The following is a 68,626-nucleotide window of genomic DNA, read 5'->3' on the forward strand; positions in this document are numbered from 1 at the left end:
TGTGTCTAGGTACACACAGTGAAGTAATACATAAAATGTAGAAAATCAAAAACCGACTAGACACCGTGTCTTCTCAAATTTTCAGCAAGTAGTTCTATTATGTAAATTAAAATGCAGATCATACAATATTCCTGTTACATTTCATTGCTTACATTCCTTAAAAATTAAACATAGTAGAAACAACGTCGAGAGTGCTGATGTCAACTTATTCCCCCAAATTATTCCCTGTGAAAGGCAGAAAAACATTTTGTAGTCAATAATATAATTTTAATTTTTCAGAAAAAAATATACATGAATTTGAAAACAAGAAACTCTGATCTGTAAAGGTAATAGCATATACATAACATAAACATGTCAGTTCCCATATGCTTTCCCAACATAAGCTATAGTAAATTAAATAGAAAATAATTAGAAAATTTGTAATGAAGGGCTTATGCTTACATTGGATGTAGGGTTGCAACGAAAGGATATGCAGGAATAAATGGAGGTTAACCAAGATAAAGAGTTGCCCCACCCTTAATACTGTTCCATCTGATCTCAGAAAGGAGCACCTCAACTTTCTTACTTTGGAGATTATACAGAACAAGTTTGCCAAAGATATTTACAAGAAGAGCTGTGTCTTCTTCCCCTTCTCCTCTCAGAACGCTTAATATTGAATGGATGGAGTGACATTTCTGCAGATTTCCCCCATTCCCAAAATCATGTGGTAATGAAGAAATGAGATGATTAATATGTACCCGGTGCTTTATAACCCACTTCATAGTAACCTCATCCAACTCATACACATTTAAATTTTTTTGTGCGCAGTCTACGACACAAACAATGTACAAGTGCCCATTAGATTCAACAAAATGCCTGAAGCCTGAACCAGAAGCCTTTGGAGGAAAAGAGATTTTGGTCAAATTCTTAGCTTCAATATCGAAACGATAACAAGATTGCGTGTTTATCACAATCCAATAAATAGCACCATGGCAATACAGTCCCTTTCCGTATTGCAGCTCATGTCCATCCATAGTAACATTAGTATCTTTCCATCTACCAGTTTCTGAACTAAATATCATGAATTTAGATGTAACTACTCTCGCTATCGATGCTGTAGCACAGATAACTTTGTAATGGGGTGATACCAGAGGGTCAAAAGCCAAAACAAAAGTAACAATCCATTCATAAAATCTAGAATCTAATTTCGGTGAAGGTACTGATTTGATTTCATGGGTAACTAAATTTCGAACATAATACGCTTTCCTATCCCTTTCGAAGGAGTTGAATCTAAATAGATTCAACCCATTACAAGACTGTATCATCCTCATGACAGTTTCTCTAGAGAGCAAATCCCTCCATTAGTTTATTGGAATACTTTCAGTTAGTACAGCAGGATCTAAACAAAGAGGGATCTTACCTTCAGAATTAGAGCGAGATATGGAATAAACTGTATCTTCCATTGAGTCAGCAGGGTTGTACAAGTGGAGTCCCAAAGGAATGCCTGAGCTAGGGTTTTCAAGAGTGTGGCGGCGCCGGAACTGGGGATCGGAAATTAGGGCACACCATTGTTTAGAGACTGATTTGAATCGGACCACTGATCTGACTGGAACACGAACTAAAATCAGACCGAGAAATAAATCGTTGCCCCCTATTAATTCTGCTGATGCTGAACACAGTTTTTTAGATTTAAGGTTGGTCCTCATCTTTTTAGATTTAAGGTTGGTCCTCATCGTTTCTGCTCAACTGGCCGCGGCTCTGTATTCTAATAAAATGAAATGACAATATGCTTGCTTTCTTTTATATACCCTAAGTTTTTTTTCTTTCTGTCTTTACTTAAATTATGTCAAAAGTATTAAAACTCATTTAGAGTTTTTTCAAAAAAACCTTTTGATAAAAAATAGTATTTAAATAAAATTATTTGATTTGGATATGAAATTTTTTTAATTTGTTGATAAATAAACATTAATTTTATAATTTATTCATGAAACGAATAAAATTGGGCTCCATTATAATGTGCAAATATCAAAATATTGTATTACTTTTTGTCAATTCTTATATTTTTTTAATTTTTTATTAATTACTTTTATTTTGATTACATATTTTTTTATTGCTAAGTTTTTTGTAAATTTTTACAAAAAATCAAGAAATATTGTATCATAGTTAAAATGACTTATATAAAGTTTTAATATAAAAAATAAAAAAGGACACAATGTCCTACTAAATAATATTAAAATATAAATATTTTATAAGAAAAATTTGTCTAGAAAAAAATATACAGAAAACCAATGAACATTATTGATGGATCAAAATAGGAATGTAATTAAACTCTAAGTTATTTTTTATAAGATAAATTTTTATCCAAAAATTGAAGACAAAAAGTGAAGGAAATTGAGTGATTGTGAAACTTTATTGTAAAATATAATTGAAGAGCGACCCATAGGTTCTTCAATTATGAAATGCATAAGAATTTGCCGAAACTATTTCACGCCATCTTCAAGCTAGCATCCAATCTTTTTTCCACAAGGGTTAGAAGTAAAGGTTTCTCTCCAAGAGGGATGAATGGACTAGTAAATCGAGGAGGCGAGAAACGGAAGATTGATATGACTATATAGGAAAAAGAAAATTAGTGGTCAGGTGAGTTGCTCACACTTATTTTGCTATTGATGTGCAATATAATGCTAATAGTGTACAAGTTGATGAAGCCAACAGGGGAAAATATGTCGTTACTGATGGCTAAAAATGGCATTTGGGGTGCGAAACTTTGATACTGAATCACAGTGGAAATGCAGGTACGAGGCTCGAGATGGATATCGAGGTTGACAAAGACTTGAAATGAACTGATTCAGGAAGGGAACGGAGACTGGTGTCATGCTTTTCGGGGTTAAAATTGCTTAAGAGGGTATCTAAGATTTTAAATATTTTATTTAAATTAAGAGTATAAATAATAAATAACTTGTAATTTATGTATGTTCTGAAAAACAACAATGGAAATAACTGAAAAAACACACCTAAAATAGGCGACGGATGAGGTTAGAGACACCCCCAAGTGTCGACGTGTCAAGGAGATCGGGGGAGGGCAACAGTCTTCCAGGTATTTTGTGATAGTATTGTGATGGTAATTGAGTTTTGAAAATTATAAACTTATTCGCCGGTAACATCATAAGTTCATGTATAAAACACTGTATGCATGTCATTTATAAAACACTATATACACGCAATGAAAGAATATCTAAGTTGGCGCAATTGGGACATAAACATGTCTATTCGTATATTCTTGCCCAACATAAACTCAAGTATATATACAAACCATAATAGAATGCAAAACAAGAAAACTAAGCTTAACAACAATTGTAAATAAAATATAAAAATAATATTATTGGTGAATCTTATCTATTTCAATCTATTTTAAGTGAGATACGAAGAACGTTAAGACCTCAAAATTTTTCAAACTTTTCTCTCACATTAACTGACAATCACTAAAAGAAACGGGGCTTTTTTGAAACGATTTATTCCGACCGATGCAAAAAATGATAAAAACTGACCGCACAAAAACATCATTCGGGATTGACAACACAATTACAACTGAAGTACAAAGACGGTCGACCACAGTCAAGATTGTTTTACTTCTTATCGACGTTGTATCCAGGCCACACTATTCCGACCAGCTACACCGAGCTACACCATTTGTTAAGTGGCCGATAAAGGTAAAAATCAGAACCATTTGACCGTCCGTTGAACTTGCTCCAAATCATTTAACTCCGACCACGTGTCCATGGGTATCACAATCACGTTGCACTGATATATCATGTCATGAGCCAAGCCACGTTAGATGGTACCGACACGTGGTCATAGTCCAGATCGGTCAATATAAATTCGACCAAAAAAGTAAATAGCGACTAAAGATAATCCGACCATTTTGGTTTCGTTCATTACCGGTGAATACCGATCGATTTTGGCCCCATAATGACTGATTTGGCGGTTGGTAAAGTGGCTGTTTCTTGTAGTGAATAATGAAAGTGGAGAGATGTCAAAATTTATAAGCATACAAAGAACATAAGAATCTTACATATGCTTATACTTGTATACAAATATAAATAATAAAATCATATTTTTGGGCCCTTATTCCGACAAGGCTAGTGCGATCGCATTCCTTATGGTTATACCATATAATAATTTCATTTCTATCAAAATTTCAAGCTATTGGTTTTTAAGAACTCTTATGAACACAACTTGTTGCATTTGAAAGATGAGGATTTTTTTCATTGTCATGTGTGTGCTATTACTTTTGGTCAAAAATTATCAGGTATGAGATAAAATCCTTGCTTCGGCCTGCTACACCCCTCCTCAATATACATTCATTGTATTGGGATCTCCCACAGCTCTTAAGGTGAAATTTTTGTTGTGATGGATGATTTTATCATATTTGAGCTTCCTAAACGCCTGTCACCTAGCCACACGAAGCAATTTTAGCCATCTGGTTTTCCTCATATTCCTTAATAACATACGCCATTTATTGGTAAATTTTTGTTTTATTAGGGATATTCGTATGTTGGCTTGTTATGTCACCTTATCTTTTCTTTTTATTCCTACATCATTTGACAGTAAAGCGGGCTAGGTAACATTATGCTACTATTGATAAGTTTTCGTTGGATTGGTAATCCCACTTAAATGTTTTGTGAGAAGTGATATGATATTTTAGATTTTTAGGCTACTTGCGACCAACATTGTTTCTCAAGAAAAAAACATCAATACATGCCATTCAAAATTAGTTTCATTGACTAAAAAAAACTTATAGATGATTGAGTAAATATATATATATATATATTTCCTAGATTCCCAAACATGAGGATGACATAAGGTGTCATTCAAAATTAGGTAATTAGTTTATAATAAAGGGAACAACAAAGAAACTATACATACTTAAATTAAGTAAACAATTACAAATCGCAATGTCACTAGTTACTATATTATATTTTTAGGATATATAAATGCAACTAAAAAAAACATATGCAATAGATATTTTTTGTGCACTATTTTAAATATATATTTTTTCATTTTTTTAAAAAATAAATTCCTAGTTGTATTTATTTATAGTTTGGAAAGAATTGTTTTCTCTTTGCTAAAGATTTATTCACGGCAACAAATATCTTTTACCTAAATTTAATATATATTAACTTAATTAAATTGAGCTTATGTATAAATCTCAAATATGTACATAAGCACGGCTCCCTAAAAACTATGCAATTAAGAGTAATGATGTCAAAAAATATGTAATAAAAATTCATACCAAGAATATGGCAAAAGATATAAAAGTTTAAAATCGCATTCGGAGATAAAACCTATACAGACACACTACTCGATAAAACCTATAAAGGCACACAACCCAAAAAATACACGAACATAAAAATTCTAAAACCCATTAATGGTGCACAAAGGTCTATTTTCAAATTTTCAGCAAGATGAAGTTCTACTACTTTATAAATTACCAAATAGCTCAACGTTTACCAAACAACGAAACTGGATAATGGTAAGAGACCCCTTGGGCCATTTATCTTAACTAACCACATATCATCCGTATTACTTTCAAGTGCAAGTGATGGCAACTTATTCCCTTATTGCATTGGGATCTCCTATTGCTCTTATTCCCTCTGAAAGCAGAAACCATTTTATAGTCAGTAAAGATTGTTGGTTATACTTTTTGTTCGTTATGAAAATTGAGAAAAAACAAAAGATGTGTTATCAAATAGCGTAGTTTTTATTAGAACTGCAAAAGAGATATTTAAAGTATATAGAGAAAGCAAGCTACAAACTAGGGAAAATAACTGAACTCCTAACAAGTCTCCACTACTGAACATTGTTCTTCTGATCTCCTAAAAGCAAGCAACTATCCTAAAAGCAAGCAACTACTTCACACCTGTAGACATAGTCTAAACGCATGAAAACAAAATATAGAAAAAAATAAATAAATACAAGTTTAGATTAAAAGAATTAATAAAATTCTCCCGTAATCTAAACTTGTTCAGCCAGCTCTTTGACACCAAGAAGTCAGCGTATTTTTTCGAACTTGATCACTGGAAATGCTTTAGTTAAGATATCAGCTCGTTGCTTGTCTGTACTAACGTGTTTGATAATGATTTCACCTTTCTTAACACATTCACGGATAAAATGATAACGAATGTCTATATGCTTACTACGTCCGTGAAATACCAGACTTTTAGCCAAGTCAATTGCAGATTTGTTGTCAATATATAATACCACTGGACCCGTGCTTTCTCCAGTAATCTGAGTAAGAAGTTTTCGCAACCAAATAGCTTGGCAAGCTACAGCAGTGGCGGCCATAAACTCGGCCTCGTAAGAAGATAATACAACACATCTTTGTTTTTGAGAAACCCAGGTTATCAGACTTGCATTCAAGTAAAAAACCATTCCCCCTGTACTTTTCCGATCTTCAATTTGTCCTGCTAAGTCACTATCTGAATATCCAGTCACCACATTATTCCACTGTTCTTCGTGTAAACTAGACCAAAATTTATAGTACCCCTGATGTAACGCAAAATCCTTTTAGCAGCATTAAGAAGTACTGATGTAGGCTTCTCCATGAACCTGCTTATTATTCCCACAGAGAACGTGATATCTGGTCTTGTATGAACCTGGTATCTTAACCCCCCAACTAAGCTCTTGAATTGAGTTGTGTCTATAGGCTGACCACCCTCGTCTCTGCCAATGCTTTCCTTGGGGTTCATACGATATTTGACTGGATTGCAATCGCCTAGTCCGGCTTTCTCCAGTATTTTTTTAGCATACGCCATTTGTCTAATCTCAATGCACCCAACACTCTGTTTTACCTCCATTCCCAAGTAGTATGAGATCTTTCCAAGATCACTCATCTCAAATCTTCTATTCATTTGGTCCTTAAACTGGTTAAGAGTAAATCATCGACGTAAACTCCAATAATAAGAATTTCTCCTTTAGCTTTGTTGGTGTCGACAGCATGCTCGTGAGGACATCTTTCGAACCCCAGTTCTTCAAGGCATTTATTTAACTTCACGTACCAGGCTCGGGTGCCTGCCTTAAGCCATATAAAACTTTTAGAAGCCTGTACACCAAGTTTTCCTTTCCTTTCTGAAAAAACTCATCAGGCTGAGACACATAAACTTCTTCCTAAATATCACCATTTAGAAAAGTCGTTTTGACATCAAGATGGTGAACTTCCCAGCTATGTTTGGCAGCGAGAGCACGGAGTAACCTTATAGTTTTAAAACGTGTGACAGGTGTGAAGATTTCTTCGTAGTCCACACCTTGTTTTTGGACGTACCCTTTGGCAACAATTCTTGCCTGATACTTCTGAATTTTCCCATTTGCATCTCTCTTTATTTTATATATCCATTTCAAACCGATCTGCCCAAGTGGCAGTTCTGTAAGCTTCCAGGTTTCGTTATTCTCAACTATATCAATTTCCCTTTGCATTGCATCCCTCCAGTTACAATCCTTCACAGCTTTTCCATAATTCATGGGTTCATCAACATCCATAAGCAGTAACTCATCATCTTCGAGTTCAACCACCTCAGTATTAGCATAGATGTCACTGAGACTTCTGTAGTTTCTAGGCTCACTACTCGTTTCAGAATCTGTAACCGAAACGGAAGAACTCGTTGTATGCATAGGCTCAGTATTCATCGAATTAGAGTTTGTGTCACTATCAATCTCTGTATCATAAGAGACATTAGAGTCCTGTTCTGATGCATTCCCTCCTTCATCATAACACCGTGCTCAAAAAATAGTAAATATCTTCATTTGTTCTTTTGCAACTTCCTCATTTTCATCACAGTTCCAGTACTTTCTTTCTTCGAAAATAACATCTCTACTGATATGAACTGATTTGTTGATGGGATCATATAGCCTATAAGCCTTTGTTCCAGGCTCCTTCCCAAGATGAATGACTGGCTTGCTTCAATCTTCAAGTTTTTTTATGGAACTACTTGGCAATCTCATGTATGCTAGGCAGCCAAAGACACGTATATGACTAATAGTTGGTTTTTTCTCAAACCAAGCTTCAAATGGAGTCATTCCAGAAACAGCACGTGTGGGTAGATGATTTAATATGTAAATCGTATGTTGGATAGCTTCACCCCAAAAAGTACTTGGCAGGTGCATTTGTTTCAACATACTTCGAGCCATCTCGATCATGGTTCTATTTCTCCATTCCACAACACCATTTTATTGTGGCGAGTAAGGCGCTGTGAAATGCCTCTTAATGCCAACTTCGTTGTAGAAGTCTGTGAATTTTTTCGAGCAAAACTCGCCACCATGATCCGTCCTGAAAGTTCTAATTCATTTTTCTGGACCATCCTCGATTTGAGCTCTGAAGTTCTTAAATGTTTGAAGTGCTTCATTCTTGCTTTTCAAGAGATATGCCCACATGACCCTGCTATAATCATCAACCAAAAGGAATATATATTTGTTACCTGCTTTCGTGGGTGGTGACAAAGGACCACACAAATCTCTATGAACCAATTCTAGAGATTTCTTTGTAGTAAAAAGAGATTTAGATGGAAAGCTTTTCCTGATCTGCTTTGTCATAATGCAATTTATGCATACATCTTTCGGGTGAGACAACTTTGGCAAACCATGCGCCATTTTATTTGAATCCATTTGCATCATCGCCCTAAAGTTGACATGACCCAATCGGGAATGCCACAGCCAAGAATCTTCATCCGTCTTAGACAACAGACACCGTGGTTCACAGGTTTCAGGAATAATTTTATACAACCTATTCATAGACCTCTTAACTTTTATAAGAAGATTTCCGCAATTATCACGTACCCACATATAGTCACAACTAATTTTAATTTTATTTCCTTCTTTCGTCAACTAGCCAATGCTAATTATATTGCTACAGAGTGAGGGACTATAGTATACCTCTTTCAAGACTCATTGTTCTCCCATTTTGCACTTGATTCCTATAGAGCCTCACCCTTTTATGTGGACCAATGATCCGTCTCCAAACTTCACTTGCCCTGTTATTCGTTCATCCAAATCCCTGAATTTTTTTCGTTCCCCAGTCATATGGTTGTTGGCCCCGTTATCCAAATACCATAGGTTTGATTCTATTCTTTTTCCTTCTCCATCTTGAACTAGTTTAAGTGTCACCTTCTCTTTGTTCAATAACATCATATTCTCTCCTTTGCCTTCGCATTCTGTTAAAAGCAATGCTGGTTCATCTGGAATTTCAACAATGTTAGCCTCCTCCTTACTTTCTTTATCACGTCGCGATTTCCTGCAATCTGCAGCAAAATGTCCGAGAATGTTGCAATTGAAACACCTTACGTGGCTCCTGTCACGTGTGCCTTGATTATATTATCATCCTCGAAACCTTTGTTCCGTTCTAACTCTATTTGATCGCCTGATCCACTCATCTCTAGTGAGCAATAACTTGATCTCCTCCTTCTCCTTCTTCAACCATTCCTCTTCAATGAGAAGCAACTGACTCCAAGTATTGTCGCCCTGTCCTCAAAGCCTTTCCTCATGTGCTTTCAAGGAACCGACAGCCTCCTCTATTGTCATTGTATCCAGATCTCCAAACTATTCAATGGTGGACACAATCTGCAAGAACTTCGGGGGTACTGCTCTTAATATTTTCTTCACGACATAAGCTTCAGCTACTGCCTTCCAAGTGCATGAATGTTTGTCACCATGCCTGAGATCTTCAAACAGAAATCATCGAGAGAATCTAAGTCCTTCATGCTTAGTGACTCGAATTCAGCCTTGAGCGTTTTTATCTTTGCATTCTTCACATGTTCCGCACCCTGACACATTACTTTAATTGCCTCCCAAACTTCTTTTGTAGTTTCTTTCTCAGCCAGTGAAAGGATAATATCTTCGGGAATACTTTGATAAATAGCTGCCATAGCGATTTTATCCATCTTGTCATCGATTGGTGTCTTTGGATCTTTAGGTACCACTGCATCCCAGAAGCCATGGGCCTGCATATATACCTTCATTTTCAGAGCCCATGCCTCGGTAAGGGTCCTCTTCTTTTATCTCTTTTTTATATAATTGTAACATTCTTTGGTTCTTATGGCTATGTTATCGCCTTGAGACAAGCCGAGCCCTTGAAGAAAGCTTCAGATAATGTAGATAACACCCTCAGGAGGCAACAGAGAAAGTATGTTGCACTGGAGAAGAAAATGAAGCGCAAAAAGGAAGAGTTGGGGGAGGCCAATACAGAGCTAGTTACTCAGAAGGCTGAGAAGGACGAAATCATTGATGCTTACTTGGACACGGATGAGGTTGCTCAGTCCATGAGAGGTTTGGGACAAAACGGCGTTCCCTGGATTTTTCAAGACTGGCTGGGACACGGCCCTCGGGATCATGAACGAGGCTTGTCCTGATGTTAACCCAGCGGCTTACGTATGCCCCGATGACAAGACCTTACTACAGAGGTTCCCTACCCGCGTAGTCGTCTCAGAAGATATCCCTCAAGACCAGCTTTTTCCTCCCCCTGAGTCCTTTTCTCGACCCCAGAGGATGATGTCGGCTCTTCTTCAAGTGAGATCACTACTGCAGAGACTTCTGATGAGAGCGAAGGAGGTGACGACATAGATGCCGATGGCACCTATGCTCCTTAGAGTTTTTATTAGCCCTTCTTGGCTTTGTTATTTATGATCAGAACTTGTACTAGTCTATTTATTTATCGAACTCTACATTTTTATGATTATCACTACTAGAAAAATGTCAATAGACATGAGCTAAAAACCGACGTCTATCAATGAAAAAATCTGATATCTTCGTGGGTGATGTTAAAGACCCCCAATTTAACATAGGTTTTAAATTGATGTTAAATATGACATATAACATAAGTTCTTTGTTTAAAACCTATTTTTGTAAGTTGATATTAAATTTCTCATGCATATAATCTTCATATATCATCATAATATGATATTTTTATCAATTTAAATATATGTGAGCTAAGAAAAATCTTTCCATTTAACCATTAAACTGATGTTACTAATACCAGTAACAACAGTTTTCATCTAAAACTGATGTAAACATAACGTTTAACATCGGTTCTTTATTGGAAACCGATGTCTATTGGTGACCAGCTGATGTCTATAAAGTTTAATAACATCAATTTTCTATTTTAAGATTTTTTTGCTATAATATTTAACATTGGTTTTACTAATGTCAATATTCAACTAAAACTGATGTATTAAGCTTTGACTTACATCATTTTTTTATTTTGTAACAGATGTTTATGTAACATCAGTTTTATGTAAAAAAATGATGATAAATGGCTTTGTTTTAAAATCAGTTGCTTTGTATAAAATAATGTATGATCACCTGTTTTATCAATGCAAAATTTAAAAACACATATGCCAAAAAATTGCCAGAAAAACAAGCAATTGTGAATTAACAACCAAATTTAGCTTCCAATATTTGTCAAACTATCATATCCTTCCAAACATCTAAATTAACATTACAATCCCCAAACATCCAAATTAACATCCCAATCTCCTAACATCTAAATTATCATCCCAACATAGTACTGGGTACATAGTTTCAAATCTGAACCACCAAACTTGAACTACTAGACATCCATAATCTTTTCTAATTACTAGTTACAATCCGAATACATGCAACCAAAATAAAGATGTTTTTCAAATTGTAATATAAGTACCAGTCGCCAAGCTAGAGTCACCAAGCTAGAGTCGCCAACAGCTACATGATGGATTTGATATAATCAAGCATCTCATAGTGAATGACGTCATGGTCCTCCTCTGTATAAGACCTTCGACTCTTGGAGGCCTATTGGAACAGAATAAACCTATGTCATTCTTTAACCAACTGAAAAGTAATATTCAAAGAATTGAGAAAGGTAAAAAACTGTACCTTGTCTAGTAGCTTCATCTCCTAGTCCTCAATGTTTTTAACATTGTAATAACTAAATACGCACAACAAGGTTTTTACCTTTAGTCCTCAATGTTTCTAACATTGTAATAACTAAATACGCACAACAAGGTTTTTACCTTTGGGATTCTTGTTTACACGTCCTTCCTGAGCATTATAAGATCTCACTGCTCAGTAAATGTTATAATTATAAAATACAGTGTCAAATCCAAAAATTACCGATTACATTCTATATATAATTATAAATTGAAGTAAAAAATTACCGCATTAAAGCATTTTCATGATCTTGGGGATGAGGATGATGAGGCAATCGATTAAGGATGAAAATTTCTGATTCCCAAAACACTACCAGAATCTAATGTAAACTGTTTTCATTATAAATAAATTAAAGTGAGCATTTAAATTACATATCCGACAATTTTACATATACTATAATTAATTTACCAACAACTATATGACCAATCAAGTACATACAATATTTTAAAATTGGACGCGTAAAAAGAGACGTACTTGTAGTTATAAGGCATAAAGTTCATCCGAAGAACTTCATCTTTCAGCCTTTGCACAACATATTCATTAAATTCATCATTCAGCTTGTATGTGGACAGATGAAGAAAAAGCAAATATCGCTGATAAATCTCTACTCGGCATATCCCGAAATACTGAATACAAATACCTAAAAAAAATTACATTTTGTTTAAATAGATCATTACTATATCAAAATGAGACCAGATTCTAAAAATGTATAACAAGAACCTTACGCCATGTATATTGATATAGCAGACTGCCCAATAATTTTAAACTCTAGTAATTCAAGTACGTTCCCATGAAGTAAATATATAGTTATTCATCACCGTCGATGCAAATTTGTACAACAACCTAAAGCGAGGAGGCACATTGTCCTTTGGCTTCAAGAATTAAATACATTATGCATTCTCTGTACCTCACTCACATTCTCTGTAATTTTCTTTTTATGTAAATAAATATTTTAGCATATAACCGGTATTATTTACTTTAGTGCAAATTTGTACAACCTCCTAAAAATAATGACACTTGGTTTGTAATTAAATTTATATGCCTCGGAACCAGTACTGTAGGTGTATATGATCAAGTCTTTGGGCCATTTTAAATGAGAACCAATGGCTTGCTGGACGGTTTTTCCATCTCACCAACCAGAGGAACAGGCACCAAAGCCTCGTCCTGGATGCTTCCGTCCACCCCAAAATGAACAAATCCTGGTCCTAGAGGCACTCCATGAACGAATCTACTCATTCCATATCCCTCGTCAAAAACAACACCAAAAGCACACCAAAAGCTACCTTGTTATCAATGCTCTCCACTACAATTTCATTTTTTGAGGATGCTATAGATTATAATTATAAATCAAAATAGACATTACCGACTCAAACAATTTAATAACATGCAATATTATGATAGAAATGAATCATGTATATAATGTAATTGTATACCTTTTGTCCCGGTGGACAAGGAGGAGGAATAATAACAACAAAATCTACACTTTTTTTATCCTCATCGGTCATCAATTCATCTTCCATCAAATCTTTTGCAATTTTCCTTCTATTCTTTTGTTCTTGTTCTTGTTCTTTCACCCCAGGACATCTTGCTTTTTCAGATATTAGTGAATGTAGATTTCCCCCAGCAACCAAAGCTTTCAATTCAGTAATTTGCAACTCAAGATTATGAAACTGCTCTTTGGTAATGTGATTTCTTGACTTTTTTTGTAAATCAAAGTACAATGTTGGAGGTATGAAGTTTCAAACCCCACGAACCCTTCTCGAATGCTCGGGAGTTTCCAATACAGTGGTGAGTACATCATTAGTTCCATCTGGCTTGAATTCACCATTTCTTTACTTTTCGAATAAGGAATTATGTTAAAACCATCAGAGTAATTAGGTATGATTTGGAAAATTAAAGAAGCAAAAAATTATAATAAGTCTTATAATTTGTTAAATTTTTTCTGCCAGTTATCGGTCAAGAGTCCCATCATTTATCATACGGGCATTTTTCCAGATAATTGCTCTATCTGTCCTTTCATCAGGCTCCAACCTCCCCGAGCGTATCTAAAAAAAAAATAAGACACATTCATAAAAATAAAAATGTGAATACTACAAGAAAAATGATTCGACTCTTACTTCTTCTTATTCCAGTCCGACGTATCCTTTTCTTGACACTCGGTGTGGATATTTCTGTTATCCCACTTTTTCACTATGTTTTTTATTCTCTTCTTGTATACAAATAAATCTTGTTAATTACTATAATTTTTACAATTAAATCTACTCCAAAAAAACCAAAAAAAATATTGTCCTAAATTAAAAAAAAATTATAAAAAAGTAATACATACCTCCCAATCTTCTGTGACTTTAACTGCAATAAATCATCTCCACGCTTTCTTGCCGACAAAAGCATATTGCTTTGGTGGCTTCTATAGCTTCTTCTTTTGTCCAACATAAGGCATCACATGTTCCGCTGTCAATTTAGCCTTAAAATTTCTCCATTTTACGCGTGTTGACTGTAGAATCCTCTTCCAACTTTGAGGAATCAGTTCCAAAGTATGTTGAAGCATAAATTTAACAAGTTCAGATGGTATAAATTTTTTTAAATAAAACCACGAGATTAATGTCAATTGCGATTGTAACTGACGTACCTCAAGAGTCTCCATATTCTCTCTTTCAGTTCAGGGTCAACCTTTGGCCAAGTCGGAATGTCAATTGGCACCATTGTCCTTGTCAGCATACCTATGTAGGACTGCAGTTTGTGTCGTTCGTCTCCAACTGGAACTACAATTCAATTGAAATGCCTCGTGCTGCTCCAGATGTCCTGATTTTGGTAGATTGTGTACTACTTTCAGTGGGTTGTGGAGCTCTCAGCTGGGAAACAATGGTGTCCGCTGGAGCAACTGGGTCAGGATCTGGTACACATGGTGCATCTTCCGGTAATGGGGAGTCATTTATGTGTTTCTCATCCAATGATTCTTTAGACTATTTTTTAGATTTATCTTCCTTTCTTTACCATATTTCCTGCATTAATCAAATAGAGTAGGAAAAAGAGATAAGATTACCAATGAATACACAGAATATAAACCATCAATATAAATTGAATAATGCTATAAACAATGAAAAACACGACAATACTATAGGCACACAAAAAGATTCAGTTTTATATTTATTCCCATAAAAATACTTAACAATCTATAATCAAAAATCAAAAAAACTTATCGATAATCTCAAGTCAACATCAATAATTATATCAGATAATCACAAAAAATTATATTTATTATTGTAAAACTACTTAAAAACCATTTGGCAAAAAAAAACTCCAAGTAATTATATCATATATTTCTACAATAAAAAGTTGATAAATATACTCCATGTTTTTCGATAACATCCATATTTCTATAATACAACACTTAAAATTATATAAATTTGAGAAGCCTATTTTTAAACAAAACTGTAAATCAAGTGAATATGATTTTTAAGCCTTGGATCGCTTCTTCATCCACATTCCCTCGCCATCATTGCTTTTATTGCCAACATTAGACTCTTCGTCATCATCAATTCTAGAATCAACTATAGGGATGTTAGAGCAGAATGGAGGGCTTTTAGAATTGTGTCTCCAAGATCATCATCATTGTATATCTCGTGATAGTCTCTGGTTGTTGAGGTCAGTACGACTGACCAATTAGAATCAACGGGATCTTCGACATAGAAAACTTATTTCACTTGATCAACAGACACATATTTGTCATTCTTGTGGCCTTGTTGACTAAGGTCTACAATTGTGAATCCAAGTTCATTAGTCTTGACGCCTCTGTCACATTCTTCCCATTTGCACAAGAACAACAGGACTTTAAATGAGTGGTAATCCAAATCTCATATTTCTTCAATCCTCCCATAAAATATCATATCACTCTCTTAGCACTAGAAACTTGGACAGTCTGAGCAACTAAAGAGACTCCATTATTTTGAACAACGCCGGCATCATCTCGCTCCTTTGTGAAGTATCGGATCTCGTCAACTAGATAGCCATCGAAAGTCAAAACAGTAATGATGGTTTTCCTGCTAGCCACTTATCTTTTCAGAAATACCTTCGACTTTCTTATTCAATTTAGTCATAGCTTTATTCTCAAACCAATCAGCAAATAGCCTGTTATGCTCCCCAATCATCCACTGAATAGTCTTTTTTTTCTTTCATAAATTTTTTCAAGCAACTCCATATGCATCCTTTAAAAATTCATAAATTTTTTGGTTATAAACTAAAATAATGCTTATTACAAAATTAATCCAGAAAAGGAAAAGAAAAGTGACTTACTTAATATATGGAAACACTTCACTGTTGTTTAAGAGGACGTGTAAATGTGTCTCATCTCTTTCTTGCTCTTCAACAGATTTTACTGTTGCGGCTGATAATGGACCGCCTTGGTCCTTTGGAAAATAACCTTCTGGAAAATAACAGTTCCGCACGTAACTTTTTAACATTTTATTAAAATGCTCAATTGGATACATTCATCTTTAGAAAACTGGTCCGCATAAACGCAATTCCCTGACCAGGTGCACTATTAGATGTATCATTATATGAAAAAAGAAGGCATAAATATTTTTTCGAGCTCACATAAGGTTTATACCACACCTGGTTGCAATTTATCAAGTTTTGATATGTCAACAATCTTGTTGCACAAAGTGTTGAAAAAGAAGCAGAGTCTTATTATGCTAACTCTAACATTCTTCGGAAGTACAAAACAAATTGCGACCGAGAGTAATTGTTGAAAGAGTACATGGCAGTCATGAGACTTCATCCCAAATATCTTTAAATCCTCCATGAATACACAATTTCTGATGTTTGACAAATGCCTATATGGCAACTTCATTGATGAGAGGGATTTCACCACTTTTCTTTTTTCAGCTTTTGTTAGAGTAAAACTGGAAGGAGGTAGATAAGTTCTTTTTTCTCCTACTTCTGAAGCTAAATCATTTCTAACCCCCATGTCCATCATATCAAACCGAGATGCCTCACTATCTTTAGACTGGAACTTTAAATTCAGTAACGTCCCACTTAGACAATCGCACACATTTTTCTCAATATGCATAATATTGAGGCAGTGACGAACGTGATGGAATTTCCAGTATTCCAACTCAAAAAAATTTAAAGTTTTCTTCCAAGCACAGTCCATCTTCTTCGACTTCTTTACTTCCTTTCCATAAGAAAATTTAATGTTTTCTTGTTGTGCTAACACCTCTTATCCAGAAAGGGTTACCTTGGCTTTCCAAACTTTTGTTGACCATTAAAGGCTGACTTTTTCCTCTTGTAAGAATGATGCCTAGGTAAATACCGACGATGACCTTGGTAACATATTTTCCTATTATAAGGTAAATAGTTAGCAAAGGTATGATCACCATAGACTGGACAACCCAAATAACCCTTGTTGACAGAGCCAGACAAATTACCATATGCCGGGAAATCATTAATCGTCCATAAAAAAATCGCCCTAAAAGTGAAAAATGATTTTGTGAAGGCATTATATACATTCGGTTCACCTTCTTCCCAAAGCTTTTTCAAGTCATCAACTAACGGTTGTAAGAACACATCAAGGTTGTTACCTGGTTCATGTGGACCGGAGACCAATATAGTTAACATCATAAATTTCTTCTTCATACATAACCACGGAGGAAGATTATATATTACCAATACTAACGACTAACAATAATACCGAGTTGGTCATCCCATTGTTATTTGGGTTAATACCATCAGCCGACAAAGCTAGTCAAAGATTTCTTGGCTCACTTCTGAAGGGAGGCCACCTGTAATCGATATTCCGCCAAAAAGGAGAGTCGGCAGGGTGGTGTATCTGGCCATCATAAATTATTTGGTTGGAATGCCATGTCAACAACTCAGCTATCGAAGAAGATTTAAACATCCGTTTAAATCTCTACTATCCTTACCCACCTTCCAGTGAGATAGCTTGCACTTTGGACACTCTAAAGCAGTCTCATTTACACCCCTGTATGGAACACAGTCATTGGCACATGCGTGGAATTTTGTATACTCGAGGCTTAAATTCGAAAGAGTTTTCTTTGCTTTATATACGTTAACACGTAATGCATTATCCCGAGGTAGGAATGTGCCAACTGTATAGAGAAGATCGCTAAATGCACATCACTAACACCCAATCTCGCTTTTCAGTTATGTAATTTTAACACCGAATCTAATTTTGTGCAGTCGCTACACTCAAATATAGTTTGTTGAGCATCGATCACGAACCTCTTAAAATCATGTGAGTCTTTATATTTGTCATCACCCCCTGATTTACCCCCTGGATTATGATATGCTGCTTCACAAACCATAGCAGCTTGTGAAGCACCAGCAGCCGCTGCTTCCGATGCAGCAGCCACTTTTGATACAGCTTCGAAGGCTGATTTAAATGCATCTGCATTCTGCTCCTCTTCAAGAAGAGGCAGTGTGCTACCAATAGATAACCTACGAGTCTTGGATCTGTGCCAAATCCAATCAATATACCCAAGATTGAAACTATTCTCGTAGAGATGACCCCTTATTACTTTAACCAAAAATGTCTTGAAATTAACACATTTACAGTAGGGGCAAGGTATTTTTTTAGGATTTTAATAATTTTCTTCAGCGTAAATCAAACACTTTTCAACCCCGACTTCATATTCCGATGAATCCCTCTCTTTTGAAATCCAGTCTTTCTCCATATTTGTAGGATAACCTATTTCCTACCTAATTTTCATATCAAATATATAAAAAACAAGCAAACGTACAATTAGTAATATATATATGTATTACTAGGTATAATTATCGGCAAAGCAAAGCATGACACTGATTGATTAAAATGATGAAATGAAACAAAACCCAGAACAAAGTAGAGCACGACACTAGACAATAAACATAACAAATTAATATAATTTGTAATGAACAGAATCAACCACTACCCGACGCTGATGCTCATAATTATTAGCTTCCATAGGCTAAGAAAACTCTATTCACATGTTAACTATCATTTCTCAAACAAGAGTCAGAACTTTTAGTGTAAAAGTTCTATATGTACTTATGTAGTAAATGGATGATGAGAGGAAAGTTACCTTTCAATAACTCTAACTTTTCTTATCCACTCCCTCTATTAATTCTTTGTACTAAAAAAGTATTATTTTAGCTACTTTGTTGTTTTATTACAACTATAAAAAACTTATTTTTCTTAGACTGTTAAGTGGAACTTCAGTAGCCCGTGTCTTAATTTCCAAGTATAGGTGAAGACAAATTTTGCTTTTAATTCGTTATTTGTAGTCTCCAACCTCATCACCTTGTAATTTCTTGATCCGACCTACCGCAACTACCTTGTTAATTATTCGATCTCTAAGCTAGAAGATATTCATATTCCCTCTGTTTGTTTATCCGATCATAACACAACAGTCTGCCATTTTATTCATTTTCAGAATATAAATCGTATAATCTAAGTTAGGATCCTATAGCAGAACCTACAAGTTCTGCTTGTTTGAACATAAAGTCATTAGAGGTAATAAATTCATTAAAGTACATATATACATGTCATGAAGTACATTCCCAAACAAACCACTTCAGCTTTTCTAACTCCTCCCAGGCGATCCCTTCTTCTCTACCAAGTAATTATTTTCTTTATAAGCATCATATTGTATGTGTTACTGAAGTGTCTTTTATAATTTTTTTATTCCAAGTATGAAGATCAAAGTTAAATATTTGAAATCAAAAATCAAGACAGGGCATGCATTTTGAATCTAATGGGCACTTGTACATTGTTTGTGTCATAGATTGCGCACAAAAAAATTTAAATGTGTATGAGTTGGATGAGGTTACTATGAAGTGGGGTTATAAAGCACCGGGTACATATTAATCATCTCATTTCTTCATTACCATATGATTTGGGAATGGGAGAAATCTACAGAAATATCACTCCATCCATTCAATATTAAGCGTTCTGAGAGGAGAAGGGGAAGAAGACACAGCTCTTCTTGTAAATATCTCTGGCAAAGTTGTTCTGTATAATCTCCAAAGTAAGAAAGTTGAGGTGCTCCTTTCTGAGCTCAGATGGAACAGTATTAACGGTGGGGCAATTCTTTATCTTGGTGAACCTCCATTTATTCCTGCATATCCTTTCGTTGCAACCCTACATCCAATGTAAGCATAAGCCCCTCAATACAAATTTTCTAATTATTTTCTATTGAATTTACTATAGCTTATGTTGGGAAAGCATATGGGAACTGACATGTTTATGTTATGTATATGCTATTACCTTTACAAATCAGAGTTTCTTGTTTTCAAATTCATGTATATTATTGAGTACAAAATGTTTTTTTGCATTTCACAGGGAATAATTTGGGGGAATAAGTTGACATCAGCACTCTCGACGTTGTTTCTACTATGTTTAATTTTTAAGGAATGTAAGCAATGAAATGTAACAGGAATATTGTATGATCTGCATTTTAATTTACATAATAGAACTACTTGCTGAAAATTTGAGAAGACACCGTGTCTAGCCGGTTTTAGATTTTCTATATTTTATGTATTACTTCCGTGTGTGTACCTAGACATATTATATAGTTTTTTAATGTAATTTTTATCTTGATATATCACCTAGTGAGATTATTATTTATTAATGTTCATTACAACAAATCGGGGCATCTATGATGGTCTTTTTTTATTGAAATTGTCAAATTGAACCAATTACGATGAAAATTTTCCCTTGCTTTTGTTCTTGTTCGAGTAGTATGTTCAAATTTTCATCACAAATTTGCATTTCATCATAAGTAAAAGCACTGAGATCCACTTTAGCGATATGCTTTTTTCCAGGTTTCTAGCCATTTTTGGCTCCTGAATCAATTCATTAATCTGTCTTATCACACATAATCCTGCATACAACTGTAGCGCAAACCCAAAAATTTCATGTCATAAAAACTTACGACGATTTCATGTTTTTTGTAGTAAGATGGCGCGCCCAAATTGTAGCTCTTGTTGTAAATATCTCTGGCAAAGTTGTTCTATATAATCTCCAAAGAAAGTTGAGGTGCTGCTATCTGAGCTCAGATGGAACGGTATTAACGGTGGGTCAATTCTTTATGTCGGTGAATCTCCATTATTCCTGTATATCCTTTCGTTGCAACCCTACATCCAATGTAAGCATAAGCCCCTCATTACAAATTTTCTAATTATTTTCTATTTATGTAACTACAGCTTATGTTTGGAAAGCATACGAGAACTGACATGTTTATGTTATGTATCTGCTATTACCTTTACCCGTGTTGATGTTTACGCCAAATGTTTCTTTGTGTCGTGTAAGGAATTTATTGTCCATTTCACAACCACACTTAACCTCCACTACAAGAAAAACTGCTAAATACAACCGGTCCAAACCGGTCATATTGAACTAAATGCGACCACCAGCGGTGGTATTTAACTAAATACGACTGGTTTTAATGCATTCTATTGTGGCTTATATACTTTTAAGTGGGAGAGCATATGGGAATTGACATGTATCATGATGTGTATCATGTTTTCACAAACAGTGACCAAGCCATCTAGATATCTAGTTTTCTTACCTGTTTTTTTATTGTTAGTTACTACCGATGATAGATAATTATAAGTGATTCAGTTATTGTGCTCCGATGATAGTTTACTTGGTTTAGTAATTGTACCTTGCTAGGTTTATTTAATAGCAGCAATTTTTGCCTTTGATGACAAGTTAAGAGTTTGTATTTCTAATAACACATTTTATATTTCTACTTCTGTACATGTACTATCTGAAACATATCATAATTTCTCTCTTCTCATCTTTGTTGGTTCTTTTAATCTAAACTTGTATTTATTTTATTTTGCTATATTTGTTTCCATGCGTTTAGACTCAGTCTACAGGTGTGAAGTAGTTGCTTGCTTTTAGGATAGTTGCGTGCTTTTAGGAGATTACAAGAATAATGTTCAGTAGTAGAGACTTGTTAGGAGTTTAGTTATTTCCCTAGTTTGTAGCTTGCTTTTTTCTGTGTACTCAGTTTAAATATCTCTTTTGCAGTTCTAATAAAAACTACACTATTTGATAGCACATCTTTTGTTTTCTCTCAGTTTTCATAACAAATACAACAAGTATAACCAACAATCTGGTATCGGAGCACTTGGTTCAAATAGTTGATGCCCAAGTACATGCCAAAAGCAGTGTCGACAATGAAACCAGGGAAAAATAAAGACAGTGCGGTTAGTTTGAATTACCCCATGTTGATGAGAGGTAATTATACAGCATGGGCTCTGAAAATGAAGGTATATATGCAGGCCCATGGATTCTGGGATGCAGTGGTACCTAAAGATCCAAAGACACCAATCGATGACAAGATGGATAAAATCGCTATGGCAGCTATTTATCAAAGTATTCCCGAAGATATTCTCCTTTCACCGGCTGAGAAAGAAACTACAAAAGAAGTTTGGGAGGCAATTAAAGTAATATGTCAGGGTGCGGAATATGTGAAGAATGCAAAGATAAAAATGCTCAAGGTTGAATTCGAGTCACTAAGCATGAAGACTTAGATTTTCTCGATGATTTCTGTTTGAAGATCACAGGCATGGTGACAAACATTCGTGCACTTGGAAGGCAGTAGCTGAAGCTTATGTCGTGAAGAAAATATTAAGAGCAGTACCCCCGAAGTTCTTGCAGATTGTGTCCACCATTGAATAGTTTGGAGATCTGGATACAATGACAATAGAGGAGGCTGTCGGTTCCTTGAAAGCACATGAGGAAAGGCTTTGAGGACAGGGCGATAATACTTGGAGTCAGTTGCTTCTCATTGAAGAGGAATGGTTGAAGAAGGAGAAGGAGGAGATCAAGTTATTGCTCACTAGAGATGAGTGGATCAGGCGATCAAATAGAGTTAGAACGGAACAAAGGTTCGAGGACGAGAATATAATCGAGGCCACACGTGACAGGAGCCACGTAAGGTGTTTCAATTGCAACATTCTCGGACATTTTGCTGCAGATTGCAAGGAAATCGCGACGTGATAAAGAAACTAAGGAGGAGGCTAACATTGTTGAAATTCCAGATGAACCAGCATTGCTTTTAACAGAATGCGAAGGCAAAGGAGAGAATATGATGTTATTGAACAAAGAGAAGGTGACACTTAAACTAGTTCAATATGGAGAAGGAAAAAGAATAGAATCAAACCTATGGTATTTGGATAACGGGGCCAACAACCATATGACTGGGGAACAAAAAAAATTCAGGGATTTGGATGAACGAATAACAGGGCAAGTGAAGTTTGGAGACAGATCATTGGTCCACATAAAAGGGTGAGGCTCTATAGGAATCAAGTGCAAAATGGGAGAACAATGAGTCTTGAAAGAGGTATATTATAGTCCCTCACTCTGTAGCAATATAATTAGCATTGGCTAGTTGTCAAAAGAAGGAAATAAAATCAAAATTAGTTGTGAATATATGTGGGTACGTGAAAATTGCGAAAATCTTCTTATAAAAGTCAAGAGGTCTATGAATAGGTTGTATAAATTATTCCTGAAACCTGTGAACCACGATGTCTATTGTCTAAGACGGATGAAGATTCTTGGCTGTGGCATTCCCGACTGGGTCATGTCAACTTTAGGGCGATGATGCTAATGGATTCAAATAAAATGGCGCATGGTTTGCCAAAGTTGCCTCACCCGAAAGATGTATGCATAAATTGCATTATGACAAAGCAGATCAGGAAAAGCTTTCCATCTAAATCTCTTTTTGCTGCAAAGAAATCTCTAGAATTGGTTCATGGAGATTTGTGTGGTCCTTTGTCACCACCCACGAAAGCAGGTAACAAATATATATTCCTTTTGGTTGATGATTATAGCAGGGTCGTGTGGGCATATCTCTTGAAAAGCAAGGATGAAGCACTTCAAACATTTAAGAACTTCAGAGCTCAAATCGAGGATGGTGCAGAAAAATGAATTAGAACTTTCAGGACGGATTCATGGTGGCGAGTTTTGCTCGAAAAATTCACAGACTTCTACAACGAAGTTGGCATTAGAGGCATTTTACAGCGCCTTACTCGCCACAACAAAATGGTGTTGTGGAATGGAGAAATAGAACCATGATCGAGATGGCTCGAAGTATGTTGAAACAAATGCACCTGCCAAGTACTTTTTGGGGTGAAGCTGTCCGACATACGATTTACATATTAAATCATCTACCCACACGTGTTGTTTCTGGAATGACTCCATTTGAAGCTAGGTATGAGAAAAAACCAACTATTAGTCATATACGTCTCTTTGGCTGCCTAACATACATGAGATTGCCAAGTGGTTCCATAAAAAAACTTGAAGATTGAAGCAAGCCAGTCATTCATCTTGGGAAGGAGCCTGGAACAAAGGCTTATAGGCTATATGATCCCATCAACAAATCAGTTCATATCAGTAGAGATGTTATTTTCGAAGAAAGAAAGTACTGGAAACTGTGATGAAAATGAGGATGTTGCAAAGAACAAATGAAGATATTTACTATTTTTGGAGCACGGTGTTATGATGAAGGAGGGAATGCATCAGAACAGGACTCTAATGTCCCTTCTGATATAGAGAATGATAGTGACACAAACTCTAATTCGATGAATTACTGAGCCTATGCATACAACGAGTTCTTCCATTTTAGTTACAGATTCTGAAACAAGTAGTGAGCCTAGAAACTACAGAAGTCTCAGTGACATCCTCTGCTAATACTGAGGTGGTTGAACTCGAAGATGATGAGTTACTGCTTATGGGTGTTGATGAACCCATGAATATGGACAAGCTGTGAAGGATCGTAACTGGAGGGATGCAAAGCAAAGGAAATTGATATAGTTGAGAATAACGAAACCTGGAAGCTTACAGAACTGCCACCTGGGCAGATCGGTTTGAAATGGATATATAAATAAAGAGAGATGCAAACGGGAAAATTCAGAAGTATCAGGCAAGAATTGTTGCCAAAGGGTACGTCCAAAAAACAAGGTGTGGACTATGAAGAAATCTTCACACCTGTCACACGTTTTAAAACTATAAGGTTACTCCGTGCTCTCGCTGCCAAACATAGCTGGGGAAGTTCACCATCTTGATGTCAAAACGGCTTTTCTAAATGGTGATATTTAGGAAGAAGTTAATGTGTCTCAGGCCTGATGGGTTTTTTTTCAGAAGGGAAAGGAAAACTTGTTGTACAGGCTTCTAAAAGCTTTATATGGCTAAAGGCAGGCACCCGAGCCTGGTACGAGAAGTTAAATAAATGCCTTGAAGAACTGGGGTTCGAAAGATGTCCTCACGAGCATCCTGTCTACACCAACAAAGCTGAAGGAGAAATTCTTATTATTGGAGTTTACGTCGATGATTTACTCTTAAGAGGTATAAGGACCAATGAATAGAAGATTTGAGATGAGTGATCTTGGAAAGCTCTCATACTACTTGGGAATGGAGGTAAAAAGAGAGTGTTGGGGTGCATTGAGATTAGACAAATGGCGTATGCTAAAAAAATACTGGAGAAAACCGGACTAGGCGATTGCAATCCAGTCAAATATCCTATGAACCCCAAGGAAAGCATTGGCAGAGACGAGGGTGGTCAGCCTATAGACACAACTCAATTCAAGAGCGTAGTTGGGGGGTTAAGATACAAGTTCATACAAGACCAGATATCACGTTCGCTGTGGGAATAATAAGCAGGTTCATGGAGAAGCCTACATCAGTACTTCTTAATGCTGCTAAAAGGATTTTGCGTTACATCAGGGTACTATAATTTGGTCTAGTTTACACGAAGAACAGTGGGAATAATGTGGTGACTGGATATTCAGATAGTGACTTAGCAGGCCAAATGGCAGATCAGAAAGTACAGGGGGAATGGTTTTTTACTTGAATGCAATCTGATAACCTGGGTTTCTCAAAAAACAAAGATGTGTTGCATTATCTTCTTACGAGGCCGAGTTTATGGCCGCCACTGCAGTAGCTTGCCAAGCTATTTGGTTGAAAAAACTTCTTACTCAGATTACTGGAGAGAGCACGGGTCCAGTGGTATTATATTGACAACAAATCTGCAATTGACTTGGCAAAAAGTACCGGTATTTCACGGACGTAGTAAGCATATAGATATTCGTTATCATTTTATCCGTGAATGTGTTAAGAAAGGTGAAATCATTGGCAAACACGTTAGTACAGACAAGCAACGAGCTGATATCTTAACTAAAGCATTTCCAGTGATCAAGTTCAAAAAAATGCGCTGACTCTTGGTGTCAAAGAGCTGGCTGAACAAGTTTAGATTACGGAGAATTTTGTTGATTCTTTTAATCTAAACTTGTATTTATTTTATTTTTCTATATTTGTTTTCATGCGTTTAGACTCAGTCTACAGGTGTGAAGTAGTTGCTTGCTTTAAGGATAGTTACTTGCTTTAGGAGATCAGAAGAACAATGTTCAGTAGTGGAGACTTGTTAGGAGTTCAGTTATTTTCCCTAGTTTGTAGCTTGCTTTCTCTGTATACTTTAAATATCTCTTCTGCAGTTCTAATAAAAACTACGCTATTTGATAACATTCTTTTGTTTTTTCTCAATTTTTATAACAAACAAAAAGTATAATCAACAATCTTTACTGACTATAAAATGGTTTCTGCTTTCAGAGGGAATAAGAGCAATGGGAGATCCCAATACAATAACGGAATAAGTTGCCATCACTTGTACTTGAAAGTAATACGGATGATATGTGGTTAGTTAAGATAAATGGCCCAAGGGGTCTCTTCCCATTATCCTGTTTCGTTGTTTGGTAAACGTTGAGCTATTTGGTAATTTACAAAGTAGTAGGAACTTCATCTTGCTGAAAATTTGAAAATAGACCTTTGTGCACCATTACTGGGTTTTAGAATTTTTATGTTCCTGTATTTTTTGGTTGTGTGCCTTTATAAGTTTTATCGAGTAGTGTGCCTGTATAGGTTTTATCCCCGAATGCGATTTTAAACTTTTATATCTTCTGCCATATTCTTGGTATGAATTTTTATTACATATTTTTTGACATCATTACTCTTAATTGCATAATTTTTAGGGCGCCGTGCTTATGTACATATTTGAGATTTATACATAAGCTCAATTTAATTAAGTTATATATATTAAATTTAGGTAAAAGATATTTGTTGCCGTGAATAAATCATTAGCAAAGAGAAAACAATTCTTTCCAAACTATAAATAAATACAACTAGAATTTTTTTTAAAAAAAAATGAAAAAATATATATTTAAAATAGTGCACAAAAAATATCTATTGCATATGTTTTTTTTAGTTGCATTTATATATCCACAAAATATAATTTAGTAACTACTGACATTGCCATTTGTAATTGTTTACATAATTTAAGTATGTATAGTTTCTTTGTTGTTCCCTTTATTATAAACTAATTACCTAATTTTGAATGACACCTTATGCCATCCTCATGTTTGGGAATCTAGGAAATATATATATATATATATTTTTACTCAATCATCTATAAGTTTTTTTTAGTCAATGAAAATAATTTTGAATGGCATGTATTGATGTTTTTTTCTTGAGAAACAATGGTGGTCGCAAGTAGCCTAAAAATCTAAAATATCATATCACTTCTCACAAAACATTTAAGTGGGATTACCAATCCCAATAGTAGCATAATGTTACCTGGCCTAGGAATAAAAGGAAAAGATAAGGTGACAGAACAAGCCAACATACAAATATCCCTAATAAAACAAAAATTTACCAATAAATGGCGTATGTTATTAAGGAATATGAGGAAAACCAGATGGCTAAAATTGCTTCCCGTGGCTAGGTGACAGGCGTTTAGGAAGCTCAAATATGATAAAATCATCCATCACAACAAAAATTTCACCTTAAGAGCTATGGGGATCCCAATACAATGAATGTATATTGAGGAGGGGGGTAGGCAGGCCGAAGCAAAGGATTATATCTCATACCTGATAATTTTTGACCAAAAGTAATAGCACACACATGACAATAAAAAAAAATCCTCATCTTTTAAATGCAACAAGTTGTGTTCATAAGAGTTCTTAAAAACCAATAGCTTGAAATTTTGATAGAAATGAAATTATTATATGGTATAACCATAAGGAATGCGATCGCACTAGCCTTGTCAGAATAAGGGCCCAAAAATATGATTTTCTTATTTATATTTGTATACAAGTATAAGCATATGTAAGATTCTTATGTTCTTTGTATGCTTATAAATTTTGACATCTCTCCACTTTCATTATTCACTACAAGAAACAGCCATTTTACCAACCGCCAAATCAGTCATTATGGGGCCAAATCGATCGGTATTCACCGGTAATGAAGGAAACCAAAATGGTCGGATTATATTTAGTCGCTATTTACTTTTTTGGTCGAATTTTATATTGACCGATCTGGACTACGGCCACGTGTCGGTACCATCTAACGTGGCTTGGCTCATGACATGATATATCAGTGCAACGTGATTGTGAGGCCCATGGACACGTGGTCGGAGTTAAATGATTTGGAGCAAGTTCAACGGACGGTCAAATGGTTCTGATTTTTACCTTTATCGGCCACTTAACCAATGGTGTAGCTCGGTGTAGCTGGTCGGAATAGTGTGGCCTGGATACAACATCGGCAAGAAGTAAAACAATCTTGACTGTGGTCGACCGTCTTTGTCCTTCGGTTGTAATTGTGTTGTCAATCCCGAATGATGTTTTTGTGCGGTCAGTTTTTATCATTTTTTGCATCGGTCGGAATAAACCGTTTCAAATACAGTGTTTTATACATGAACTTATGATGTTACCGGCGAATAAGTTTATAATTTTCAAAACTCAATTACCATCACAATACTATCACAAAATACCTGGAAGACTGTTGCCCCTCCCCCGATCTCCTTGACACGTCGACACTTGGGGGTGTCTCTAACCTCATCCGTCGCCTATTTTAGGTGTGTTTTTTTCAGTTATTTTCATTGTTGTTTTTCAGAACATACATAAATTACAAGTTATTTATGATTTATACTCTTAATTTAAATAAAATATTTAAAATCTTAGATACCCTCTTAGCAATTTTAACCCCGAAAAGCATGACACCAGTCTCCGTTCCCTTCCTGAATCAGTTCAGTTCAAGTCTTTGTCAACCTCGATATCCATCTCGAGCCTGGTACCCGCATTTCCACTGTGATTCAGTATCAAAGTTTCGCACCCCAAATGCCATTTTTAGCCATCAGTAACGACATATTTTCCCCTGTTGGCTTCATCAACTTGTACTCTATTAGCATTATATTGCACATCAATAGCAAAATAAGTATGAGCAACTCACCTGACCACTAATTTTCATTTTCCTATATAGCCATATCAATCTTCGGTTTCTCGCCTCCTGGATTTACTAGTCCATTCATCCCTCTTGGAGAGAAACCTTTACTTCTAACCCTTGTGGAAACAAGATTGGATGCTAGCTTGAAGATGGCGTGAAATAGTTTCGGCAAATTCTTATGCATTTCATAATTGAAGAACCTATGGGTAGCTCTTCAATTTTATTTATAATAAAATTTCACAATCACTCACTTTCCTTCACTTTTTGTCTTCAATTTTTGGATAAAAATTTATCTTATAAAAAATAACTTAGAGCTTAATTACATCCTATTTTGATCCATAAATAATGTTCATTGGTTTTCTGTATATTTTTTTCTAGACAAATTTTTCTTATAAAATATTTATATTTTAATATTATTTAGTAGGACATTGTGTCCTTTTTTATTTTTTATATTAAAACTTTATATAAGTCATTTTAACTATGATACAATATTTCTTGATTTTTTGTAAAAAATTACAAAAAACTTAGCAATAAAAAAATATGTAATCAAAGTAAAAGTAATTAATAAAAGATTAAAAAAATTTAAGTATTGACAAAAAGTAATACAATATTTTGATATTTGCAAATTATAATGGAGCCCAATTTTATTCGTTTCATGAATAAATTATAAAATTAATGTTTATTTATCAACAAATTAAAAAAATTTCATGTCCAAATGAAATAATTTTATTTAAATACTATTTTTTATGAAAAGGTTTTTTTGAAAAAACTCTAAATGAGTTTTAATACTTTTGACATAATTTAAGTAAAGACAGAAAGAAAAAAAACTTAGGGTATATAAAAGAAAGCAAGCATATTGTCATTTCATTTTATTAGAATACGCAGCCGCCGCTAGTTGAGCAGAAACGAAGAGGACCAACCTTAAATCTAAAAAGAAGAGGACCAACCTTAAATCTAAAAAACTGTGTTCAGCATCAGCAGAATTAATAGGGGGCAACGATTTCTTTCTCGGTCTGATTTTAGATTATACTATAAATAGATGAAAGATGTTTACATTATACTATAAATTCTACACAGAACCATCTTCCTGCCATTTTATATATGTTTACATAAAAATTATATATAAACTATATGCTATACTAACATATATAGAACAAAAAGCGGATTTCGTCTATCATTAAAGTATTTAACTCAAAATAACATGCATTTCATACAGAAAATAGAGAAAAGACAAGCAACTTATTTAAACAAAATCCTATCATTTAAACAAAATAAAATAAAATTAGGGTTTGCTAAATGACAAGCAACTCATTTCCATACTACAGAATATGTAACAAGCAACTGAAACAAGCATGCAGATGCTTAAACTAATTAAAAATAAAAAAATTAGGGTTTCAAATTGAAACCCCCAATTCTAAAATTAGGGTTTAAAACTTAACTAATCCAAGCTTTATCCTCCAACTTAGCTTCAATCTCCACCTTGAACTCCAAACTTAAACTCCGAGTTGAACTCCAACTACGACTTTGACTTTGACTTCGACTTAATGCAATAAAACCCCCAAATCTACAAGAAAATGAGAGCAGCCTTGATGAGAGAAACCCCAAATTAACGAGAAAATGAGAGTACAGAGAGGGAAATGAGAGCACAGAGAGGGAAATGAGAGCACAATGAGCAACCTGTTCTTGGTGAAATGAGAGTTTTTTATGAGAGATGAGAGATGAGAGAATACATTTTTTGTTTTTGATTTTAATTTTTATATTTTTTAACAAAAAAGAGAGGAAATATGTGTGTGAAAAAAGGTGTGAGAATTATACTAAGTCAAAAAATAAGGGGGAAACACATGGAGGGAATGAACTATTTGGTTAAGGGGAACGGGGAAGGCGCATTGATTAATTTTTTTAAATAGACATATAACATCAGTTGGACTAAAACACTGATGTTTATAACATCAAAAGACATATGTTTCCCAAAATCGATGTAGAAAATACCATTTACATAGGCTCGAGAAGCAACCGATGTCTAAGAGGCAATGTCTATTCTACTTTTTCTAGTAGTGGATACAATATAAATGAAAAAGAAGAAAAATGGTATTAGGTGAATTACACAAAAGACTATTCAACTTTTATAATTATGTAGAACTTAACTTCTTGAGTTAAAACTACGAGTTTCAAGATAACTAAATATATGTGTTTGGTTTATTGATATGCATTTAGAGGTTATGTTTTTAATTTTGGTAAGTAATTAATAATTTTATATTAAATAACTACTTAACTTGTACTGATCACTGTGGAGTTTGGTAACACCTTTTTAACTAGAAAAGGTATGGAACTTGAAGTTAGTTTACGCGGTATGAAATACAGCAAACCTAATATAGATCAAATCTAAAAGTATAACTCATTTTGAATATAAGGAATTTTAAGTTGCTTAGTTGAAAGAAATGAGGCCTACAGCTAGTTAAATTTTACATAAAAAATATATACATATTTCTACCAATATAAATATAAAAATCATAATGCAATGGAAAGTGCTTATGTTCAAAAAGTTTATCTATATTTCCTCAATTTGTAGGGAAATATTTATAAGCATTAGAATATTAATAAGAACATGTCCATTCAAGATTTTAGGAAGTTCAAAACACCGAGTACCGGCCTAATATCATCTTACCCATGATAATTGTGTTTTAGCAACAATTACATTTTACCATGATGTGTTTGTAATTAAATAAATATAGTACACCACTTGTAGTCTTTAAGCTAATGAGAGCTTCTTTAGTTGCACTTGTCTAGATTTGGCCATGTAGTCTTCAAAGCAACGAGATCGAGCTGCTTTAGTTCGACCAAATATGGACCAAGCCAAGCCGTTGACCAGTGTATATCTCACCGCGTTCTCCATCATAAAAGATAGAAGTGATGTCTTTTAGTGCATCTTCAAGAGTGCTCTTGATTTCAGTACCTTTGATTGGCTTGCTTAAGTTGCACCTTCGACCACTGCACTTGAATTCTTTTATCAGACTGGTGTTACGAGCATTGATCTTGGCAAGGCATTTACCCGTCAAGATATTGCTCATCTTTATTGAACCAGCTGCACAAAAACACATGAAATGCAATATATATAATTCATATGTTAAGAATTAGTCCGCAGTGTGTGTGCGTGCGAACGTGGTGTATTTATATTTAGCATCAGGTATTGAAAAGGATGTTTACCATTTTGTCCCAACCATAGGTCATCTAATTGAGCTCTGCATAAAAAAATAATAAAATCCTGGCGAGCTGTGACATAACGTTCTTAAAGCTTCTACCAGGAGACCCCAGAAGGTGATCCTTAAATAAAGTCACAACCTCCCCACTTAAGTTCGAGAGAGCTACTGTCTTGTTCCTTAATGTCAGGAATAATCGGGTGTTGTGAAGAAAAATGAACCTGTAAATAAAAATTTCAACTATTACAAGTTACAAAGGGAAATAAAGAAGAGAACATGCATATTATTATAAAGGAAATAAGTACATACATCAAGAATTTGAAGATTCTCATTCTCCTGCTTGACCAGCACCTTTTCTCATGGAATAGCTCAATAAAATTCACTCTTGTGTGATGTAGGGATAAGTGAAGGACACATCCATCCTCTATTGAATGAAACTTAAGAGAGGCATGTCTTCTGGCATTGGTATAAATCAACATCATTAATCCCCGTCTCTTTGTCAAGAAGATGTGTCAAAATGTTATTGATGGCAATTACCACACAATATTTTACAAAAAAGTGTAAACATCTATATTCTAAGAAATATTTCTTGAAAATAGGTGTTAATTATAAGACTGCTTTTATTGATTATACAAGTTGTTTCCTTCATGATTAATTTCGTTAATTTATTTTAATTGCATATCTGACTTGTGGTTTGAATTTAATTTATTTCCATGTAGTTGTGTGTGACATTTTTTAGGTTTTACCAAGGTATACCCTAGTATATTTGGATATAAGGGATATATATTTGAAGTATGGAGAGTTGTATATTAACTCATTTTTAAAAAAAAAATTGAAAGGATATATATTTAGGAGTTACTTAGTGACACCCCTTAATTAAAATCAGAACAAATAACTTACTAAAAATCACTAAAATTAAAATTAATCACAAAAAAATTAAACATAGATAATGACCATCCACCACCACTATGAATACTATCACTGATATCAACCTCTACCCCACATACCCATCCGTCAGCATGCTACTGTCACCACCCTTTTCACCATTATCAAAACACCATTACTGCCGCCCACCGCCATGAAAATTACCAAATTTAATTAAACTATACAATATCACAAGTTGTTGATTCACTGAAATAAATGTCAATCACAAATTTTTTTATTCAAATTACAAAATTTTATATGCAAATCACTAAATTTTGAATGCAAATCGCCAAATTTTTGAAACAAAATCGATAATAGCATTCAAATATGAATATAAGTAGCTCTGTTAAGAGGCTATTTTATCATACTATAATGATGAAACGAATAAGGGTATATTTATGCCCTTAAAGAATATAAGACATATATGGTGTATATATAAAATAATGATGACTTTTTGGGAACTCTTGAAAAATGACTATTGTGAATGACATTTTGCGGTAGTTTGTGGTGTTGGGCCATGAATGTGAAGAAAGAACATAAATAAGTTTACATATATATGTATTATATATATAATGAGATGAAATGAAGGTTAGAGGTGATGTAAAAATAAATGTTTAAATTTGATGTTGATGTGCACTTGATACTAATTGTAGACATGACAAATGTGCTTTGAGTATATATATACCTAAGTTACACAAAAAATTTATTTAAAAATTATTTAACATTAATGAAATAGTTTAAAATGGTTATGTAGTAGAATCACATTTATCCAAAATTATTCAACAATGGTTATATTTTCAAAAAATTTCATGTAGTGTAGTTCGGCTCGAAAAGTTTAACGAACATTTTTATTGTTCGAGTTCGAGCTCGAGCTTTTAACGAGCTGAGCCGAACCGAACTTTTAAGGAGTCGAGTTCAAACTGTTTACGATAAAATAATATAATAGTTGGAATGTTGTTATAATAGTAACTATTGTAATGTAACCCTACATAGGGCATAAATACAGTATTTTTAATTTTTTTATTTTTGAAGTATTTATTTGACTTTTTAATATTAGATAATGATATAATGTAAATAATTTATGATGTTGTAATTATTAAAAAATGATACACTGATTGTATTATAGTAAATATAAATAAATTTAAATAAATATTATGAGGGATTATCATGTATCTTTAATAATATAGCTAGTTACTCATAATAAACCTTACCTGGTCTTTATGCCCAGAAATGGAGTACAACATGCTGTAGTTTCTCATTTCAAAGACCTTGTAGATGCTCATCTCGATAAGGAAAATCAAAAAAAAAATCATATCAGAATTAAGGATCATTCTATGTGAAGAATTATAGTCTTAATTTTCCTTATTTAAGAATAAACAAAAATAAGTTGTATTCTTGCCTATGTTGGGCAGAAAAAGTTACTGCTTTAGCATTTACATTATTAATCTGGAGAAGACTGCACCATTTCAGTAACTCTGATTCAAAAACAAGGAAGCCAGCATCTGGGTGACCATTTTGAATGTATCTGACACCATTTGATGGGATTGCATGAGTAAAGAAATTACTGAGGAAGTAAAAAACTAAAAATACATGGAAACTTCTGAGAGTACAAGTAATATACGCACTCAATTATTGTGGTCCTGCATTTTTTGGAGGTGAAATTATCTGATTTGAAAGCTGAGGCAGTGATGACCGAATCATTGAATTTATTGTATAATTGTCGACACTGCTTTGGGCATGTAGTTGGGCATCAACTGTTTCAACCAAGTGCTCCGATACCAGATTGTTGGTTATACTTGTTGTGTTCGTTATGAAAACTGTGAGAAAACAAAAGATGTGATATCAAATAGCGTAGTTTTTATTAGAACTGCAGAAGAGATATTTAAACTGAGTACACAGAAAAAGCAAGCTACAAAGTAGGGAAAATAACTAAACTCCTAACAAGTCTCCACTACTGAACATTATTCTTCTAATCTCGTAAAAGCACGCAACTATCCTAAAAGCAAGCAACTACTTCACACCTGTAGACTGAGTCTAAACGCATGGAAACAAAATATAGCAAAACAAAATAAATACAAGTTTAGATTAAAAGAACCAACAAAGATGAGAAAGAGAGAAACTATGATATGTTTCAGATAGTACATGTACACAAGTAGAAATATAAAATGTGTTATTAGAAATACAAAGTCTTAGCTTGTCATCAAAGGCAAAAATTGCTGCTATTAAATAAACCTAGCAAGGTACAATTACTAAACCAAGCAAACTATCATCGGAGCACAATAACTGAATCACTTATAATTATCTATCATCGGTAGTAACTGACAATAAAAAAAACAGGTAAGAAAACTATATATCTAGATGGCTTGGTCCCTGTTTGTGAAAACATGATACACATCATGATACATGTCAATTCCCATATGCTCTCCCACTTAAAAGTATATAAGCCACAATAGAATGCATTAAAACCAGTCGTATTTAGTTAAATACCACCGCTGGTGGTCGTATTTAGTTCAATACGACCGGTTTTGGACCGGTTGTATTTAGCAGTTTTTCTTGTAGTGGAGGTTAAGTGTGGTTGTGAAATGGACAACAAATTCCTTACACGGCACAAAGAAACATTTGGCGTAAACATCAACAGAGGTAAAGGTAATAACAGATACATAACATAAACATGTCAGTTCTCGTATGCTTTCCAAACATAAGCTATAGTTACTTAAATAGAAAATAATTAGAAAATTTGTAATGAGGGGCTTATGCTTACATTGGATGTAGGGTTGCAACGAAAGGATATACAGGAATAAATGGAGATTCAGCGACATAAAGAATTGACCCACCGTTAACACCGTTCTATCTGAGCTTAGATGGCAGCACCTCAACTTTCTTTGGAGATTATACAGAACAACTTTGCCAGAGATATTTACAACAAGAGCTACAATTTGGGCGTGCCATCTTAATAAAAAAACATGAAATCGTCGTAAGTGTTTATGACATGAAATTTTTGGTTTGCGCTACAGTTGTATGTAGGATTATGTGTGATTAGACAGATTAATGAATTGATTCACGAGCCAAAAATGGCTAAAAACCTGGAAAAAAGCATATCGTTGATTTTAATATTTTTGGGTTATTCATAATTCTGAGTTATTTACGACGGTTGTTCATAATATATTCCGTCGTAATGTAGTAATTTTCTATATTTAATTTGACAACCAACCGTTTGTGTCTGAAGTTAACAACATACGATGTTTTTTTCGCTCGTAAGTTTATTTGTTATTAAATTGCTAAAGTGGATCTCGGTGCTTTTACTTATGATGAAATGCAAATTTGTGATGAAAATTTGAACTTACTACTCGAACAAGAACAAAAGGAACGGAAAATTTTCATCCTAATTGGTTCAATTTGACAATTTCAATAAAAAAAGACCATCATAGATGCCCCTATTTGTTGTAATGGACATTAATAAATAATAATCTCACTAGGTGATATATCAAGATAAAAATTACACTAAAAAACTATATAATGTGTCTAGGTACACACAGTGAAGTAATACATAAAATGTAGAAAATCTAAAACCGACTAGACACGGTGTCTTCTCAAATTTTCAGCAAGTAGTTCTATTATGTAAATTAAAATGCAGATCATACAATATTCCTGTTACATTTCATTGCTTACATTCCTTAAAAATTAAACATAGTAGAAACAACGTCGAGAGTGCTCATGTCAACTTATTCCCCCAAATTATTCCGTGTGAAAAGCAGAAAAACATTTTGTAGTCAATAATATAATTTTAATTTTTCAGAAAAAAATATACATGAATTTGAAAACAAGAAACTCTGATCTGTAAAGGTAATAGCATATACATAACATAAACATGTCAGTTCCCATATGCTTTCCGAACATAAGCTATAGTAAATGAAATAGAAAATAATTAGAAAATTTGTAATGAGGGGCTTATGCTTACATTGGATGTAGGGTTGCAACGAAAGGATATGCAGGAATAAATGGAGGTTCACCAAGATAAATAGTTGCCCCACCCTTAACACTGTTCCATCTGAGCTCAGAAAGGAGCACCTCAACTTTCTTACTTTGGAGATTATACAGAACAACTTTGCCAGAGATATTTACAAGAAGAGCTGTGTCTTCTTCCCCTTCTCCTCTCAGAACGCTTAATATTGAATGGATGGAGTGACATTTCTGCAGATTTCCCCCATTCCCAAAATCATGTGGTAATGAAGAAATGAGATGATTAATATGTACCCGGTGCTTTATAACCCACTTCATAGTAACCTCATCCAACTCATACACATTTAAATTTTTTTGTGCGCAATCTACGACACAAACAATGTACAAGTGCCCATTAGATTCAACAAAATGCCTGAAGCCTGAACCAGAAGCCTTTGGAGGAAAAGAGATTTTGGTCAAATTCTTAGCTTCAATATCGAAACGATAACAAGATTGCGTGTTTCTCACAATCCAATAAATAGCACCATGGCAATACAGTCCCTTTCCGTATTGCAGCTCATGTCCATCCATAGTAACATTAGTATCTTTCCATCTACCAGTTTCTGAACTAAATATCATGAATTTAGATGTAACTACTCTCGCTATCGACGCTGTAGCACAGATAACTTTGTAATGGGGTGATGCCAGAGGGTCAAAAGCCAAAACAAAAGTAACAATCCATTCATAAAATCTAGAATCTAATTTGGGTGAAGGTACTGATTTGATTTCATGGGTAACTAAATTTCGAACATAATACGCTTTCCTATCCCTTTCGAAGGAGTTGAATCTAAATAGATTCAACCCATTACAAGACTGTATCATCCTCATGACAGTTTCTCTAGAGAGCAAATCCCTCCAGTAGTTTATTGGAATACTTTCAGTTAGTACAGCAGGATCTAAACAAAGAGGGATCTTACCTTCAGAATTAGAGCGAGATATGGAATAAACTGTATCTTCCATTGAGTCAGCAGGGTTGTATAAGTGGAGTCCCAAAGGAATGCGTGAGCTAGGGTTTTCAAGAGTGTGGCGGCGCCGGAACTGGGGATCGGAAATTAGGGCACACCATTGTTTAGAGACTGATTTGAATCGGACCACTGATCTGACTGGAACACGAACTAAAATCAGACCGAGAAAGAAATCGTTGCCCCCTATTAATTCTGCTGATGCTGAACACAGTTTTTTAGATTTAAGGTTGGTCCTCATCTTTTTAGATTTAAGGTTGGTCCTCATTTATATACCCTAAGTTTTTTTTCTTTGTGTCTTTACTTAAATTATGTCAAAAGTATTAAAACTCATTTAGAGTTTTTTCAAAAAAACCTTTTGATAAAAAATAGTATTTAAATAAAATTATTTCATTTGGACATGAAATTTTTTTAATTTGTTGATAAATAAACATTAATTTTATAATTTATTCATGAAACGAATAAAATTGGGCTCCATTATAATGTGCAAATATCAAAATATTGTATTACTTTTTGTCAATACTTATATTTTTTTAATTTTTTATTAATTACTTTTATTTTGATTACATATTTTTTTATTGCTAAGTTTTTTGTAATTTTTTACAAAAAATCAAGAATATTGTATCATAGTTAAAATGACTTATATAAAGTTTTAATATAAAAAATAAAAAAGGACACAATGTCCTACTAAATAATATTAAAATATAAATATTTTATAAGAAAAATTTGTCTAGAAAAAAATATACAGAAAACCAATGAACATTATTGATGGATCAAAATAGGAATGTAATTAAACTCTAAGTTATTTTTTATAAGATAAATTTTTATCCAAAAATTGAAGACAAAAAGTGAAGGAAAGTGAGTGATTGTAAAATTTTATTGTAAAATATAATTGAAGAGCGACCCATAGGTTCTTCAATTATGAAATGCATAAGAATTTGCCGAAACTATTTCACGCCATCTTCAAGCTAGCATCCAATATTCTTGTTTCCACAAGGGTTAGAAGTACAGGTTTCTCTCCAAGAGGGATGAATGGACTAGTAAATGCAGGAGGCGAGAAACGGAAAGATTGATATGACTATATAGGAAAAAGAAAATTAGTGGTCAGGTGAGTTGCTCACACTTATTTTGCTATTGATGTGCAATATAATGCTAATAGAGTACAAGTTGATGAAGTCAACAGGGGGAAAATATGTCGTTACTGATGGCTAAAAATGGCATTTGGGGTGCGAAACTTTGATACTGAATCATAGTGGAAATGCGGGTACCAGGCTCGAGATGGATATCGAGGTTGACAAAGACTTGAACTGAACTGATTCAGGAAGGGAACGGAGACTGCTGTCATGCTTTTCGGGTTAAAATTGCTTAAGAGGGTATCTAAGATTTTAAATATTTTATTAAATTAAGAGTATAAATCATAAATAACTTGTAATTTATGTATGTTCTGAAAAACAACAATGGAAATAACTGAAAAAACACACCTAAAATAGGCGACGGATGAGGTTAGAGACACCCCCAAGTGTCGACGTGTCAAGGAGATCGGGGGAGGGGCAACAGTCTTCCAGGTATTTTGTGATAGTATTGTGATGGTAATTGAGTTTTGAAAATTATAAACTTATTCGCCGGTAACATCATAAGTTCATGTATAAACACTGTATGCATGTCATTTATAAAACACTATATAAACGCCATGAAAGAATATCTAGTTGGCGCAATTGGGTCATAAACATGTCTATTCGTATATTCTTGCCCAACATAAACTCAAGTATATATACAAACCATAATAGAATGCAAAACAAGAAAACTAAGCTTAACACACATTGTAAATAAAACATAAAAATAATATTATTGGTGAATCTTATCTATTTCGATCTATTTTAAGTGATGATACGAAGAACGTTAAGACCTCAAAATTTTTCAAACTTTTTCTCTCACATTAACTGACAATCACTAAAAGAAACGGGGCTTTTTTGAAACGGTTTTATTCCGACCGATGCAAAAAATGATAAAAACTGACCGCACAAAAACATCATTCGGATTAACACAATTACAACCGAAGGACAAAGCACGGTCGACCACGGTCAGATTGTTTTACTTCTTGCCGACGTTGTATCCAGGCCACACTATTCCGACCAGCTACCACCGAGCTACACCATTTGTTAAGTGGTCGATAAAGGTAAAAATCAGAACCATTTGACCGTCCGTTGAACTTGCTCCAAATCATTTAACTCCGACCACGTGTCCATGGGCCTCACAATCACGTTGCACTGATATATCATGTCATGAGCCAACCCACGTTAGATGGTACCGACACGTGGCCGTAGTCCAGAATCGGTCAATATAAAATTCGACCAAAAAAGTAAATAGCGACTAAAGATAATCCGACCATTTTGGTTTCGTTCATACCGATGAATACCGATCGAATTTGGCCCCATAATGACTGATTTGGCGGTTGGTAAAGTGGCTGTTTCTTGTAGTGAATAATGAAAGTGGAGAGATGTCAAAATTATAAGCATACAAAGAACATAAGAATCTTACATATGCTTATACTTGTATACAAATATAAATAATAAAATCATATTTTGGGCCCTTATTCCGACAAGGCTAGTGCGATCGCATTCCTTATGGTTATACCATATAATAATTCATTTCTATCAAAATTTCAAGCTATTGGTTTTTAAGAACGCTTATGAACACAACTTGTTGCATTTGAAAGATGAGAATTTTTTTCATTGTCATGTGTGTGCTATTACTTTTGGTCAAAAATTATCAGGTATGAGATAGAATCCTTGCTTCGGCCTGCTACACCCCTCCTCAATATACATTCATTGTATTGGGATCCCCCACAGCTCTTAAGGTGAAATTTTTGTTGTGATGGATGATTTTATCATATTTGAGCTTCCTAAACGCCTGTCACCTAAGCCACGGGAAGCAATTTTAGCCATCTTGTTTTCCTCATATTCCTTAATAACATACACCATTTATTGGTAAATTTTTGTTTTATTAGGGATATTCGTATGTTGGCTTGTTCTGTCACCTTATCTTTTCCTTTTATTCCTAGATAAGTTATGAAATATCTACTATTTACCAAAGTAAGCGGGCCAGGTAACAATTATGCTACTATTGATAAGTTTTCGTTGGATTGGTAATCCCCACTTAAATATTTTGTGAGAAGTGATATGATATTTTAGATTTTTAGGCTACTTGCGACCAACATTGTTTCTCAAGAAAAAAACATCAATACATGCCATTCAAAATTAGTTTCATTGACTAAAAAAAACTTATAGATGATTGAGTAAAAATATATATATATATTTCCTAGATTCCCAAACATGAGGATGGCATAAGGTGTCATTCAAAATTAGGTAATTAGTTTATAATAAAGGGAACAACAAAGAAACTATACATACTTAAATTAAGTAAACAATTACAAATGGCAATGTCACTAGTTACTAAATTATATTTGTGGATATATAAATGCAACTAAAAAAAACATATGCAATAGATATTTTTTGTGCACTATTTTAAATATATATTTTTCATTTTTTTAAAAAAATTCTAGTTGTATTTATTTATAGTTTGGAAAGAATTGTTTTCTCTTTGCTAATGATTTCACGGCAACAAATCTTTTACCTAAATTTAATATATATTAACTTAATTAAATTGAGCTTATGTATAAATCTCAAATATGTACATAAGCACGGCTCCCTAAAAATTATGCAATTAAGAGTAATGATGTCAAAAAATGTAATAAAAATTCATACCAAGAATATGGCAGAAGATATAAAAGTTTAAAATCGCATTCGGGGATAAAACCTATACAGGCACACTACTCGATAAAACCTATAAAGGCACACAACCCAAAAAATACAGGAACATAAAAATTCTAAAACCCATTAATGGTGCACAAAGGTCTATTTTCAAATTTTCAGCAAGATGAAGTTCTACTACTTTTAAATTACCAAATAGCTCAACGTTTACCAAACAACGAAACTGGATAATGGTAAGAGACCCCTTGGGCCATTTATCTTAACTAACCACATATCATCCGTATTACTTTCAAGTGCAAGTGATGGCAACTTATTCCCTTATTGCATTGGGATCTCCTATTGCTCTTATTCCCTCTGAAAGCAGAAACCATTTTATAGTCAGTAAAGATTGTTGGTTATTCTTTTTGTTTGTTATGAAAATTGAGAAAAAACAAAAGATGTGTTATCAAATAGCGTAGTTTTTATTAGAACTGCAGAAAGATATTTAAAGTATACAGAGAAAGCAAGCTACAAACTAGGGAAAATAACTGAACTCCTAACAAGTCTCCACTACTGAACATTGTTCTTCTGATCTCCTAAAAGCAAGCAACTATCCTAAAAGCAAGCAACTACTTCACACCTGTAGACAGTCTAAAAAAAAAAAAAAAAAAAAAAAAAAAAAAAAAAATAATAGATGAAAACAAAATATAGAAAAACAAATAAATACAAGTTTAGATTAAAAGAATCAACAAAATTCTCCCGTAATCTAAACTTGTTCAGCCAGCTCTTTGACACCAAGAAGTCAGCGCATTTTTTCGAACTTGATCACTGGAAATGCTTTAGTTAAGATATCAGCTCGTTGCTTGTCTGTACTAACGTGTTTGACAATGATTTCACCTTTCTTAACACATTCACGGATAAAATGATAACGAATGTCTATATGCTTACTACGTCCGTGAAATACCGGACTTTTAGCCAAGTCAATTGCAGATTTGTTGTCAATATATACCACTGGACCCTGCTTTCTCCAGTAATCTGAGTAAGAAGTTTTCGCAACCAAATAGCTTGGCAAGCTACAGCAGTGGCGGCCATAAACTCGGCCTCGTAAGAAGATAATGCAACACATCTTTGTTTTTGAGAAACCCAGGTTATCAGACTTGCATTCAAGTAAAAAACCATTCCCCCTGTACTTTTCCGATCTTCAATTTGTCCTGCTAAGTCACTATCTGAATATCCAGTCACCACATTATTCCCACTGTTCTTCATGTAAACTAGACCAAAATTTATAGTACCCCTGATGTAACGCAAAATCCTTTTAGCAGCATTAAGAAGTACTGATGTAGGCTTCTCCATGAACCTGCATATTATTCCCACAGAGAACGTGATATCTGGTCTTGTATGAACCTGGTATCTTAACCCCCCAACTAAGCTCTTGAATTGAGTTGTGTCTATAGGCTGACCACCCTCGTCTCTGCCAATGTTTTCCTTGGGGTTCATAGGATATTTGACTGGATTGCAATCGCCTAGTCCGGCTTTCTCCAGTATTTTTTTAGCATACGCCATTTGTCTAATCTCAATGCACCCAACACTCTGTTTTACCTCCATTCCCAAGTAGTATGAGAGCTTTCCAAGATCACTCATCTCAAATCTTCTATTCATTTGGTCCTTAAACTTGTGATAACAGTAAGACTTGTACCTGTTAAGAGTAAATCATCGACGTAAACTCCAATAATAAGAATTTCTCCTTCAGCTTTGTTGGTGTAGACAGCATGCTCGTGAGGACATCTTTCGAACCCCAGTTCTTCAAGGCATTTATTTATCTTCTCGTACCAGGCTCGGGTGCCTGCCTTAAGCCATATAAAGCTTTTAGAAGCCTGTACACCAAGTTTTCCTTTCCTTTCTGAAAAAACCCATCAGGCTGAGACACATAAACTTCTTCCTAAATATCACCGTTTAGAAAAGCCGTTTTGACATCAAGATGGTGAACTTCCCAGCTATGTTTGGCAGCGAGAGCACGGAGTAACCTTATAGTTTTAAAACGTGTGACAGGTGTGAAGATTTCTTCGTAGTCCACACCTTGTTTTTGGACGTACCCTTTGGCAACAATTCTTGCCTGATACTTCTGAATTTTCCCGTTTGCATCTCTCTTTATTTTATATCCATTTCAAACCGATCTGCCCAGGTGGCAGTTCTGTAAGCTTCCAGGTTTCGTTATTCTCAACTATATCAATTTCCCTTTGCATTGCATCCCTCCAGTTACGATCCTTCACAGCTTGTCCATAATTCATGGGTTCATCAACACCCATAAGCAGTAACTCATCATCTTCGAGTTCAACCACCTCAGTATTAGCATAGATGTCACTGAGACTTCTGTAGTTTCTAGGCTCACTACTCGTTTCAGAATCTGTAACTGAAACGGAAGAACTCGTTGTACATAGGCTCAGTATTCATCGAATTAGAGTTTGTGTCACTATCAATCTCTGTATCATAAGAGACATTAGAGTCCTGTTCTGATGCATTCCCTCCTTCATCATAACACCGTGCTCCAAAAATAGTAAATATCTTCATGTTCTTTTGCAACTTCCTCATTTTCATCACAGTTCCAGTACTTTCTTTCTTCGAAAATAACATCTCTACTGATATGAACTGATTTGTTATGGGATCATATAGCCTATAAGCCTTTGTTCCAGGCTCCTTCCCAAGATGAATGACTGGCTTGCTTCAATCTTCAAGTTTTTTTATGGAACTTGGCAATCTCATGTATGCTAGGCAGCCAAAGACACGTATATGACTAATAGTTGGTTTTTTCTCAAACCAAGCTTCAAATGGAGTCATTCCAGAAACAGCACTGTGGGTAGATGATTTAATATGTAAATCGTATGTCGGACAGCTTCACCCCAAAAAGTACTTGGCAGGTGCATTTGTTTCAACATACTTCGAGCCATCTCGATCATGGTTCTATTTCTCCATTCCACAACACCATTTTGTTGTGGCGAGTAAGGCGCTGTGAAATGCCTCTTAATGCCAACTTCGTTGTAGAAGTCTGTGAATTTTTTCGAGCAAAACTCGCCACCATGATCCGTCCTGAAAGTTCTAATTCATTTTTCTGGACCATCCTCGATTTGAGCTCTGAAGTTCTTAAATGTTTGAAGTGCTTCATCCTTGCTTTTCAAGAGATATGCCCACATGACCCTGCTATAATCATCAACCAAAAGGAATATATTTGTTACCTGCTTTGGGTGGTGACAAAGGACCACACAAATCTCCATGAACCAATTCTAGAGATTTCTTTGCAGCAAAAAAATTTAGATGGAAAGCTTTTCCTGATCTGCTTTGTCATAATGCAATTTGTGCATACATCTTTCGGGTGAGACAACTTTGGCAAACCATGCGCCATTTTATTTGAATCCATTAGCATCATCGCCCTAAAGTTGACATGACCCAATCGGGAATGCCACAGCCAAGAATCTTCATCCGTCTTAGACAACAGACACCGTGGTTCACAGGTTTCAGGAATAATTTTATACAACCTATTCATAGACCTCTTACTTTTATAAGAAGATTTCCGCAATTATCACGTACCCACATATAGTCACAACTAATTTTGATTTTATTCCTTCTTTCGATAACTAGCCAATGCTAATTATATTGCTACAGAGTGAGGGACTATAATATACCTCTTTCAAGAATCATTGTTCTCCTATTTTGCACTTGATTCCTATAGAGCCTCACCCTTTTATGTGGACCAATGATCCGTCTCCAAACTTCACTTGCCCTGTTATTCGTTCATCCAAATCCCTGAATTTTTTTCGTTCCCCAGTCATATGGTTGTTGGCCCCGTTATCCAAATACCATAGGTTTGATTCTATTCTTTTTCCTTCTCCATCTTGAACTAGTTTAAGTGTCACCTTCTCTTTGTTCAATAACATCATATTTTCTCCTTTGCCTTCGCATTCTGTTAAAAGCAATGCTGGTTCATCTGGAATTTCAACAATGTTAGCCTCCTCCTTACTTTCTTTATCACGTCGCGATTTCCTGCAATCTGCAACAAAATGTCCGAGAATGTTGCAATTGAAACACCTTACGTGGCTCCTGTCACGTGTGCCTCGATTATATTCTCGTCCTCGAAACCTTTGTTGTTCTAACTCTATTTGATCGCCTGATCCACTCATCTCTAGTGAGCAATAACTTGATCTCCTCCTTCTCCTTCTTCAACCATTCCTCTTCAATGAGAAGCAACTGACTCCAAGTATTGTCGCCCTGTCCTCAAAGCCTTTCCTCATGTGCTTTCAAGGAACCGACAGCCTCCTCTATTATCATTGTATCCAGATCTCCAAACTATTCAATGGTGGACACAATCTGCAAGAACTTCGGGGGTACTGCTCTTATATTTTCTTCACGACATAAGCTTCAGCTACTGCCTTCCAAGTGCACGAATGTTTGTCACCATGCCTGTGATCTTCAAACAGAAATCATCGAGAGAATCTAAGTCCTTCATGCTTAGTGACTCGAATTCAGCCTTGAGCGTTTTTATCTTTGCATTCTTCACATGTTCCGCACCCTGACACATTACTTTAATTGCCTCCCAAACTTCTTTGTAGTTTCTTTCTCAGCCAGTGAAAGGAAATATCTTCGGGAATACTTTGATAAATAGCTGCCATAGCGATTTTATCCATCTTGTCATCGATTGGTGTCTTTGGATCTTTAGGTACCACTGCATCCCAGAAGCCATGGGCCTGCATATATACCTTCATTTTCAGAGCCCATGCCTCGGTAAGGGTCCTCTTCTTTTAACTCTTTTTTATATAATTGTAACATTCTTTGTTCTTATGGCTATGTTATCGCCTTGAGACAAGCCGAGTCCTTGAAGAAAGCTTCAGATAATGTAGATAACACCCTCAGGAGGCAACAGAGAAAGTATGTTGCACTGGAGAAGAAAATGAAGCGCAAAAAGGAAGAGTTGGGGGAGGCCAATGCTGAGCTAGTTACTCAGAAGGCTGAGAAGGACGGAATCATTGATGCTTACTTGGACACGGATGAGGTTGCTCAGTCCATGAGAGGTTTGGGACAAAACGGCGTTCCCTGGATTTTTCAAGACTGGCTGGGACACGGCCCTCGGGATCATGAACGAGGCTTGTCCTGATGTTAACCCAGCGGCTTACATATGCCCCGATGACGAGACCTTACTACAGAGGTTCCCTACCCGCGTAGTCTCTCAGAAGATATCCCTCAAGACCAGCTTTTTCCTCCCCCTGAGTCCTTTTCTCGACCCCAGAGGATGATGTCGGCTCTTCTTCAAGTGAGATCACTACTGCAGAGACTTCTGATGAGAGCGAAGGAGGTGACGACATAGATGCCGATGGCATATGCTCCTTAGAGTTTTTATTAGCCCTTCTTGGCTTTGTTATTTATGATCAGAACTTGTACTAGTCTATTTATTTATCGAACTCTACATTTTTATGATTATCACTACTAGAAAAATGTCAATAGACATGAGCTAAAAACCGACATCTATCAATGAAAAAATCTGATGTCTTCATGGGTGATGTTAAAGACCCCCAATTTAACATAGGTTTTAAATTGATGTTAAATATGACATATAACATAAGTTCTTTGTTTAAAACCTATTTTGTAACTTGATATTAAATTTCTCATGCATATAATCTTCATATATCATCATAATATGATATTTTTATCAATTTAAATATATGTGAGCTAAGAAAAATCTTTCCATTTAACCATTAAATGATGTTACTAATACCAGTAACAACAGTTTTCATCTAAAACTGATGTAAACATAACGTTTGACATCGGTTCTTTATTGGAAACCGATGTCTATTGGTGACCAACTGATGTCTATAAAGTTTAATAACATCAATTTTCTATTTTAAGATTTTTTTGTTATAATATTTAACATTGGTTTTACTAATGTCAATATTCAACTAAAACTGATGTATTAAGCTTTGCATACATCATTTTTTTATTTTGTAACAGATTTATGTAACATCAGTTTTATGTAAAAAAATGATGATAAATGGCTTTGTTTTAAAATCAGTTGCTTTGTATAAAATAATGTATGATCACCTGTTTTATCAATGCAAAATTTAAAAACACATATGCCAAAAAATTGCCAGAAAAACAAGCAATTGCGAATTAACAACCAAATTTAGCTTCCAATATTTGTCAAACTATCATATCCTTCCAAACATCTAAATTAACATTACAATCCCCAAACATCCAAATTAACATCCCAATCTCCTAACATCTAAATTATCATCCCAACATAGTACTGGTACATAGTTTCAAATCTGAACCACCAAACTTGAACTACTAGACATCCATAATCTTTTCTAATTACTAGTTACAATCCGAATACATGCAACCAAAATAAAGATGTTTTTCAAATTGTAATATAAGTACCAGTCGCCAAGCTAGAGTCACCAAGCTAGAGCCGCCAACAGCTACATGATGGATTTGATATAATCAAGAATCTCATAGCGAATGATGTCATGGTCCTCCTCTGTATAAGACCTTCGACTCTTAGAGGCCCATTGGAACAGAATAAACCTATGTCATTCTTTAACCAACTGAAAAGTAATATCCAAAGAATTGAGAAAGGTAAAAAAATGTACCTTATCTAGTAGCTTCATCTCCTAGTCCTCAATGTTTTTAACATTGTAATAACTAAATACGCACAACAAGGTTTTTACCTTTGGTCCTCAATGTTTTAACATTGTAATAACTAAATACGCACAACAAGGTTTTTACCTTTGGGATTCTTGTTTACCCGTCCTTCCTGAGCATTATAAGATCTCACTGCTCAGTAAATGTTATAATTATAAAATACAGTGTCAAATCCAAAAATTACCGATTACATTCTATATATAATTATAAATTGAAGTAAAAAATTACCGCATTAAAGCATTTTCATGATATTGGGGATCAGGATGATGAGGCAATCGATTAAGGATGAAAATTTATGATTCCCAAAACACGACCAGAATCTAATGTAAACTATTTTCATTATAAATAAATTAAAGTGAGCATTTAAATTACATATCCGACAATTTTACATATACTATAATTAATTTACCAACAACTATATGACCAATCAAGTACATACAATATTTTAAAATTGGACGCGTAAAAAGAGACGTACTTGTAGTTATAAGGCATAAAGTTCATCCGAAGAACTTCATCTTTCAGCCTTTGCACAACATATTCATTAAATTCATCATTCAGCTTGTATGTGGACAGATGAAGAAAAAGCAAATATGCTGATAAATCTCTACTCGGCATATCCCGAAATACTGAATACAAATACCTAAAAAAAATTACATTTTGTTTAAATAGATCATTACTATATCAAAATGAGACCAGATTCTAAAAATGTATAAAAAGAACCTTACGCCATGTATGTTGATATAGCAGACTGCCCAATAATTTTAAACTCTAGTAATTCAAGTACGTTCCCATGAAGTAAATATATAGTTATTCATCACCGTCGATGCAAATTTGTACAAAACCTAAAGCGAGGAGGCACATTGTCCTTGGCTTCAAGAATTAAATACATTCTTTGTACCTCACTCACATTCTCTGCAATTTTCTTTTTATGTAAATAAATATTTTAGCATATAACGGTATTATTTACTTTAGTGCAAATTTGTACAACCTCCTAAAAATAATGACACTTGGTTTGTAATTAAATTTATATGCCTCGGAACCAGTACTGTAGGAGTATATGATCAAGTCTTTGGGCCATTCTAAATGAGAACCAATGGCTTGCTGGACGGTTTTTCCATCTCACCAACCAGAGGAACAGGCACCAAAGCCTCGTCCTAGATGCTTCCGTCCACCCCAAAATGAACAAATCCTGGTCCTAGAGGCACTCCATGAACCAATCTACTCATTCATATCCCTCATCAAAAACAACACCAAAAGCACACCAAGCTACCTTGTTATCAATGCTCTCCACTGACAATTTCATTTTTGAGGATGCTATAGATTATAATTATAAATCAAAATAGACATTACCGACTCAAACAATTTAATAACATGCGACATTATGATTGAAATGAATCATGTATACAATGTCATTGTATACCTTTTGTCCCGGTGGGACCAGGAGAGGAATAATAACAACAAACATCTACACTTTTTTTAATCCTCATCGGTCATCAATTCATCTTCCATCAAATCTTTGCATTTTCCTTCTATTTTTTTGTTCTTGTTCTGTTCTTTCACCCCAGGGCATCTGATTTTTCAGATATTAGTGAATGTAGATGCCCCCAGCAACCAAAGCTTTCAATCAGCAATTTGCAACTCAAGATCTGAAAACTGTTCTTGGTAATGTGATTTATTGACTTTTTTTTGTAAATCAAAGTAACAATGTTGGAGGTATGAAGTTTCAAACCCCACGAACCCTTCTCGAATGCGCGGAGTTCAATACAGTGGTGAGTACATCATTAGTTCCATCCCGGCTTGAATTCCCATTTCTTTTACTTTTCGAGTAAGGAATCCTGTTAAAACCATCAGAGTAATTAGGTATGATTTGGAAACTTAAAGAAGCAAAAAATTATAATAAGTCTTATAATTTGTTAAATTTTTTCTGCCAGTTATGGGGTCAAGAGTCCCATCATTTATCATACGGGCATCATTTTCTCCAGTAATTGCTTCTATATGTCCTTTCATCAGGCTCCAACCTCCACATTCATAAAAATAAAAATGTGAATACTACAGGAAAATGATTCGACTCTTACTTCTTCTTATTCCAGTCCGACGTATCCCTTTTCTTGACACTCGGTGTGGATATTTCTGTTATCCCACCTTTTTCACTATATTTTATTCTCTTCTTGTAAACAAATAAATCTTGTTAATTACTATAATTTTTACAATTAAATTACTCCAAAAAACCAAAAAAAATATTGTCCTAAATTAAAAAAAATTATAAAAAAGTAATGCATACCTCCCAATCTTCTGTGACTTTAACTACAATAAATCGTCTCCACACTTTCTTGCCGACAAAAGCATATTGCTTTGGTGGCTTATGTAGCTTCTTCTTCTGTCCACATAAGGCATCACATGCTCCGCTGTCAATTTTAGCCTTAAAATTTCTCTATTTTACGCGTGTAACTGTAGAATCCTCTTCCAACTTTGAGGAATCAGTTCCAAAGTATGCTAAGCACAAATTTAACAAGTTCAGATAGTATAATTTTTTTAAATAAACCCACGAGATTAATGTCAATTGCGATTAGTAACTGACGTACCTCAAGAGTATTCTATATTTCTCTTTCAGTTCAGGGTCAACCTTTGGCCAAGTCGGAATGTCAATTGGCACCATTGTCCTTGCCAACATACCTATATAGGACTGCAGTTTGTGTCATTCATCTCCAACTGGAACTACAATTCAATTGAAATGCCTCGTGCTGCTCCAGATGTCCTGATTTTGGTAGATTGTGTACTACTTTCAGTGGGTTGTGGAGCTCTCAGCTGGGAAACAATGGTGTCCGCTGGAGCAACTGGGTCAGGATCTGGTACACATGGTGCATCTTCCGGTAATGGGGAGTCATTTATGTGCTTCTCATCCAATGATTCTTTAGACTGTTTTTTAGATTTGTTTTCCTTTCTTTACCATATTTCCTGCATTAACCAAATATAGTAGGAAAAAGAGATAAGATTACCAATGAATACACAAAATATAAACCATCAATATAAATTCAATAATGCTATAAACAATGAAAAACACGACAATACTATAGGCACACAAAAAGATTCAGTTTTATATATATTCCCATAAAAATACTTAACAATCTATAATCAAAAATCACAAAAAATTATCGATAATCTCAAGTCAACATCAATAATTATATCAGATAATCATAAAAAATTATATTTATTATTGTAAAACTACTTAAAAACCACTTAGCAAAAAAAACTCCAAGTAATTATATCATATATTTCTACAATAAAAAGTTGATAAATATACTCCATGTTTTTTCGATAACATTCATAATTCTATAATACAACACTTAAAATTATATAAATTTGAGAAGCCTATTTTTAAACAAAACTGTAAATCAAGTGAATATGATTTTTAAGCCTTGGATCGCTTCTTCATCCACATTCCCTCGCCATCATTGCTTTTATTGCCAATATTAGACTCTTCGTCGTCATCAATACTAGAATCAACTATAGGGATGTTAGAGCAGAATGGAGGGCTTTTAGAATTGTGTCTCCAAGATCATCATCGTTGTATATCTCGTGATAGTCTCTGGTTGTTGAGGTCAATACGACTGACCAATTAGAATCAACGGGATCTTCCACATAGAAAACTTATTTCACTTGATCAACAGACACATATTTGTCATTCTTGTGGCCTTGTTGACTAAGGTCTACAATTGTGAATCCAAGTTCATTAGTCTTGACGCCTCTGTCACATTCTTCCCATTTGCACAAGAACAACATGACTTTAAATGAGTGGTAATCCAAATCTCATATTTCTTCAATCCTCCCATAAAATATCATATCACTCTCTTAGCACTAGAAACTTGGACAGTCTTAGCAACTAAAGAGACTCCACTATTTTGAACAACCCCGGCATCATCTCGCTCCTTTGTGAAGTATCGGATCTCGTCAACTAGATAGCCATCAAAAGTCAAAACAGTAATGATGGTTTTCCTGCTAGCCACTTATATTTTCAGAAATACCTTCGACTTTCTTATTCAATTTAGTCATAACTTTATTCTCAAACCAATCAGCAAATAGCCTGTTATGTTCCCCAATCATCCACTGAATAGTCTTTTTTTTCTTTCATAAATTTTTTCAAGCAACTCCATATGCATCCTTTAAAAATTCATAAATTTTTTGGTTACAAACTAAAATAATGCTTATTACAAAATTAATCAAGAAAAGGAAAAGAAAAGTGACTTACTTAATATATGGAAACACTTCACTGTTGTTTAAGAGGACGTGTAAATGTGCCTCATCTCGTTCTTGCTCTTCAACAGATTTTACTGTTGCGGCTGATAATGGACCACCTTGGTCCTTTGGAAAATAACCTTCTGGAAAATAACAGTTTCGCACGTAACTTTTTAATATTTTATTAAAACGCTCAATTGGATACATTCATCTATACAAAACTAGTCCGCATAAACGCAATTCCATGACCAGGTGCACTATTAGATGTATCATTATATGAAAAAAAGAAGGCATAAATATTTTTTCGAGCTCACATAAGGTTAATACCACACCTGGTTGCAATTTATCAAGTTTTGATATGTCAACAATCTTGTTGCACAAAGTGTTGAAAAAGAAGCAGAGTCTTATTATGCTAACTCTAACATTCTTCGGAAGTACAAAACAAATTGCGACCGAGAGTAATTGTTGAAAGAGTACATGACAGTCATGATACTTCATCCCAAATATCTTTAAATCCTCCATGAATACACAATTTCTGATGTCTGACGAATGCCTATATGGCAACTTCATTGATGATAGGGATTTTATTGTTGTGCTAACACCTCTTGTCCAGAAAGGGTTGCCTTGGCTTTCCAAACTCTTGTTGACCATTAAAGGCTGACTTCTTCCTCTTGTAAGAATGATGCCTAGGCAAATACCGACGATGACCTTGGTAACATATTTTCCTATTATAAGGTAAATAGTTAGCAAAGGTATCATCACCATAGACTGGACAACCCAAATAACCCTTGTTTACAGAGCCAGACAAATTACCATATGCCGGGAAATCATTAATCGTCCATAAAAAAGTCGCCCTAAAAGAGAAAAATGATTTTGTGAAGGCATTATATACATTCGGTTCACCTTCTTCCCAAAGCTTTTTCAAGTCATCAACTAACGGTTGTAAGAACACATCAAGGTTGTTACCTGGTTCATGTGGACCGGAGACCAATATAGTTAACATCATAAATTTCTTCTTCATACATAGCCACGGAGGAAGATTATATATTACCAATACTAACGACTAACAAGAATACCGAGTTGGTCATCCCATTGTTATTTGGGTTAATACCATCAGCCGACAAAGCTAGTCGAAGATTTCTTGGCTCACTTCCGAAGGTAGGCCACCTGTAATCGATATTTCGCCAAAAAGGAGAGTCGGCAGGGTGGTGTTTCTGGCCATCATAAATTATTTGGTTGGAATGCCATGTCAACAACTCAGCTGTCGAAGAAGATTTAAACATCCGTTTAAATCTTGGGATAATCAGAAATTAACACATAACTTTTGCTAGGATTTTATACATATCTCTACTATCCTTACCCACCTTCCAGTGACATAGCTTGCACTTTGGACACTCTAAAGCAGTCTCATTTACACCCCTGTATGGAACACAGTCATTGGGACACGCGTGGAATTTTGTATACTCGAGGCTAAAATTCGAAAGAGTTTTCTTTGCTTCATATACGTTAACACGTAATGCATTATCCCGAGGTAGGAATGTGCCAACTGTATAGAGAAGATCGCTAAATGCACATCACTAACACCAAATCTCGCTTTTCAGTTATGTAATTTTAACACCGAATCTAATTTTGTGCAGTCGCTACACTTAAATATAGGTTGTTAAGCATCGATCACAAACCTCTTAAAATCATGTGAGTCTTTATATTTGTCATCACCCCCTGATTTACCCCCTGGATTATGAAATGCTGCTTCACAAACCATAGCAGCTTGTGAAGCACCAGCAGCCGCTGCTTCCGATACAGCAGCCACTTTTGATACAGCTTCGAAGGCTGATTTAAATGCATCTGCATTCTGCTCCTCTTCATGAAGAGGCAGTGTGCTACCAATAGATAACCTACCAGTCTTGGATCTGTGCCAAATCCAATCAATATACCCAAGATTGAAACTATTCTCGTAGAAATGACCCCTTATTACTTTAACCAGAAATTTCTTGAAATTAACACATTTACAGTAGGGGCAAGGTATTTTTTTAGGATTTTTATAATTTTCTTCAGCGTAAATCAAACACTTTTCAACCCCGACTTCATATTCCGATGAATCCCTCTCTTTTGAAATCCAGTCTTTCTCCATATTTGTAGGATAACCTATTTCCTACCTAATTTTCATATCAAATATATAAAAAACAAGCAACGTACAATTAGTAATATATATGTATTACTAGGTATAATTATCGGCAAAGCAAAGCACGACACTGATTGATTAAAATGATGAAACGAAACAAAACACAGAACAAAGTAGAGCACGACACTAGACAATAAACATAACAAATTAATATAATTTGTAATGAACAGAATCAACCACTACCCGACGCCGATGCTCATAATTATTATCTTTCATAGGCTAAGAAAACTCTATTCACATGTTAACTATCATTTCTCAAACAAGAGTCAGAACTTTTAGTGTAAAAGTTCTATATGTACTTATGTAGTAAATGGATGATGAGAGGAAAGTCACCTTTCAATAACTCTAACTTTTCTTATCCACTCCCTCTATTAATTTTTTGTACTAAAAAAGTATTATTTTAGCTACTTTGTTGTTTTATTACAACTATAAAAAACTTATTTTTCTTAGACTTTTAAGTGGAACTTCAGTAGCCCTTGTCTTAATTTCCAAGTATAGGTGAAGACAAATTTTTGCTTTTAATTCATTATTTGTAGGCTCCAACCTCATCACCTTGTAATTTCTTGATCCGACCTACCGACAACTACCTTGTTAATTATTCGATCTCTCAAGCTAGAAGACATTCATATTCCCTCTGTTTGTTTCATCCAATCATAACACAACAGTCTGCCATTTTATTCATTTTCAAAATATAAATCGTATAAATCTAAGCTAGAATCATATAGTGGAACCTTCAAGTTCTGCTTGTTTGAACATAAATTCATTAGAGGTTAATAAATTTATTAAAGTACATATATACATGTCAAGAAGTACATTCCCAAACAAACCACTTCAGCTTTTCTAACTCCTCCCAGGCGACCCCCTTCTTCTCTACCAGGTAATTATTTTCTTTATAAGCATCATATGTATGTGTTACTGAAGTGTTCTTTTATAATTTTTGTATTCCAAGTATGAAGAAAAATCAAAGTTAAATATTTTGAAATCAAAAATCAAGACAAGGCATGCATTTTAATGTTTACATTATACTATAAATAGATGAAAGATGTTTACATTATACTATAAATTCTACACAGAACCATCTTCCTGCCATTTTATATATGTTTACATAAAAATTATATATAAACTATATGCTATACTAACATATATAGAACAAAAAGCGGATTTCGTCTATCATTCATGTATTAACTCAAAATAACATGCATTTCATAGAGAAAATAGAGAACAGACAAGCAAACTCATTTAAACAAAATCCGCAGCCTTGATGAGAGAAACCCCCAAATTAACGAGAAAATGAGAGTACAGAAAGGAGAATGAGAGCACAGAGAGGGAAATGAGAGCACAATGAGCCACCTGTTCTTGGTGAAATGAGAGTTTTTTATGAGAGATGAGGATGAGAGAATATATTTTTTGTTTTTGATTTTAATTTTTATATTTTTTAACAAAAAAGAGAGGAAATATGTGTGTGAAAAAAGGGGGAGAATTATACTAAGTCAAAAAATAAGGGGGAAACACATGGAGGGAATGAACTATTTGGTTAAGGGGAAACGGGGAAGGCGCATTGATTAATTTTTTTAAATAGACATATAACATCGGTTGGACTAAAACACTGATGTTTATAACATCAAAAGACATCTCTTTCCCAAAATTGATGTAGAAAATACCATTTACATAGGCTCGAGAAGCAACCGATATCTAAGAGGTAATGTCTATTCTACTTTTTCTAGTAGTGGATACAATATAAAATGAAAAAGAAGAAAAATGGTATTTAGGTGAATTACACAAAAGACTATTCAACTTTTATAATTATGTAGAACTTAACTTCTTGAGTTAAAACTACGAGTTTCAAGATAACTAAATATATGTGTTTGGTTTATTGATATGCATTTAGAGGTTATGTTTTTAATTTTGGTAAGTAATTAATATTTTTATATTAATAACTACTTAACTTGTACTGATCACTGTGGAGTTTGGTAACACCTTTTTAAGTAGAAAAGGTATGGAACTTGAAGTTAGTTTACGCGGTATGAAATACAGCAAACCTAACATAGATCAAATCTAAAAGTATAACTCATTTTGAATATAAGGAATTTTAAGTTGCTTAGTTGAAAGAAATGAGGCCTACAGCTAGTTAAATTTTACATAAAAAATATATACATATTTCTACCAATATAAATATAAAAATCATAATGCAATGGAAAGTGCTTATGTTTCAAAAAGTTTATCTATATTTCCTCAATTTGTAGGGAAAATATAAAGATAGAAGTATTGTCTTTTAGTGCATCTTCAAGAGTGCTCTTGATTCAGTACCTTTGATTGGCTTGCTTAAGTTGCACCTTCGACCACTGCACTTGAATTCTTTTATCAGACTGGTGTTACGAGCATTGATCTTGGCAAGGCATTTACCGGTCAAGATATTGCTGATCTTTATTGAACCAGCTGCACAAAAACACATGAAATGCAATATATATAATTCATATGTTAAGAATTAGTCCGCAGTGTGTGTGCGTGCGAACGTGGTGTATTTATATTTAGAATCAGGTATTGAAAAGGATGTTTACCATTTTGTCCCAACCATAGGTCATCTAATTGAGCTCTGCATAAAAAAATAATAAGATCCTGGCTAGCTGTGACATAAACGTTCTTAAAGCTTCTACCAGGAGACCCCAGAAGGTGATCCTTAAATAAAGTCACAACCTCCCCACTTAAGTTCCAGAGAGCTACTGTCTTGTTCCTTAATGTCAGGAATAATCGGGTGTTGTGAAGAAAAATGAACCTGTAAATAAAAATTTCAACTATTACAAGTTACAAAGGGAAATAAAGAAGAGAACATGCATATTATTATAAAGGAAATAAGTACATACATCAAGAATTTGAAGATTCTCATTCTCCTGCTTGACCAGCACCTTTTCTCATGGAATAGCTCAATAAAATTCACTCTTGTGTGATGTAGGGATAAGTGAAGGACACATCCATCCTCTATTGAATGAAACTTAAGAGAGGCATGTCTTCTGGCATTGGTATAAATCAACATCATTAATCCCCGGCTGTTTGTCAAGAAGATGTGTTAAAATGTTATTGATGGCAATTACCACACAATATTATTCAAAAAAGTGTAAACATCTATATTCTAAGAAATATTTCTTGAAAATAGGTGTTAATTATAAGACTGCTTTTATTGATTATACAAGTTGTTGCCTTCATGATTAATTTAGTTAATTTATTTTAATTGCATATTCTGACTTGTGGTTTGAATTTAATTTATTTCCATGTAGTTGTGTGTGACATTTTTTAGGTTTTACCAAGGTATACCCTAGTATACTTAGATATAAGGGATATATATTTGAAGTATGGAGACGTTGTATATTAACTCATTTTTTAAAAAAAAAATTGAAAGGATATATATTTAGGAGTTACTTAGTGACACCCCTTAATTAAAATCAGAATAAATAACTTACTAAAAATCACTAAAATTAAAATTAATTACAAAAAAATTAAACATAGATAATGACCATCCACCACCACTATCAATACAATCACTGATATCAACCTCTACCCCACCTACCCATCCGTCAGCATGCTACCGTCACCACCCTTTTCACCATTATCAAAACACCATTACTGGCGCCCACCGCCATGAAAATTACCAAATTTAATTAAACTATACGATATCACAAGTTGTTGATTCAGTGAAATAAATGTCAATCACAAATATTTTTATTCAAATTACAAAATTTTATATGCAAATCACTAAATTTTGAATGCAAATCACCAAATTTTTGAAACAAAATCGATAATAGCATTCAAATATGAATATAAGTAGCTCTGTTAAGAGGCTATTTTATCATACTATAATGATGAAACGAGATCATAAAATTACAATAAGGGTATATTTATGCCCTTAAAGAATATAAGACATATATGGTGTATATATAAAATAATGATGACTTTTTGGGAACTTTTGAAAAATGACTATTGTGTTTTGCGGTAGTTTGTGGTGTTGGGCCATGTGAAGAAAGAACATAAATAAGTTTACACATATATGTATTATATATATAATGAGATGAAATGAAGGTTAGAGGTGATGTAAAAATAAATGTTTAAATTTGATGTTGATGTGCACTTGATACTAATTCTAGACATGACAAATGTGCGTTGAGTATATATATACCTAAGTTACACAAAAAATTTATTTAAAAATCATTTAACATTAATGAAATAGTTTAAAATGGTTATGTAGTAGAATCACATCTATCCAAAATTATTCTACAATGGTTATATTTTCAAAAAAATTCATGTAGTGTAGTTAGGCTCGAAAAGTTTAACGAACATTTTTGTTGTTCGAGTTCGAGCTCGAGCTTTTAACGAGCTGAGCCGAACCGAACTTTTAAGGAGTCGAGTTCAAACTGTTTACGATAAAATAATATAATAGTTGGAATGTTGTTATAATTGTAACTATTGTAATGTAACCCTACATAGGGCACAAATACAGTGATTTTATTTTTTTTATTTTTGAAGTATTTATTTGACTTTTTAATATTAGATAATGATATAATGTAAATAATTTATGATGTTGTAATTATTAAAAAAATGATACACTGATTGTATTATAGTAAATATAAATAAATTTAAATAAATATTATGAGGGATTATCATATATCTTTAATAATATAGCTAGTTACTCATAATAAACCTTACCTGGTCTTTATGCCCAGAAATGGAGTACAACATGCTGTAGTTTCTCAGTTCAAAGACCTTGTAGATATAAGGGAAATCAAAAGAAAAATCATATCAGAATTAAGGATCATTCTATGTGAAGAATTATAGTCTTAATTTTCCTTATTTAAGAATAAACAAAAATAAGTTGTATTCTTGCCTATGTTGGGCAGAAAAAGTTACTGCTTTAGCATTTACATTATCAATCTGGAGAAGACTGCACCATTTCAGTAACTCTGATTCAAAAACAAGGAAGCCAGCATCTGGGTGACCATTTTGAATGTATCTGACACCATTTGATGGGATTGCATGAGTAAAGAAATTACTGAGGAAGTAAAAAACTAAAAATACATGGAAACTTCTGAGAGTACAAGTAATATACGCACTCAATTATTGTGGTCCTGCATTTTTTGGAGGTGAAATTATCTGATTTGAAAGCTGAGGCAGTGATGACCGAATCATTGAATTTATTGTATAATTGTCGACACTGCTTTTGGCATGTAGTTGGGCATCAACTGTTTGAACCAAGTGCTCCGATACCAGATTGTTGGTTATACTTGTTGTGTTTGTTATGAAAACTGTGAGAAAACAAAAGATGTGATATCAAATAGCTTAGCTTGTATTAGAACTGCAGAAGAGATATTTAAACTGAGTACACAGAAAAAGCAAGCTACAAACTAGGGAAAATAACTAAACTCCTAACAAGTCTCCACTACTGAACATTATTCTTCTGTAGACTGAGTCTAAACCCATGGAAACAAAATATAGCAAAACAAAATAAATACAAGTTTAGATTTAAAGAACCAACAAAGATGAGAAAGAGAGAAACTATGATATGTTTCAGATAGTACATGTACACAAGTAGAAATATAAAATGTGTTATTAGAAATACAAAGTCTTAGCTTGTCATCAAAGGCAAAAATTGCTGCTATTAAATAAACCTAGCAAGGTACAATTACTAAACCAAGCAAACTATCATCGGAGCACAATAACTGAATAACTTATAATTATCTATCATCGGTAGTAACTGACAATAAAAAAAACAGGTAAGAAAACTAGATATCTAGATGGCTTGGTCACTCTTTGTGAAAACATGATACACATCATGATACATGTCAATTCCCATATGCTCTCCCACTTAAAAGTATATAAGCCACAATAAAAATGCATTAAAACCGGTCGTATTTAGTTAAATACCACCGCTGGTGGTCGTATTTAGTTCAATACGACCGGTTTTGGACCGGTTGTATTTAGCAGTTTTTCTTGTACTGGAGGTTAAGTGTGGTTGTGAAATGGACAACAAATTCCTTACACGACACAAAGAAACATTTGGCGTAAACATCAACACAGGTAAAGGTAATAGCAGATACATAACATAAACATGTCGTATGCTTTCCAAACATAAGCTATAGTTACTTAAATAGAAAATAATTAGAAAATTTGTAATGAGGGGCTTATGCTTACATTGGATGTAGGGTTGCAACGAAAGGATATACAGGAATAAATGGAGATTCACCGACATAAAGAATTGACCCACCGTTAACACCGTTCTATCTGAGCTCAGATAGCAGCACCTCAACTTTGCCACAGATATTTACAACAAGAGCTACAATTTGGGCGTGCCATCTTAATAATAACAACATGAAATCGTCGTAAGTGTTTATGACATGAAATTTTTGGTTTGGGCTAGAGTTGTATGTAGGATTATGTGTGATTAGACACATTAATGAATTGATTCAGGAGCCAAAAATGGCTAGAAACCTGGAAAAAAGCATATCGCTGATTTTAATATTTTTGGGTTATTCATAATTCTGAGTTATTTACGACGGTTGTTCATAATATATTCCGTCGTAATGTAGTAATTTTCTATATTTAATTTGACAACCAACAGGATCCCATATACTAAAATACGACGTTTTTGTGTCTGAAGTTAACAACATACGATGTTTGTTTCGCTCGTAAGTTTATTTGTTATTAAATTGCTAAAGTGGATCTGGGTGCTTTTACTTATCATGAAATGCAAATTTGTGATGAAAATTTGAACTTACTACTCGAACAAGAACAAAAGCAACGGAAAATTTTCATCGTAATTGGTACAATTTGACAATTTCAATAAAAAAAGACCATCATAGATGCCCCTATTTGTTGTAATGAACACTAGTAAATAATAATCTCACTAGGTGATATATCAAGATAAAAATTACACTAAAAAACTATATAATGTGTCTAGATACACACACTGAAGTAATACATAAAATGTAGAAAATCTAAAACCGACTAGACACGGTGTCTTCTCAAATTTTCAGCAAGTAGTTCTATTATGTAAATTAAAATGCAGATCATACAATATTCGTGTTACATTTCATTGCTTACATTCCTTAAAAATTAAACATAGTAGAAACAAGGTCGAGTGTGCTGATGTCAACTTATTCCCCCAAATTATTCAGTGTGAAATGCAGAAAAACATTTTGTAGTCAATAATATAATTTTAATTTTTCAGAAAAAAATATACATGAATTTGAAAACAAGAAACTCTGATCTGTAAAGGTAATAGCATATACATAACATAAACATGTCAGTTCCCATATGCTTTCCCAACATAAGCTATAGTAAATTAAATAGAAAATAATTAGAAAATTTGTAATGAGGGGCTTATGCTTACATTGGATGTAGGGTTGCAACCAAAGGATATGCAGGAATAAATGGAGGTTCACCAAGATAAAGAATTGCCCCACCCTTAATACTGTCCCATCTGAGCTCAGAAAGGAGCACCTCAACTTTCTTACTTTGGAGATTATACAGAACAACTTTGCCAGAGATATTTACAAGAAGAGCTGTGTCTTCTTCCCCTTCTCCTCTCAGAACGCTTAATATTGAATGGATGGAGTGACATTTCTGCAGATTTCCCCCATTCCCAAAATCATGTGGTAATGAAGAAATGAGATGATTAATATGTACCCGGTGCTTTATAACCCACTTCATAGTAACCTCATCCAACTCATACACATTTAAATTTTTTTGTGCGCAATCTACGACACAAACAATGTACAAGTGCCCATTAGAATCAACAAAATGCCTGAAGCCTGAACCAGCAGCCTTTGGAGGAAAAGAGATTTTGGTCAAATTCTTAGCTTCAATATCGAAACCATAACAAGATTGCGTGTTTCTCACAATCCAATAAATAGCACCATGGCAATACAGTCCCTTTCCGTATTGCAGCTCATGTCCATCCATAGTAACATTAGTATCTTTCCATCTACCAGTTTCTAAACTAAATATCATGAATTTAGATGTAACTACTCTCGCTATCGACGCTGTAGCACAGATAACTTTGTAATGGGGTGATACCAGAGGGTCAAAAGCCAAAACAAAAGTAACAATCCATTCATAAAATCTAGAATCTAATTTGGGTGAAGGTACTGATTTGATTTCGTTGGTAACTAAATTTCGAACATAATACGCTTTCCTATCCCTTTCCAAGGAGTTGAATCTAAATAGATTCAACCCATTACAAGACTGTATCATCCTCATGACAGTTTCTCTAGAGAGCAAATCCCTCCAGTAGTTTATTGGAATACTTTCAGTTAGTACAGCAGGATCTAAACAAAGAGGGATCTTACCTTCAGAATTAGAGCGAGATATGGAATAAACTGTATCTTCCATTGAGTCAGCAGGGTTGTACAAGTGGAGTCCCAAAGGAATGCGTGAGCTAGGGTTTTCAAGAGTGTGGCGGCGCCGGAACTGGGGATCGGAAATTAGGGCACACCATTGTTTAGAGACTGATTTGAATCGGACCACTGATCTGACTGGAACACGAACTAAAATCAGACCGAGAAAGAAATGGTTGCCCCCTATTAATTCTGCTGATGCTGAACACAATTTTTTAGATTTAAGGTTGGTCCTCATCTTTTTAGATTTAAGGTTGGTCCTCATCGTTTCTGCTCAACTGGCTGCGGCGGCTCAGTATTCTAATAAAATGAAATGACAATATGCTTGCTTTCTTTTATATACCCTAAGTTTTTTTTCTTTCTGTCTTTACTTAAATTATGTCAAAAGTATTAAAACTCATTTAGAGTTTTTTTCAAAAAAACCTTTTGATAAAAATAGTATTTAAATAAAATTATTTCATTTGGACATGAAATTTTTTTAATTTGTTGATAAATAAATATTAATTTTATAATTTATTCATGAAACGAATAAAATTGGGCTCCATTATAATGTGCAAATATAAAAATATTGTATTACTTTTTGTCAATACTTATATTTTTTTAATTTTTTATTAATTACTTTTATTTTGATTACATATTTTTTTGTTGCTAAGTTTTTTGTAATTTTTTTACAAAAAATCAAGAAATATTGTATCATAGTTAAAATGGCTTATATAAAGTTTTAATATAAAAAATAAAAAAGGACACAATGTCCTACTAAATAATATTAAAATATAAATATTTTATAAGAAAAATTTGTCTAGAAAAAAATATACAGAAAACCAATGAACATTATTGATGGATCAAAATAGGAATGTAATTAAACTCTAAGTTATTTTTTATAAGATAAATTTTTATCCAAAAATTGAAGACAAAAAGTGAAGGAAAGTGAGTGATTGTGAAATTTTATTGTAAAATATAATTGAAGAGCGACTCATAGGTTCTTCAATTATGAAATGCATAAGAATTTGCCGAAACTATTTCACGCCATCTTCAAGCTAGCATCCAATCTTGTTTCCACAAGGGTTAGAAGTAAAGGTTTCTCTCCAAGAGGGATGAATGGACTAGTAAATCCAGGAGGCGAGAAACGGAAGATTGATATGACTATATAGGAAAAAGAAAATTAGTGGTCAGGTGAGTTGCTCACACTTATTTTGCTATTGATGTGCAATATAATGCTAATAGAATACAAGTTGATGAAGCCAACAGGGGAAAATATGTCGTTACTGATGGCTAAAAATGGCATTTGGGGTGCGAAATTTTGATACTGAATCACACTGGAAATGCGGGTACCGGGCTCGAGATGGATATCGAGGTTGACAAAGACTTGAACTGAACTGATTCAGGAAGGGAACGGAAACTGGTGTCATGCTTTTCGGGGTTAAAATTGCTTAAGAGGGTATCTAAGATTTTAAATATTTTATTTAAATTAAGAGTATAAATCATAAATAACTTGTAATTTATGTATGTTCTGAAAAACAACAATGGAAATAACTGAAAAAACACACCTAAAATAGGCGACGGATGAGGTTAGAGACACCTCCAAGTGTCGACGTGTCAAGGAGATCGGGGGCGGGGCAACAGTCTTCCAGGTATTTTGTGATAGTATTGTGATGGTAATTGAGTTTTGAAAATTATAAACTTATTCGCCGGTAACATCATAAGTTCATGTATAAAACACTGTATGCATGTCATTTAGAAAACACTATATACACGCCATGAAAGAATATCTAAGTTGGCGCAATTGGGTCATAAACATGTCTATTCGTATATTCTTGCCCAACATAAACTCAAGTATATATACAAACCATAATAGAATGCAAAACAAGAAAACTAAGCTTAACAACAATTGTAAATAAAACATAAAAATAATATTATTGGTGAATCTTATCTATTTCAATCTATTTTAAGTGAGATACGAAGAACGTTAAGACCTCAAAATTTTTCAAACTTTTCTCTCGCATTAACTGACAATCACTAAAAGAAACGGGGCTTTTTTGAAACGGTTTATTCCGACCGATGCAAAAAATGATAAAAACTGACCGCACAAAAACATCATTCGGGATTGACAACACAATTACAACCGAAGGACAAAGACGGTCGACCACAGTCAAGATTGTTTTACTTCTTGTCGACGTTGTATCCAGGCCACACTATTCCGACCAGCTACACCGAGCTACACCATTTCTTAAGTGGCCGATAAAGGTAAAAATCAGAACCATTTGACCGTCCGTTGAACTTGCTCCAAATCATTTAACTCCGACCACGTGTCCATGGGCCTCACAATCACGTTGCACTGATATATCATGTCATGAGCCAAGCCACGTTAGATGGTACCGACACGTGGCCGTAGTCCAGATCGGTCAATATAAAATTCGACCAAAAAAGTAAATAGCGACTAAAGATAATCCGACCATTTTGGTTTCGTTCATTACCGGTGAATATCGATCGATTTTGGCCCCATAATGACTGATTTGGCGGTTGGTAAAGTGGTTGTTTCTTGTAGTGAATAATGAAAGTGGAGAGATGTCAAAATATATAAGCATACAAAGAACATAAGAATCTTATATATGCTTATACTTGTATACAAATATAAATAATAAAATCATATTTTTGGGGCCTTATTCCGACAAGGCTAGTGCGATCGCATTCCTTACGGTTATACCATATAATAATTTCATTTCTATCAAAATTTCAAGCTATTGGTTTTTAAGAACTCTTATGAACACAACTTGTTGCATTTGAAAGATGAGGATTTTTTTCATTGTCATGTGTGTGCTATTACTTTTGGTCAAAAATTATCAGGTATGAGATAGAATCCTTGCTTCGGCCTGCTACACCCCTCCTCAATATACATTCAATTGGGATCCCCCACAGCTCTTAAGGTGAAATTTTTGTTGTGATGGATGATTTTATCATATTTGAGCTTCCTAAACGCGTGTCACCTAGCCACGGGAAGCAATTTTAGCCATCTGGTTTTCCTCATATTCCTTAATAACATACGCCATTTATTGGTAAATTTTTGTTTTATTAGGGATATTCGTATGTTAGCTTGTTCTGTCACCTTATCTTTTCCTTTTATTCCTAGATCATTTGACAGTAAAGCGGGCCAGGTAACATTATGCTACTATTGATAAGTTTTCGTTGGATTGGTAATCCCACTTAAATGTTTTGTGAGAAGTGATATGATATTTTAGATTTTTAGGCTACTTGCGACCAACATTGTTTCTCAAGAAAAAAACATCAATACATGCCTTTCAAAATTAGTTTCATTGACTAAAAAAAACTTATAGATGATTGAGTAAAAATATATATATATATTTCCTAGATTCCCAAACATGAGGATGGCATATGGTGTCATTCAAAATTAGGTAATTAGTTTATAATAAAGGGAACAACAAAGAAACTATACATACTTAAATTAAGTAAACAATTACAAATGGCAATGTCACTAGTTACTAAATTATATTCTGTGGATATATAAATGAAACTAAAAAAACATATGCAATAGATATTTTTTGTGCACTATTTTAAATATATATTTTTTCATTTTTTTTAAAAAAAAATTCTAGTTGTATTTATTTATAGTTTGGAAAGAATTGTTTTCTCTTTGCTAATGATTTATTCACGGCAACAAATATCTTTACCTAAATTTAATATATATTTAACTTAATATTAAATTGAGCTTATGTATAAACTCAAATATGTACATAAGCACGGCTCCCTAAAAATTATGCAATTAAGAGTAATGATGTCAAAAATATGTAATAAAAATTCATACCAAGAATATGGCAGAAGATAAAAGTTTAAAATCGCATTCGGGGATAAAACCTATACAGGCACACTACTCGATAAAACCTATAAAGGCACACAACCCAAAAAATACAGGAACATAAAAATTCTAAAACCCATTAATGGTGCACAAAGGTCTATTTTCAAATTTTCAGCAAGATGAAGTTCTACTACTTTGTAAATTACCAAATAGCTCAACGTTTACCAAACAACGAAACTGGATAATGGTAAGAGACCCCTTGGGCCATTTATCTTAACTAACCACATATCATCCGTATTACTTTCAAGTGCAAGTGATGGCAACTTATTCCCTTATTGCATTGGGATCTCCTATTGCTCTTATTCCCTCTGAAAGCAGAAACCATTTTATAGTCAGTAAAGATTGTTGGTTACTTTTTGTTTGTTATGAAAATTGAGAAAAAAAAAAGATGTGTTATCAAATAGCGTAGTTTTTATTAGAACTGCAGAAGAGATATTTAAAGTATACAGAGAAAGCAAGCTACAAACTAGGGAAAATAACTGAACTCCTAACAAGTCTCCACTACTGAACATTGTTCTTCTGATCTCCTAAAAGCAAGCAACTATCCTAAAAGCAAGCAACTACTTCACACCTGTAGACAGAGTCTAACGCATGAAAACAAAATATAGAAAAACAAAATAAATACAAGTTTAGATTAAAAGAATCAACAAAATTCTCCCGTAATCTAAACTTGTTCAGCCAGCTCTTTGACACCAAGAAGTCAGCGCATTTTTTCGAACTTGATCACTGGAAATGCTTTAGTTAAGATATCAGCTGTTGCTTGTCTGTACTAACTGTTTGACAATGATTTCACCTTTCTTAACACATTCACGGATAAAATGATAACGAATGTCTATATGCTTACTACGTCCGTGAAATACCGACTTTTAGCCAAGTCAATTGCAGATTTGTTGTCAATATATAATACCACTGGACCAGTGCTTTCTCCAGTAATCTGAGTAAGAAGTTTTCGCAACCAAATAGCTTGGCAAGCTACAGCAGTGGCGGCCATAAACTCGGCCTCGTAAGAAGATAATGCAACACATTTGTTTTTGAGAAACCCAGGTTATCAGACTTGCATTCAAGTAAAAAACCATTCCCCCTGTACTTTTCCGATCTTCAATTTGTCCTGCTAAGTCACTATCTGAATATCCAGTCACCACATTATTCCCACTGTTCTTCGTGTAAACTAGACCAAAATTTTAGTACCCTGATGTAACGCAAAATCCTTTTAGCAGCATTAAGAAGTACTGATGTAG

The 68,626-nt window shown here is 34.2% G+C and overlaps 3 protein-coding genes and 2 long non-coding RNA genes across 5 annotated transcripts; all 5 read right to left on the reverse strand.

Moving 5' to 3' along the window:
- Positions 1-488: 488 nt before the first annotated feature.
- LOC141704073 (F-box protein At5g07610-like) lies at positions 489-1,310 on the reverse strand. Its single transcript, XM_074507404.1, has one exon. The coding sequence runs from the start codon at positions 1,308-1,310 to the stop codon at positions 489-491; it is 822 nt and encodes a 273-aa protein (XP_074363505.1).
- A 30,619-nt stretch (positions 1,311-31,929) lies between these two features.
- LOC141704076 (uncharacterized) lies at positions 31,930-34,653 on the reverse strand. The gene is made up of 4 exons (XR_012567821.1): positions 34,539-34,653; positions 32,713-32,859; positions 32,411-32,624; positions 31,930-32,288 (listed from the first exon to the last, which is right to left on the reverse strand). It is a non-coding gene; the product is annotated as an uncharacterized LOC141704076 (long non-coding RNA).
- A 102-nt stretch (positions 34,654-34,755) lies between these two features.
- On the reverse strand, positions 34,756-38,529 carry LOC141704075 (F-box protein At5g07610-like). Its single transcript, XM_074507408.1, has 3 exons — positions 37,286-38,529; positions 34,953-35,144; positions 34,756-34,852 (listed from the first exon to the last, which is right to left on the reverse strand). The coding sequence occupies exons 1-2, from the start codon at positions 38,527-38,529 to the stop codon at positions 35,087-35,089; spliced, it is 1,302 nt and encodes a 433-aa protein (XP_074363509.1). The 3' UTR covers positions 34,756-34,852; positions 34,953-35,086.
- An 18,916-nt stretch (positions 38,530-57,445) lies between these two features.
- On the reverse strand, positions 57,446-59,878 carry LOC141704077 (uncharacterized). The gene is made up of 4 exons (XR_012567822.1): positions 59,832-59,878; positions 57,998-58,144; positions 57,695-57,909; positions 57,446-57,572 (listed from the first exon to the last, which is right to left on the reverse strand). It is a non-coding gene; the product is annotated as an uncharacterized LOC141704077 (long non-coding RNA).
- A 2,629-nt stretch (positions 59,879-62,507) lies between these two features.
- On the reverse strand, positions 62,508-63,782 carry LOC141704074 (F-box protein At5g07610-like). Its single transcript, XM_074507405.1, has one exon. It carries the CDS (start codon positions 63,780-63,782, stop codon positions 62,508-62,510), a length of 1,275 nt encoding a protein of 424 aa, XP_074363506.1.
- Positions 63,783-68,626: the final 4,844 nt, after the last annotated feature.

The sequence above is a fragment of the Apium graveolens genome, unplaced genomic scaffold (genome assembly GCF_009905375.1).
Source record: "Apium graveolens cultivar Ventura unplaced genomic scaffold, ASM990537v1 ctg739, whole genome shotgun sequence".
NCBI lineage: Eukaryota > Viridiplantae > Streptophyta > Magnoliopsida > Apiales > Apiaceae > Apium > Apium graveolens.

Coding starts and splice junctions, on each gene's coding strand:
- LOC141704074 (XM_074507405.1), bottom strand. CDS start 63,782: ATGAGGACCAACCTTAAATCTAAAAAGATGAGGACCAACCTTAAATCT.
- LOC141704075 (XM_074507408.1), bottom strand. CDS start 38,529: ATGAGGACCAACCTTAAATCTAAAAAACTGTGTTCAGCATCAGCAGAA. Junction 35,145..37,285: donor GTTGCAACCCTACATCCAAT/GTAAGCATAAGC, acceptor GTTTTCTCACAG/TTTTCATAACGAACACAACA.
- LOC141704073 (XM_074507404.1), bottom strand. CDS start 1,310: ATGAGGATGATACAGTCTTGTAATGGGTTGAATCTATTTAGATTCAAC.